Raw genomic sequence first — 72,089 nt, forward strand, 5'->3', positions numbered from 1 at the left:
CTCTCACCCTTTTGACACTGCACGTAAGAGGATGTAAGTCTTTTCCCGCCACCACCAGTTGTAGAGCGGGTAAGAACACTGTTGGCTAACAGGCATGGGTATGTCCGGTGGATTTAATTAGATGGAGCGCCCATTAACAGGGTCTGCAGATGTTCCCAACAAATCAGTTGAGCTCATTTTCTCACCCTGTACTGCTTGGTCTATCTTTGCTTTCCCAAGCCTACTCTCCTCTTCAACTTACGATGGCTACATGAATGCAAGCTTCCTTCTGTTCTAGGGCTCTAGATACTGTGTCTTCTGTGTATGATATTGAAGAGACGTGGCTGCTTGTAGTTAAGGGCTTTTTCTGGTGGCCATGTCTAGCTGCATGCTCCAGCACACATCAAACTCCTACTGGTGTCTCTGAGACACACTGGTCCATACAATCAAACACATCAGAGGAAAAACGAAGAACAACGGCTACATTTATCTGGGCTGCAGAAGCTAAATCCAGAGTCAGTGGTCCCAGATGTAAGTGGCATTATTTAAAGAAAGTGCCTTATTCCCCTCAGGTGTCTAGAATTACATCAACATATTAAAATATTGGCATTTAAAAAGCTCTCTATAGCCTTCTGTGGTCGCACATGCCTTCAATCCTAGCACTTAGGAGGCAGAGGCAGGCTACCCTGATCTACAAAGCAAGTTCTAGGATAGCCAGGACTTCACCGAGAAGCCCAACTTGAAGAAAAAAAAGGTTTTTATACTAGAGTAAAATGAAGACTTGGAGTAGGAAGGAGACCATTAGGTGCTTGTCATATTTTCCTCACTAATGAGTCAAGTGACCTTACATCAAATGCATGCACATCTCTGTGTATATATACGTGCTTACACGCACATGCACGTATGCCGGAGATTAAACTCAGGGCCCTAGACATGTCAAGAATAGATTCTGTAACTGAATAGATTCTGTAACTGACCAACTTTCCCAGCCCAAGATGCTCCTTTCATGATTCCCTCTATTCTACAGGTGCAACTGGGGATGTGATGTCATGAGGATCTCAGAATTTTACATACACCCTTTCCTCTAAAGCGCACAGGAGTAGTCTTAGGCAGATAGCAGTTATCATTCTGATTTACCATAATTTCTCCCCAGGGTGTATTTAAAACATCTTTAAATTGGCGAAGAGCTCTATCACACATCAGGTACTGACCCAGCGAGGAAGAGATCTAACGTATGTGCTGTGATTGCTGTTTTCCTTATCGTTCCTTTTTTGTCTCCCCGAGTCCCAGCTACCCGGGGGTGTTCTTACCTTCCCAGAGTAGATGAGTGCTTCGGATTGACCCCTGAAATCTTTTCTTTTGAAAAGCAGGCAGAGTTAACGCAGGGACTCGCGCCTGTCTAACATGACGAGAATAAGTGGCCGTTAGTGCTCAGGCCTAGAAAGAACGTCTATGTCAGCCTCCACCACCGCCCCAAAGCTCAGGGAGTAATCAGAAGGGCAGGAGAGAATAGAAGAGCTGCAGGCTGGAGAGGAGAGCAGTGAAACGCTGCCTCCAGGACTGGGCGCGGCTGTCGCACTCATGAACTCACAACAGCGGTGAACTCAGCACAGCTGTAGTTCCCTACGCAAGAGCCATGCACAGCCAAGCCAGCCAAAATCCCAGCGTAAATGAGAAAGGGGCTCATAAGCCCTCAACACTGGCTGGGCTGGGGGCCTGGGGAGGAATGGCCACTTCTCTTTAGGGCCGTGGTCATGTGTGGGTTGCCCAGTCTTCAGTGGATGACACCATACCCAGGTGCACATGGCCAGTGCCTCTTAGACACAATGAGACATATATATGTATGTGTATATGTGTATATATATACATATATATATGAATTTCTTTAAGAAACAAATTAAAATTAATAAATAAATAAATGTACCCACTTAATCTCTCATGGCAGCTTCTGAGATTCTGTGAAGCAACCCTGCCTTCTTCCCATTGCTAACAGCCACTGCTAACTACAGGCTGTGTTTGTGTGGAGATCCGCCTCAACATTTATTTCTTCGCCTACTCTTGTTTTAGTTCTGTCTATTGCTATTGCTGCGTGTGTCCTGGTCTGTATGGTATACGTGCACAAGTGTGACCAGTGCACACGCAGAGATCAGAGGACAGCTTTCGGGTGTCGCCTCTTCCACAGTGGGTTCTGGGTGTGCAATGCAGGTCATCAGGGCAGCACATCAAATGCTTTTCCTTGTCGAACCATCTCACTGGCCCTCGGTGTTTTTTTTCAATACTGTCCTTTAAGAAACCGATCTGTTAAACCTAGTCTGCTCCTCTAAGCTTTACGAATGAGAATTTGACTTGTGCCTTCCTTGCTAGGAGCGCCTTTTATCCAGGATCCCTTCTGTTTTGAGATAGGATTGATGCTTGGGTTCCCTGGGCTCCTGAGGGAACAAGACAGTTACAGTTACTGCCACCACCAGCAAACAAGCGCTCACCCCCACAGAAAGAGACGTGGTATATTTTTTGCCTTTAAAAATAAGACTCAGAAAGACTGGGGATTTATATACCATTTAGCCTAATTTCTATAACTTTCAGTAACTATGTATCAACTCACTATGTGGGGGGGGGGGCATTGAAGGGCAATCAGCTGCTGAGAGCTCCCAAACGCATACAGCAGAGCGCGCATACTGCTCTTTTTAAATATATTCTTGTAATTTCACTTAGTTTTTGATAATTTCATGAATCTACACCAATATTTCCTCTCCCACCCCAACATCTCCCTGGGCGCTCTGATGCCTTAATTCATGACCTATTGTTGTTCATACACACACCTCCCAGCCCGTCCCTACACATGTGCACACCACATATCTAGTTTGTTTAGCATTCTTTCTATGTCCGCGTCTCCAGCTTGGAAAAACCTATGCTTATTATCTGTCTTCAGGAGTCATTCTGTTCAGCACATGTAAATCAGACACAAGGTAAGATCACTATGCAGAATGCTGTCTTTTTCTTTCCAAGAACGGTTAAATACACACACAAATCTACCGCTTAAATGGAGGTTACTAGATCTCTGAGGCAAGAAATTTGTAAAAACATCCTGGTGTCTAGTGGCTTGTATTTTCTTTCATGCTTTCTAGGCTGCAACCTTCCTTCTGACTATCAGAGAGCATTAATGCAATTGTTTGCATATGTCATACCAAGTGTACGCTAAGTAGCTGAGCTATGAAAGGTTACAATATAAGCAAGCACCATGTACTGCCCGCTCTGACTGTGTGTAAAGAGATCACATCTGTTCTTTACCTCCAACTCTCCTTGTAGAACTTTACGATTCCCGTCAAGCCAGAACCAGGGAGGAGTCTGTCTTCTCCAGGTCTGTCACTTCTGTCTGCCTGCTCTCCACAAAGCAGGCCACAGACTGGGGCTGGGAACTGTTGGGCAAAGAATAGCCCTCTTCTGTGGGATATTGCAGAGGTGACCCAGACTGAGACCACGGGCATCACTAGGATGCTGACCCGACCCTGGGAACTCTGCAAATTGACACAGGGGTCGGGAACTGATGTCCCTCGGATGCCTGCAGTGCTGTTATATGACCCCATCCCACTGGGCGGCTGTCAACATCACAGTGGACAGACATTTTGACTGGAAACCTGCCTTATTGTGAGAGGTTGCTCCGGGGTTAAAGGAACACTTTCATAAAGAGATCTGCCAGAGGATGGCTTGGGAAATGACAGGGCACTTGATTTGTGTGCTTCATAATATTTATTTCCTCACCTTCCTAAAGTTCAGGATCAAAACCTGAAAACAAAAATAACACACACACACACACACACACACACACACACACACACACAAAATGTGCTATAGACAAGGGACATCACAGGTGATTCCCCACCCTGTCTGTCTTTCCTCCTAGAAAATGCCATGCTGTCAAGAACATTTTGGCACAGTGTTCCTTTTACAAGTTACAAAAGAAAAGCCACTTTCTTTTTGCTTCTGTGCTTGGTAAGCCACTTAATCCTCCATGAATGAGAAAGTGACATATCTTAAGAAAAGAATCAAGTCTTGGATGTCACTTTAGTAAACTTGTTTTCTACCCTACCAGGTTCCTTTATCTGTCTCATTTTAACTTAGATTTATATGGCCCGTGTGTGTGTGTGTGTGTGTGTGTGTGTGTGTGTATGTTGTGTGTGTGGTGTTTGGTGTGTGTGTGGTGGGTGTGTGTGTAAGGTGTGTAATGGTGTGTGTATGGTGTGGTGTGTGTGTGTGTGTAAGGTGTGTAATGGTGTGTGTATGGTGTGTATGGTGTGTGTGTGTATGTGTGTGTGTATGGTGTGTGTGTGGTGGGTGTGTGTGTAAGGTGTGTTATGGTGTGTGTGTGGTGTGTGTGGTGTGTGGTGTGTGTGTGTAAGTTGTGTAATGGTGTGTGTATGGTATGTGTATGTGTGTATGGTGTGTGTATGTGTGTATGGTGTGTGTATGTGTGTATGTTGTGTGTGTGGTGTTTGGTGTGTGTGTGTGGTGTGTGTGTGTGTATGGTGTGTGTGTGTGTATGGTGTGTGTATGTGTGTATGGTGTGTGTATGTGTGTATGGTGTGTGTATGTGTGTATGGTGTGTGTATGTGTATATGTTGTGTGTGTGGTGTTTGGTGTGTGTGTGGTGTGTGTGTGTGTGTGTGTGTGTGTGTGTATGGTGTGTGTGTATGATGAGTGCATGTGTGTGATGTGCGCATGTGAGTACGGGTGTGATTGCAGTCTTCCCTGGCAATACAGAAGAGAAAGGACACGTGTCCTAAGGGTGGGGAAGTGGCCTTCGGATCCGCTTGGTTGCCTGTTGCATCCCTAGTCAAGCAATTATTTGTCTATCGTTAATGTGTTTAATTCCACACACACAGCATGGGAACGTAGGCACAGGGCTCTTTTCTTGTTGAAAGCCCAGGAAGGATCCAGGCAGTTGGGCTTCCTGGCTCTAAGTTCCAAGGACACACACTTGCTCCCAGAGATATTTCCCAGGGACAGACCATAGAGCACAGGACAGACTGATCAACTAGGAAAAACAAAGTGTTCACCAAAACCCCAAGTCATCTGAGTTTCATCTACACTCATGCCGCTAGGGAGGACAGCACTCAGCCTCCCAGTTTCTACCAACGGACATCACTTCCCAGCCCAGGTCGTCCCAAACACTACCCACTGGTTTAGCTAGCCTCACCCATGTGACTATTCTCCGCTCAGACCACTGAGAAGAAAGGCTTCAGTGCCTACCCTACAAAGTTCGTCCTTATCTGAAGTTTCAGAGGAAGTCAGTTTGTAATAAAACTAGCAACGCTGACAGAGTAAGAATCTGGACAGGCCTGGCTGTGCACTTCTCAGTTTCAACACCAGGCTGAGGCAGGAGCTCCTGAGTTTAAGGTTGACCTGCCAGCTTACATAGTCAGACTGTGTCCCATTACAGCTCCTCAAAAGGGAGTCTGACTTCCTTGACTTACACTCCGATTAAACAAATAAATGATCAATAAATAAATGTGCAAAAGGGAATCTTTGATTGGTACACAACTAAAATATTCTATATAATAGACCACTCCAAAAATTAAATTATTTTAATATGATGGTGATGATGATGATGATGACGATGGTGGTGGTGGTGGTGGTGGTGGTGGTGGTGGTGGTGGTGGTGCTTGTTTTAAGGCATAGCACACATTCATTAACAATAGCGTTGACCTAACAAGATTAACAACTAGTTGAAACTATCTTTTAAAATATGTTTGAATTTTAAAATACTTTTAAAAGTAAACACTCAATTATCTTACAGTTCCCTTATGCAGCTATGTTCTTGGGTCAAGATCGAATCATCAGATATTTTTGTATCACTTCTTTGCATTTGCTCAAAAGAACTAAAGTCAGCTTCTTACAAATGCCTACACGTTTACTGCTCTTCTAGTCTCCAGAGCCAAGTTATAGAGTCAACTTAAGTATCTGCCAGTGGACGAATTGGAAAAGAAAAAATATAGACTACATACACCTTGAAGTTGTGTCTGTCATCTGCAGAAAGTGGACAGGACTAGAAATTATTATGCTTGGCAAAGTATGTCAAAATAAAAAGACTGAAAGCACTTGTTTTTCCTTAAATGCATAAATTAGAGGGAGGGAGAAAGAACAAAAATTTAGACAAGGGACTTCTAAGTACCCGAAGGGGAGTACAGACGAAGGAAGAGATTGTAAAGGGATAATTCTACTTATTTAGAAGCTCCTATTTTATTTATTTATTTATTTATTTATTTATTCTATTTAACTATTTATACACATGTATAAAATGTCACAATGGAATCATTTGTCTTGTACGTATGACATATACTAATAGCTTTTTAAAGGTTTACCTATTTGAGGTTTTGGTGGAGTTAAACAGCTCTCCCCACATGAAGTCACATTAGTAAAAATAATATGCAATTTTTTTATTTTTTATTTCACACCAGTTAAAATGATTCTGCCCATTTCTCCCCCTCCTTCCAGCAACTTTAATTTTCATATCTAATGATCTACAGGAAATAGAGTCGAGACAATAAAGGGAGAACCGCTTTTCAAACAGTACATAGAATTTATAAATTTATTTGAGGAAAACATTAAGGCCATTTGGGCTCATAATATAAATGAAATGAGGAATATTTAATACAAACAAGTATCATATGAGCTTTAGAAGCAGAAACATTCAATGTAATTGTCTGAATAGTAACCTAGAAAAATAAATATTCAATTCAAAAGACATTTTCTCTGGTATGCAAAGGACTCTAAAACCTCAGCGTAAATAGACTTCTTGGTAAAATGTTTACCTTGATCTTAAAGGCTATTGCTACACAGGCATTAGAATCATACATTATTCCTCTTTTCTTATCCGATTCGTTTGGTTAGTAAGAAGATAGAAGCAAAAGTAGATGAATATGGAGTTAAATAAAATAGTAAAATATGAGGGGGGCCTTTCAAAAATAGTAGATCCTTTTTATTCTCTTTCTTTTCTTTGCCTCTTGAATGATGTCAAGTTACAAAGACTCCACAGGCTTCTCTCAATGGAGGCAGAGCCAGGGATCAGCCTGCTCTGGGGCCTCCAGTGTGGTGAAGACTCTACACTTTCCCAGCCCCATGGCACCCCCCACCTTGTTTCCCAAACGGAGTGTGCTCTCAAGTGTGACCCTAGCCTGCTTTGCCCACAGAGCCACATAACTGTAGTAAGTGATCAGTTCAGACCGAGCAGCTCCGTAAGACGGGCCCACAGGTCTTTAAAAGCAAGAGGACATAAAACTATACACACAGGATGCACTCGGAAACAATGGTTTTTGTTCATATAAGGATGCATCAAAGTGACGAGGAGTCTTTCCTAGATGTGTATAGCCATATCTTCTATGCTTATCACTCAGTGAGGCTGCGGGCTTACCTGATCAGGGGGAAAAAAAAGTCTGTCGCTGATAAAATGAAATTCTCATTAGTTAATGAAAAAGAAATATATCAGAGTACAAAAACCAAAAACTTGGAGAACACTCCAGTCTACCGTTCCAAAGGTTTCATTTCTCTGTGTATTAGATATGGGGACAGATTTTTTGCCGCATCGTTTTCTATTTTTCCAGTTCCCAGTTCGGAACGTGCAGACAAAGGGTCTAAAACTCAGCCTGGAACCCTGCAAGAGAGTCGCATCACTGGCCATGAGGAAAGCCAGCAGTTTACAACTGCAAACATGTCTAAGACAGTAAGAGCAGCAACAAGGAGGTGTTTTGTGTCTATTGTTAATTCACAGTCAGCTCGGTCCAAGGCAGAGAGCTCTGGCTTCCTGCCTGACAGCACAATAGCACGTGAGTTAAAGTTGAAGTAGTTGCCCATTCTTAGCATTACTTACATGGATCAAAATATGTACTAGTACTTCGGGATGTAGTTATTTCAAGAGCATGGGCTAATCTCCCTCAGTCTATTCAACGCATTATCACCTCTAAGGTTGGTACCAATGATACCCCCTTGGGGGCAGGAACCTCTCCACCAAAAGTACCAGCTCCTACCAGTCAGCTGCCTACCAGCCTTCCTTCCGGGAGCCCCAGGAAACCCCTCCGGGCCTGTCAAGGCTTTGGCTAACTGCCCGCTCGTATTGCATGCTCCCTGAACCCACCCAGCATATTGCCCTGTTGAAGGTGGCAAGCAGTACAGCGCCTGGTGTCCTTGCTTGGAGTTGAGCAATAAAGTGTCATTCTGGCTTTGCCCAGCTTCAGCCCGGGGAGGAACAAATAGCTTCCAGAAGGCCTTGCATATGATTATCCCGAGCCAATGAGCAGCCTTGGACAAAGCAGTGGTTGCCAACAGAGCAGATGTGTCTGAAGTCTGCATCGGTTCATCTGGTGACCTCCTGAAATCAGCGGAAGATTTATATTGCTAATTATAGACTTCTCCCCTAATTTAGTCGTCCCCCTCTTCATTAAAAAAAGAATGGAGATGAAGTCATAGTTTAAAAAGCCAATGCTACTTTAGAAAAATGTCATCATTTTTAGGGGTTTGCGGACCACAATTTAGATTCTCTTGAGGCAATTAGACAAAGTACACTTGCCCACGCTGCTCTTGACACCAATGTAGCAATTATAAAGCCCAGAGCAATTTTTACATTGTACTTTGATTAGAGTTTGGTGCTTGTTAACTTCAAAGTTTAAAAAATATACTAGAGTTGACTAAGCCTTGATTCTGTCAGAGCATAATTATTACTGATACCTGATACTATGGGAGAAATTAGAGGATGACCCAAGCCATATTGCCGTGGTCAATTGTTGGAGGTGATTTCTTGTTGCCGTGACAAAATAACTGGTTAAAAGCAACTTCTGGGCCAGCAGATCTCCAGCCCAGCAGTAGATTCCCCCACAAGAAAGAACTCAGTGATGGTTTTGGAAATTCTTTGCAGCATGTTCTTTTCTGGGCTTAAACAAAACAAAACGAATAAACAAACAAAAAACACCTTACAGGTCTTTGAATATACATTATTGTTTTTGATTTTGTGTTTATTTGGGATTTTTGTGTGAAAGTGTGTTTCTGTATCTATGTGTTTCTCCCGCTTCCTCTTGGGTTCTTTTTCTTCTATTTATTTCATCCTGTTCCAGTTTTTTTCTTTTTATTTTACCTTATTTTACTATTGTTTTTCAAATTTCATTTTCTAATGAGAGAGAGAGAGAAACAGAGACAGAGAGAGACAGAGACAGAGAGAGACAGAGACAGAGAGACAAAGAGACAGAGACAGAGAGAGACAGAGAGACAGAGACAGAGACAGAGACAGAGACAGAGACAGAGACAGAGACAGAGGGGGAAAGTGTATAGATTTAGATGGCAGGGGAAATGGGGAGGAGTTGGGAAACACATAATCAGAATATATTGGATGACTAAAATCCACTTTTAATAAAAGGAAAAATGGCGAGGGTGGCATGGTAGGAGTGCAAGGTAGTTTATCAGGGTATCTCTGCATTTAGGAGAGGAAGAAAGGGAGGAGGAGGGAGGGTGGAGGGAGAGGAGAGGGAGGGAGGGACAGGAGAAGGAGGAAGAGGAGAGGAGAGAAAGGGAGAGAGGGAAGGCGAGAGAGGAGGGAGGGAGGGAGGAAAGCTCTCGAGTCATTTGCATGACCCCCTTTTTTCAGTCTGAAAACTCTACAAAGATGATACTTCTCATAAGCAAGGTGAATTTTCCATCCTCAGCTACATCTCTTTGGAAAAATCTTTCACAGATATGCTTGGAAGTTTCTCTCCTAAGTGATTCTCACCTTATGCTGCCGCTGATCAAAACTAACCGAAGTCCTCCCTTCTCATCGAGTCACCCAAGCACATCACCCTTCAGTTGGAGCATCCCCACCACCGGTCCTCAGAGAATCAACGACATCTCATAACTCAAAAATGCATTTAGTTTCCGTGTAAGACTCTTCTGGGTCTTAATAGATTTGGCATTATTTTTTAAAGCTCTACTGTAAGTCTGGCTAATAACCAGTGGCCAGAGTGGTCACAGACCCTAGGAGAGAACTTGATGCTATCATTTTACTAAATGTACTTATCGCCAACCTGATTTCCAAATAACTGATCTTCATAGCCCTAGGCCAGCCCAGCTCTTTTCTCAAAGGGTGGTCATTAATATAGAGACTCACAGTTGAGCAAAGTACAGAGAATAAGTAAATGCTGAGTTACCAACCCCAAATGGGATGTTTAGACCACACCCATTCCCCTTCAGAGTCAGGAAATGCCATGAAAGAGGAAGCGGAAAGATTGTAGAAGCCAAAATTTGCCAAGACTCCATTGGGGGAAAATGTCCTCTATGGTGACGGGACCACTAAACTCATGAAGCTACAGTGGCTACAGTTACATGAACAAGACCTGTATACACGCAAGGCAGACAAACAGATTAAGGGAGGGGCACATAAAATCCACTCATAACTGAGGGATTATTGTTACTCAAGGCTATGGAAGTAGGGAGAGTGTGGTTTTCTTCTGGGCTATGTCCGTGGTAGGTTGCCCATGCCCCAGGAAATGGCCCCACACTCAAATAAGCCTGGGCAGCACCGACTTGACTTGGTGGGTTATTTTCCTAAAATAGAGGACATGAAGTTGGGAGTAGGGCAGTGTGTGGAGGGTCTGAGATGAATTGGAAGAAGGGACTTGGGGATGGGTATAACCAAAATACACTTTATGTATGAAATTACCAAAGAATGAATAAAATAAACTTCAAAAATCAAATCAAGAGCCCAAAGTCTCTCTATAGATTCAAGGCATACTGTGAGTCCCTGTGAAATGTTTCTCTGAACAAGTTCTTTTCATACCTCCAACATACAGCAGCATAGTCTAGGCATTCTCTTTCTAAAATGGAGGAGTGGAGGCACAGCAGGGAAACACTAGATCAACGCAGGACTGAAACCTACCATGGCTCACACAAAGTCTCACAGCTCCATGTTCAACATCTGGGGGGTCAGAATGAAATTGGCTGAGCGTTCCTACCCTTCCAGCTCTTTTGTCTGTACCAGATGTAGCTTCTCTTGGATGGTCCCACGCCATGTCTTCAGGTTGCTTCGGTGTGAATCCCACAGTCCTAGCATCTCCAATATCATGTGGTCTTCACTGAGGTTTAGTCTTTACCTTCACAGCTCCATTAAATGGTCTTTCGGGGCCTTATTGACACAAATCCCAACCTGCCACACATTGTTTGGCCCCAGCAGCTTCCTGGAATGTTCCATGAATCCATAACCCTTAAATTTTCCTGGTCTGCAAAAGCAGGTGCCATATACTTGTTTCCTAGCTTAAAATATAGCACCATCCCCTTCTGCCATAGCTGTAGTGACTTCTGCACATCTCGGCAGCTAAACCTGGGAAGCCACTTTCTACTCATTGTTTTTAAAGTCACCATTCTCAGCCAGCGTTCTCATTTCAAGCTCTCTCCTTTCAAATGAATTATGTTTTCATCCACTGAAACCTTTGATGGAGGTTCCTGCCTTCAGGGTGCATTTCCTGTGGTCCCCAAGAAGAGTGAGTAAGACATTCCTCTTTAGTTGTTCTAATCCCTTTGACAGTTGTGGCTGCTTTCTCCTGCTTTGTGTGCAACTTTAAAAAAAATTTATTTACTTATGATATTATATACAGTACACTGTAGCTATCTTCAGACACACCAGAAGAGGGCATCAGATCTCATTACAGATGGTTGTAAGCCACCACGTGGTTGCTGGGAATTGAACTCAGGACCCCTGGAAGAGCAGTCAGTGCTCTTAACCGCTGAGCCGTCTCTCGACTGCACATTAACTTTGTGCACTCATTGCAGAAATACCTGAGAGCAAGAGGCAATAGCTAGACTCAGTATCTTGAGTGTTACACGCTGCCTTGAGATTTCTTCTGACAAAAACACTTAGCTTATAGTCTTTGGTTCGATCCTCACCTCAAGTCTTTAGGGCATGAGAAGAAAGCAGCTAGACCTTTCTGTCATAACAGGAAGAACCTCAAGCCCAGATACTCGAAGAATTTTTGTTCCTCTCTTCGACCATGTGAATACAATGTTCATTGTCCTTCCTTCTATTGGCATTAGCATTCCCACTAGAACGACCTGTTAAGCTCTGCTTACAACACCATGGGGATTGTTTCACTTACAGATTCAAATTCTTACCATAAATTAGTCTCCGATGCCTCTAATCCCATGATAAGGTTCAACACAGAAATGGCTCCAGTCTTGGTACCAGTTTTCAGCCCAGTTACTTTTGTTGTTGCTGGCACCCAGTACGTGACAATCAAACAAAGAACTTGAGAAATCAGAGCTTCCAGGTTTATTTTGGTTCATGGTTCAGAGCATGAGGTTGGTCATGACAGAGAAGGTTTAGCAAAAGAAGCATGAAGAGGTTGGCCACATTGCTTCAAGAACCAGAGGAAAATGAATGATGTCATTCCATTTGCTTTCTCCCTTTTGTTCAGCCGGAACCCGACCCAGCCCGTGGGACATCGGTCTCTCGTCCCTTAATTATACTTCTTTGGAACAGTCTTCACTGACATACCTTCAAGTTTGATCCCTTGGATGACTCTAAATTTCAACAAGTTGATGGTCAAGATTAATCATCAGAGAAGCATTTTGCGAATGTTGTTCAAAGCAGGGAGACTTTCTTCATCTACATAAGGAAGGAACAAATCCACGGAGCTTTCTCACATACGGTGGGGAAAAAGATAGCCACCTCTGCTAACAGTTCCTTGGCTTGCCTGTAGAACATAAGGTTCAGATTTTCCATGAATGGCTTCCTCATGCCCACCAACATGATAATGGTTTCTTGTCTGTTTGTCAAATATAGCTTTACAAAATCAAAGGTTGCCCATGTTTTTTAAATATAAAGTTAAACACAAAAGATGCCCTCCCCCAAGAAAGAGCTAAGTAATGAATTTTCTACTGCATTAAAAGTAGGCTGGGTGCTAAACATACATTCCATATTTTAGGGGAGTTCCAAATTCATAGAGAGTGTGTGATAGATAAATATATGTGTAGGAGGGCCATGCTGAATCAGAAATATTTTTAGGTACTATGGTAAAGATGTTTATGCATTTTTTTAAATGTTAGATGTTCTTAAATGGGATTTAAAATTGTTTAACCCAAAGCAAATAAACCAGGCAATAGAAGATTTATTTTATTTTAGAACTAACATTATTTGACAAGATTGACATTGCTTCAAGATTTCGTTGGATTTTGACTTTAAAAAAGTCTGCACAGTCTTTTGTAATATTATTATTGGGCATTTGCTAGTAGAATAACTATAGTCTAACCTTTGGTAAGAAGCCACCTAATTGTGTTATAGGTCACGGTGTATGGTCACAACCTAGATTCTAATCTATAAAACATGAACCAAATTGTCTACACGGAGATGACTGCCAACCAGTTATTTCCCAATCCCAGAAGAATTTGTTGTCAAGGACCTGACTGTGTACGAAAGGAATGCTGTCTTGCTTCAGCACCAAAATTTTCCAACAAGTAAGAGCATGGGCTCTCTGAAAGGAAAGGGCTTTTTATGTTTTTCTCACAAACATGCTCAGACACAGCTTTTCTTTCAGCTAATTAAGCTGTTTTAAAGCAAACTGGTCAAACAGTGACATCCTAGTGGGGAGCCTCAGAGTCAATTGCACGATATAGAAAGTAGGACACTTGGAGGATGACTTCAACCATTGTGCTTTCTGCCTGAATATTTTCTACTTGGTCAATGCTGCCAGAGTGACCCCATACAATTGGGAGAATTCAAAGCCACTGACCTCAAGAGATGCCATTAAGAAGGCAGTCACAGAATAAGATTTCATGGTCAGAAGCTAAACTTACTCTCTCTTACCAAGTCCTGAAGCTTACAACATTTTGAATGTATGTTTTCTTCCCGCTGTTAGCATACTGCTAAACAGCTAAATTTAAAGAAGGAGAAGAAGAAGAAGAAGAAGAAGAAGAAGAAGAAGAAGAAGAAGAAGAAGAAGAAGAAGAAGAAGAAGAAGAAGAAGAAGAAGAGGAAGGAGAAGAGAGCCATTGGCAGTCTCCAGTATAAAATAAATTTTTTTATAAGAAAAGTTGTTAAAAACAAACAAAAACAGCTTCCAGATTAACACTTTGTAGTATTTAGAACACATTTCTCTCAGCCAAACACATAGTAAGAATAATGGGTCTTCTTGTCCTGCGAAATGTCATTTAAACAATGTATGACACATATTATCCTTCAAAGCTAACAAACATAGCATGGTGATGTTCTGACATTTCTCCAAGCCAAAGCAAAAAGAAAACTGTAAAATTTTCTATAGATAATTGCAAGATCGTTGAAAATGCTTTCCCTTTGTTCTCTTATTTTAAACCCAACACATTAGATCAAGGGTAGAAATGGGTGTTTTGAAACTGTGAAATTTTGAAACTGTGAAATTTTTTATGATTTTTTTAAAACAATTCATTGTTTATTGCCAAATAGCATGGTGTTTTTATCACCAATGCTATTCTGGAACTAATGACAATGAGAACCATGTGTATCCTCTTGTAGAAACCAGATGCTGGGTTTTTTTTTTTTTAATAAGGCAAAAGAAACTGGAGAAACAGTTCAACACAGAAGGAGCAATGACTAAGCTGTTACTGTCTATCTATCTATCTATCAACAGGGTGGTTCACTGTTACACCCATATTTATGTGGAGAGGCCTTAAAAGCTTTCTTTTGATGATCCATATATACCTAACTCCCAACTTGTTCCTCAAACAAGCAACACACAGAAATGGATCGTTTTGTTAGTCAGGAGAGAGGTGAGGAAGACCCGTCGTTGCCAGGTATCTGTGAGAGGAGTTTACTGATTACAGGTTGTCTTATTATTTGTGAAGAAGGAAGAAGTTGTGTTATCTATGCTGCATAGGTTCTCAGGTCCACTCCTCCACCTCTTGCCGTGTAACCTTAAGCATATGCCTTCGTTTCCAAACCAGTGAGAGAAGGTTAGTGAGAGAATGGAATTCATAGGAACTGTTAGCAGTTGAGTTCTATGTGAGTTGTAAGAATCATGTGCTTGCTCTCTCTCTCTCTCTCTCTCTCTCTCTCTCTCTCTGTCTCTGTCCCTCTGTCTCTGTCTCTCTGTCCCTCTGTCTCTCTCTGTCTCTCTGTCTCTCTGTCTCTCTGTCTCTGTCTCTGTCTCTGTCTCTCTCTCTCTCTCTCTCTGTGTGTGTGTACATGTGTGCAAGTATGTATATACAAATATATAAATACAATCTTCTGGGCCTGTTTTTGTCATTTTTGTGTATATGACTTTAGAGCTTTGCATGAAGTAACCAATTTGGGAAATATCTGTAACAATAATAATAAAAGAAAAAGAGGTCGCCATCTTTAGAGGATATGATAGGTAGCATGGGGACTGGGGAGAGGAAAGGGGAAAGTGATGTAATTATATTTTAATTTAAGATATATAATATAAAACGTTCTGCTCTACTGCCATAGACCTTAGACCGTACCTCAGTCTGCTTGACTTTAAAGCCTTTACCATTCATTGCATGCTATTCTTCCTCACATAGACATCGAGGCACACGGTTTCGTCTGACATTTACCAGACAGTAAAGCAGAAAGGGGAAACAAATGGTCAGGTTCTGTCTTTACTGGGCACCTCTGCTCGCACGTTGATAGCGTATCCTTTATGTACAGAGCACCACACAGCACTTCCTTCTTCCTTGTGTAAAGGAGCAGCTTGGCCATACTCATGTAGCCACACTGCGAGAAGACAGAAACCAATGACGAGCACCGTGACTATCCTAGGGTGGAGAATGATGTCGCTCTGAAAGACCTATAACCAATGACCCTTAACCAGTGATGGGGTTCAAATCTCTGGTCTCTGAAGGAGCATCTCTGGGGAGATAGAGTCTTGGCTTCCATTGTGCGATGCTCCAGATGTCCTCAGTCTTGGGCTTTCCTGGCTAAAGTGCCTGTATAGACTCCCCACCTTGCTGTGGGGTCCACACATCACCGAGAACTTCTAAGGTAAATCAAGAAGAACCAGCGTGACTAATGTGACCAGTCAGTTCTCGGTGTAGACTCCATCTCTGCCATTGCCTTGCTATGCTTGTGACTTTCTTGTCTCTGCTGACTTTCTTCTTAAAACAAAACAAAACAACTGGAAATAGAGCTGTCCCTTGACTTACAGTGCATGGTGGCATTCCCAATAAATACATCGCTAATGGAAGATACTGTAAGCCAAACGCATTTCATACACCCGACCCACGCAAAACCGTGGTTTAACAACACGGCATTCTGTGGAGAAGCAAATGCTTTCCCTGTTGATTGGAGGACAACTTGGGGACGTTGGTCTTCTACCACGAGGGCCCCAGGGATCAAACTCTGGTTATCGTGATTAGCTGCAGATGCCTACTCCCTGAGTCATCTCATCCGTGTCTGCTTTTAAGGCCAAAGATCCTAAAGGTCCTTGAACCTGCTATAAAGGCCTCATGTGGGCAAGTAATTAAATTCTGTAGAGATGGTAGAAATGACAAGCGAAAGTATATTCAGGGGACTGCAAGGTAATGGTGTCCAACACAGGAAGGAGGCTCTAAGGAGATCCTTTATCTACCTTCAGAGTTGAATCTCGATGACAAAGGTAGGAAGAAGCCCCTTAGAGACAGTGAGGGAGCCAGTGCTCTTAAGGTTGCCCTGCAAGATGGGGCATAAAAAGTATTTTCTTGTGCAAAGGATATTGGGAAGGCATTGAAGTTTCCAACAGTATTTTCTCAGGCACACGAGAGTCCTTTAAATCTAATGTCAGTAAAGTGTAGGTGAGTTGGTTCACACCCAATGTTCCTACCTATCAGTATCTACCATACGATCATCATCAAGCTTTCTCACACTCTGCGTTATCGACGTTTGGAAGCCGTAAGAAGCAAGCTAAAACCTAGCTGATTTTCTTCATCGTCATGAGCTTCACTATGCTAATAAGCCCTGTGTGCATGCGTGGTTTGGAGGCACTGTTTTTTGATAATTGACAAAAACCAAGATAAACTGCGATGTATCAGTACAACTGAATGTTATTCCGTCATAAAAATGAATGAGCTATCAAAGCAGAAGCAGACATGGACAGACTTCAAACACATGATGACAACTGAACAAAAGCTGGCCTGGAAAGGCCACATATCCTGAAATTCCAACTATGTAATAGTCTGGAAAAAAATGAGAGTGTAGTGGCAGTAACAAGACCAATGGTTTGCATGAGGTCGGAGAGAGGGAGTGGGGAAAGGAAAAGAACATAAAACGCAGCCAGTTGATGAATTATCTTTTTCAAATGGAACTGTACCTGTAGACTCACATTGCTTTATACTTGTCAAAATTCATAGAATATAAAATAAAAGCATAACCCCAAACATTATCTTTGGAATTAGTAAAATATATAAAAAAGTGTAAATAAACCTCTATCTTAAGAAATGATCTGGGATGTTTAGGGTACAGGAAATGGGAGTCAATGGGGAAACATGGGGATTCCAACCTCTTTTCTTGAGGCACATGCTGTAGAAGCAGGAGACAAATGGGGTAGAACTCTTAAGGCAGAAGGGAGTGAGCTCTGTAGGTCCAACTGGGTTAGGACACAGACCCCAGGCATTCCTTAGGACTCAGAGAGAGCCTCCAGGCTCTGAGTCAGTTGGCAAGGCCAACCTCTGAGCTCACCAGGTTTCAGTCACAGGTGAGGATAGCAAGCAAGGACCAGTGGTCATAGAGTGCCACAGCAAGGCCAATGTAGGGACACGAAGGCTGGCAAAGGTCATGGTGTTAGCGGGGGTTGGGTCAGACAAAGGATCTGAAATTAAGAAATTGTCCAAGACATGGGCACAGGAGAGAGAGAGAGAGAGAGAGAGAGAGAGAGAGAGAGAGAGAATCAATGGACAATGCACATGGTAGTTTCAGGAAGCAGTCCCCATCCCCATAGCTAAGAGAACACAAAGAAGAGAAGCAGGCTGTGGCGAGCTAGGACAGTGTCAGCCTGTTGTCTAGAGGTGCATGGTTAAGGCAGAGGCATCAAAACAGGAAGGGAATCAGGGGCACCTCCAGTTTTCACCTTCCAAAGGCCAGTGTCCTGCTGCCATTACTAGGAGACTAGACCAAGAGATGCCACTGAGCAGGAAGCCTGCTAGGGATAGCAAAGAACAGGAAGGTGTGGTCTGCAGCATGGGGGGAGGGGCCAGCAAAGAACAGTCAGGCACCTGCTTCTGCAACTGAATGGAGGCATGGGAGATCCTTTTCCTTAACATGGACAGGCCAGGTTGGAAAGAACAATAGAACTGTCCTGATTAACAGAATATTTCAGAACATCACATTGTAATGAAATAAACTATTTTTTATAATTGACAACACTCCCCCCACCACACACACACACACACACACACACACACACACACACACACACATAGAGAGACAGACAGGCAGACGGACAGACACACAGAGAGAACAATGCTATGCTTTGAAATACACCGTGGGGGTTTGGGGATTTAGCTCAGTGGTAGAGCGCTTGCCTAGCAAACGCAAGGCCCTGGGTTCGGTCCCCAGCTCTGGAAAAAAAAAAAAAGAAAGAAATACACCGTGGAGTTAGCAAACCAAGCCAATTAACGTAGTCTCAACCGTGTATTTTATTTTATTATATTTTAGAGAGAATTGTTTTAAAAAATCTCTTAGTGGCTAGAGATGACTCAGAAGTTCTGAGCAATTGCCACTCTCCCAGAGGACCCAGTTTCAGTTCCCAGGGCCTATACTGTGGCTCACAGCTGTCTGTAACTCCAGTCCTTCCGATGGCCTCTTTGGTCCTCTGCAGACACCAGGCTCACGTGTGATACGCAGAGACACGTGCAGGCAAAACACGCTCATAAAAATGAATTGAAAAGGAGAGGGCTAAATGGTTTAAATTACAAAAATAAATAATATCCAAAATAAAAAAAAAACACTAAGTGTTATTGTAAAAGTTTGGTCTCTTAGTGCGTGGTTACTACTTGTCAATACCATACGATAGATCCCCTGACTCTATTGACTAAAGGAGAATCTGTATCCTGTCCCCAAGCCCCCTCAACTATGTCCCAAACAATAACCAGGTGCTGTTATTTGTCCTCTAAAGGAGCAATAGTACATCGTGTTAAGTCCTTGATTGCTTCGAATAAAAGAAAATGCCAGCTGATTTTAAAAATATTTTTTTTGTATTTTGGAATAATACAAATGGCCAGTTCCTCTGTTACACGTGGTGATGTGTAGAAAAATATCCCTCTCAAACAGTGAAGCGGGTTCAGCCCGTGACAAATGCAAAACTCATCGCTGGCTGGACTTCCCCTGCCATCTCCTCCAAGACGGTTCTTGCCGCACCTTGTGATACGGTTTCCTGATTTCTTTCAGACAGAGAACTATCTTGTTTTACTGCTTGAGAATTCACACAGGTGTGTGATATATTTTGATCCAATCCATCTCCATCCAACCCCCCCCCCAGTTCCTCCCCTATGCCACCAATAGTCTTTCTTCTCAAAAAAAGTAAAACCCCCACCAGCAAAACTGCTGAACGCATTCAGTGCTCCCCGTACTGGCCCTAGTGTAAGACAGTAGATCCTATGCTCTACCAAGAACTCTAAGCTCAGGCAGTCAGGTTCTTTGAGTCATTACAGGCTCTCTCTGGGGATGTCCCAGACACTCAAATGTAATTTGTACTCCTTCATGCAACCTTCCTTTCTTAAATTTATCTCAGTAAAAATCCTCTCACCAATGTTATTGACAATATTTTTCCAAGCCTCACGATCTTTAACAGTTCTCCCACCAAGATATATTTATGTACATATATGTGTACGTGTATATGTATATGTATACATATATACGTATATATGAATGAAGATAAGGGCTGTGCCTCATTATCTTTGTATGTTTGTGTAAGATAAAAATGTTATCAATTCGTAAACTGAATCGAAAAATTGGGAAGACTGAGAAACATATTTCTAACAAACCTTTGGAAGAGAAAGTGTGTTTTCTCACCACAGTAAAAATGTTTTTGAATTTTAGTCCAACGGAAGCATAATTTTTGCCTTTTTTTGGGATTTGAAATCCTGGTGCTGGCAACCCTGTCTCCCCTTTTCCCACACCCTGAAAATGGCTTTCCCGGGGACGTCATCTTAAACCCGAGGGTTGGAAATTTTAGGAATATCTGGGAAGCATTCAGGGAGACAGGATGCTTTCAGCGACTTGATGTCTAAGTCGCTAATGGCAATGACGAGGGACCATCTAAGAGTGGTTTCTGGTTCTGCCTCCTTGGCCCTGTGACTTTTCCTGTGTAGTTGCATGTTAAACATGATGACTTGCTGTATAGAAGCCATGTGTTGTCATAATGTAACATCATTAAACAAAGTGTTCAGAGCAGTTTTAGCCGAGCCAGAACATGAACAACAAAACCCGCCAATTACAGTGTCATTTCGTGTCGTTGTTCAGGTTTCAAATGTCTCCAACTTCTTCTGCTAGGCCATATTGTGTGTGTCACAGTGAACATCTGAGACAACGATTTGCTACCAATGTGCAATTCTCACCCCCCCCTTTTTTTTAATATCACAGAAGAAAGAGTTCTTTATAATAATTTGGCTCAAACGTCTATACACATTTCTCCAGCGTCTGTAGCAGCATGTGTTTCTAGGATTGTTCTGGAAGAGAAAATGCAGAAACAGCAGGGAGCAGAAGATAAACAGGCAATCCGTGACTCATTAAAACAAGCATTGGTAGCCAACATTGTGGAGTGTGTGAAGACCCCAGATCCAACTCGCCTATAAACTTTTTTACCAGCTGGACTTAGCATCTGTCAGAGTTTGGAAGGAACGGTAATCTGGTACAAATGATTTCAGTGTGTCGCATTTATTAACCTGCCACCTTACATAACTGTGTTGACGGGGGACTGGGGGAAGTGTTTGGGCAATGACACAGTTTATTGCTGGAATGTTCTAACCGCACTAATAAACACGCAACTCGCTATTTAAAAAAAAAAAAAGAATTGCCAAGACCGCCCTCGCCCCCCAACTGGAAAAACCGATAATGAGGTAAAGCCAAAACCGCTCACAGTCTTGAGAGACGTGCGAGCCAGGAGAGTAATTGGAACTCAGTTTGGAATTTTAACATTTTCAGTTCTTTACATCAATTAGGCGAGAGAAGCGTCTTTTTTCCCCTTAATAGTTTCCACATCAGATTTTTGTTAACAGCTCAAGTGACAACAAACACCGATTTGGGAGCATCCTGACGCCCTTTCCTAACTCCTCACTCTGCTAATAGGCAGCTCGCCTCTGCCACTGAACACCCCCCACCCCCATCCCCGCAACTGCGTTGCTGGCTTCACCGTTGTTTTCCAAGAACTGACACAAAGTCAAATCGTATTTTTGCCTCTGGGTCATTTTTTGTCCTAACCGGCTTTACCTCAGAGTTCATTAAGGACAAAGGCTATCACACTGAAAAGCCCAAACTGCTCAGGTTACCTGCGGACCTCTCATCCCTGAGCTTGACTGGTTTCAGAGTTTACTTGGGATTATTTGCTTCACCTCTCGCTTCTTTGCCAGACCGCATGCCACTCATTTCCAATTAATGGGGATGTTTACATCCGTGCCTATTAGCTTATAAAATATGGATAAGATCATTCCTGATAAACAAAATACAACCCTGCGGTTTCGAAAATAAAAATTACAGAGTCTTTTGGAAAAAAAGAAAAGAAAATGTCAGCTGAAGGAATGCCTCGTGTTTCACAATGGTTAGCTTATTATTTGTAGTTTTGAAACTTTATTGGTCCCTAGTCTAATCTTTTCTGAGTATAAAAACATTAACATATGGTTTAACACAGCTCAGGGCTGGGAAGTCTGTACCTCGAATGCACATTGTGTGCAGGGTGACATTCACACTGAACACCATCCCTCAGGGTCCGTACTCCATTTTACCTGGGATTGGAGAGCCATGAAATCCCTGGAAAAGTTGTTCATGAGTCTGAACCAAATGGTGCGCGGTGTACTGAGATGCTCTCGTTGTGTGCTTCTGCCAAAGGTTGTGGCTCAAATGTCTCTCTAAGTAACATTAAAAATCTGCTGCTTCATGCCTATGAATTTCAATATTTATGGCATACAATAAAACGGTCCACTGTCGGAGGGAGAGGTGCCACTGTGCGCTCTCTGAGCAGATGGGCGGCAATATGGCGCATTTACATGGACCAGCTGTGGAGCGCGGAAATGGATGCTGGTCAGAGGCAGGGTGCAGGCCCACATCTGGAATTCTAACCAACTGGCCTTGATACCCGTTGTAAACTTTTCCTCCACAGGACAAGCTCTGATTTAGGGTTGCTCACTAGTGTGCCTTAAACCGCATCAAGAGTCCTCATTAACACAAGAGACTAGAGGGAGGTGAGGGCCCGGAACTCCTCTGTCGGGCATCTGTTAGAGTCTGCGGGTGATACTCTACGGCCAGTTATGGATGTGCCCAAGGGAAGACTCTCTGCTTAACTGGTTTTATACCAAAGAGAATTTATTGTAAACAGAACTGTTTCCTTTGCATCCTCCGTTTTCCAATGGGTTGGGAAAAAAAAAAAAACAACTCTCACATGATAATTCCCTGGGATATTTAAAAACCTGGTAGAAAATGCGTGGTGGTGTTTGAGTCTCAAAGAGAGTGTTGTCTTGTCTTTGCAGAGCAGCCTTGGTTAAAATGCATGGCTAGAAGTTCTTTTTTAATACATAAAATGTTATGTCCCTGAGAGATATCCCAGGTACCCTCCTTCAGCCTTGGATCAGCAGAACCAGCCCTTTCACACACCCCAACCGTTCTCAGATAATACAAATTTGGGGATGGTCTTGAATCTGGACCTGGGAGCAGCCTGCCTGCTCCCCCTTATCTGAGTCACCAGGGAGAGCTCTCTGGCACTGCTCTGGCCCGGCCACCCAATGCCTCCGAGGCAGGCAGCAGGGTCATCTCTCCGGATCTCACTCCCTAAAGACTCATCCCTCACGCACGCCTCCAGAGCCAGCTCCACTGGGTCACCCAGTCAGGATTTGAGGTCCACTATCCCAAGTGCTACAGCCTATGAGGGCCAGCTCTCCCACACTCTAAATCTCAGTGCCGGTTCACCTGCACCTCTGCCACTAGGTTAGCTCCATTGTGTTGCCTGGGCGAGGCACAGGCCACGCCCCCAAGTGCTGCCTCGAGTAAGAGGTGGGGCCAGCTCGCTCATCTCTCACATCACATCCAGCACATTCAGGGGTGGGTAGGGCCAACACGCACAGCCCCTGGACCTCTACATAGTCCTCTGTGGCTGCCCTGACCAGAGAAATCTTGATGATGTCTAGTGGTAATGTGAGCCACAGGCACCGACCGCTACCACTCTGTAACCACTGACTCAGACATGACCCTCAGTGGCAGCTCAGGCCGGCTACTACACTCTGTAGTCTGCAGTTCCATGTTTCTTCACAGTGATCAAGTTGCTCTTCTGTCTGACTACCACATACTCACACATTGTGGTAACTCCTGCTGCACGCTGGCCACTCAACTTAGCGGGTCCCTGGAAGACGTCCTTTATCTGTGCTGCGTGGTAGAGTGGCAAGCGGGTGTCTACGGCCTGCCTGTGCCATGCACTGGAGGGCAGGTCCCTGGATGTCATGGCTATCCGAAGGTCTCTGTTTTCCTCTTCTTGCATTGTACCGCCTGGATTTGATGTGGTTGGTTTGACTTGGCTTTTATAAGTCCCAGGCATGAGACAGCTGTAGCTACCAAGCCAGGCATCAGGCTAGGAGGAACAGTCAGTGAATAAGGCTTGGAAACTCTTTAAGTCAGTGGCGCATTCCATAATCAGGATTATGTCTGGGCTATGTAATGAGACCCCTCCTAAAATCAACTAATTTTGTAAGAGACATCATGTCCTATTACCCTTCAGTCATAGTTAAATTTTTCATTGGCAGTATCTCAAAGATAATATGTAGTTGTGTCTCAGTTTAAAAATAACCCCCTTAGGTTAACCTAGGCACCTGTATAACTTATAGATTGTGATTGTATTGTGAATAAAATAAAATGAAACCTTTGGATAGAAACATAGCCTTCTGGGTAAAATCAATATTGAAGCTAAGTGTAACACCCATAGTAGAAACATTCCTATATGGCTAGCTCCACCCAAATGAGTAGCCTCCTCTCATTTGGAACTGATGATACTGTATCTGTGTGTTCATATCCCGGTGTTCGAGCACCACACTGTCCTGCTCAACATGTGCTTACCGCAGATCGCTGAATGCACAACTTTCTCATCTTGTCAAGAAGTTTCCACTCCACTGTTCTTAACATTCTATGAAAGAATATTGAGTGTATCCAAGTTATCATCTGCTTTTGATATCTAGTTACATAGATACATAGATAGATAGATATAGATGATAGATAGATAGATAGATGATAGATAGATAGATAGATAGATAGATAGATAGATAGATGACAGATAGATGATAGATAGATCTGGGTATTTCAAAAGAAACACATGGTAATAATACTCTCTATCCAGGTACAGATCTTACTTTGTGTGAAGATTTTAATATTCCTTTTGGTAGCCAAGGTTACCCCTTGAGTATGATTACCTCAGCTTTACAGAGTAGGATACAACAAGTGCATGATACCCTGTTGACACCCAGGCCAGAGCTGTTCAGGAAAATACTCCAGTATTTTCATAGAGATTGAGAATGTTTGATATCAGATGAATAATAAGGAGAATAAGCTCTGGTCACACAGGAACGGACAGATGCTAGCAGTCACGGCTCCAGTCAAGAGACCTACATTTACTTACTCTAATAGATAATAGAACTAAGGTCTTGCCATCAGAATTGATGAAGGCCCATTTGACTTTTCCATGATTACTTGTGACATCTGAAATCCATGTATATTGGGACCAAAAACATGGTGGTAGGAAGAAGTAAAATAGCATCTAAAAGGATTGGCTCATGATTAATTCCAGAACGACTTGATGCCACTGTGTTCTGGCCAGAGAAAATAAGTCATGAGGCACCCCTTTAACTTGTTACTTAGACAAGCCATTGCCAACAACAACTGAGTCTGTTAATCTTCCTCTTGGTAAGCTCCTGTGAGGAGATACTATAAGTAAACAAATTTTTGCCAATGCTAAAAGAAACTGAAATTAAAAATACATTACAAAAATTACATGAAAACACATTATGTCATGTTGATACGCATTAGTTTTGATGTTCTGTAGGACTTGGCCATCCTTAGCTCAGTGCTATCAGCCTTCAGCTGCACATGGTAAGGAGGGGAAAAGCCATACTGGTCAGCCATGAACTGTTCCTACTGGGGCTTTACATGTATCTTGAGATTGTCTTTCAATACATTTTGGCTAGGAGGCTCACTCTGCAAGTCAATCACTTGCTAGGCAAGCCTAGTGACTTGAGTGCAGATCCCTGTAACCTGCAGAAAAGCTAGAAGTAGCACAGAGTTCTGTAATCCCAGCACACCAGTATGGGCAGTGGCCAGCAGAGACGGGAGAATCCCAAACGTTCATGGGCCAGCTGCCTGATAGAACCACAGCGGGCGATGCATAAGAAAGAACCTGTCTCCAACACCCGGTAAGGTGAAGACTGACACCAAGGTTGTTCTTAAACACCCACACATGTGCCATGGCATGTGTGCACCCATATCAACATACAAGCACAAACATACCCTCACACACACCGACACACAATTATCAAAATCAAATTAAAAGGGATGTGTCTGAATGTGTTCCTTAGGGAAATAGCTGCTATGAAAGGAGATTTTTCCAAATACCATGACTTAAAAAAATGTAGGCATTTCTTTCTTTCTCAAAGCATCTAATTTTATTTTTGTTATTTTTAATTACCTGCAAAGCAGTGAGTTTCAATATGGCATTTTTCCACAGATATCATTTTATTGTTTTTGCATCCCTCTTGCTGCATCCTCCAACACTTCATCCTCTCCCCTCTTTCAATTGTCTCCTTCCTTCCCAAATAGTCCCCCTTCTGATGTCACCTCACAACGGACAGAAAGACAGACAAGACAGACAGAGAGACAGATGATAGATTTCACGTGTGAGAGAAGACAGGTGACATTTTTGTCTTTCTTCTTCCTCTTCACGGTAAATGGTCCAGGTGTGTTGAGCTGTTGTAAACAAGGTTGACACTCAAGATCTCCATATATTGCTCTCCATCCTGGTAATGTCGTCATTACGGTTGAAGCTCAGTGTGCAGGTTTAAATTCAACAGTAGAAGGAGGAAAAGAAGGTGTAGTAATGTGGTCCGTCGCTTAATCCAGCTGTGTAGAGATGGTACCTACCTGATTCTTTACATTTTACCTAGGGACATCTGCTTTCGTCCATCCACAAGAAGTACCAGGGATCCTAGAGTCTGGCTGCGAAGTCCTACGCTCAGGGCACGCTAGGAGATGAATATTGAAGTTTAATATAAATCTACATCGTTAGGATGTAGGGGGCAAAAATGTTTATTTCCTCACCTATTAGTAGGCTCATTGATAAGGCCACAATAACAACCTGGTTTCTCATTCCCTCAAAAATCTAAGAGCTATTGTGAATGAAGGCCTAATGATTTTCCCAGAAGGATGATCTCCCTGCCTCGGCTGTCGACTCTGACACACAGATGCCATATTGTGTTGTGGCACGTCCTGAATTCCACTAGCGTCCTTCTGAGCGTTCACCGTTACCTGTGTAAGCTTTAAACAGGACGCTGCGGATAAAGTTCTCCCAGAAGCTCGGCTTGGTATGTAGCTGAACCATAGAGCACAGGGTTATTCCGCCTGAAAGCCTGGGTTTGAGCCCACTTCCAACTTATCTCCTCGAAAAGGCAAAGCCAGAGTTAAAATAACGCGCCATTTGCCACACAACTTATAGTCTGACCTCAATCCAACCATAGAACCATATTAAAACCTAAGAAGAGTAGAATAGACCTCACAGGACATGGCAGCACCATACAGAAGAAAGGAGCTCCCAGACATGGTATGTCTCTGTGAGAAACCTATAACTTTGACTGGGGCGAAAGGGAAAGCTTCCAAAAGTATCAGGCTGTCTTTTTCACCTAGCAACAGTTTGTATCCTTCTGGGACAGGCAGCAGGGGTTCCACGGTCTCTACTGCAGCCCGGTCTTTTACTTGTACTCTGAGACAGCCTCTAAAGATGGGGAGGGTTTTAGGCTCTGGACTGTGTGAGGATGTAACCACCCCACAAGGAACACCGTTGCAGGGAAGTCAGATCGTGGCTGTCAGCAGCTGTAGCAGCCTCAGCAACGAACTGTGGACCTCGTTTTTCTGGCCTTCCTGTTCCTTCTCCATATCCTTCGCCAACCACTGAGTTGTCGATTTTAATAAGACCTTAGACTTCAGCCGAGAAGGTGGTTCAGCTGGTAAAGTACAAAGTACAAAGTTCCATCCCCAACCGCCACATACAAGAAGCTTTGGAGGGAGATGCACATCTGTAACCCAGTTCTGGGGAAGCAGAGGTAGGAGTTATCCTGGTGCTAGCTGGTCAGCCAGTCTAGTCAAAGTAGCAAGTTCTGCGGCCAGTAAGAGACCCTGTCTCAAATAGCAGTGTAGAGAAAATGAGGAAGATACCTAACATCAACCTCCGGCCTCCGCACCTGTGCACACACACACATGTACAGACAGACATATACTCACACATACATAAAGTGGAAATTTCTGTTTCTTTGGAAACTCGGTTAGGTTATGATGATGTTTTTCTGGGCAGACAGGTGAATGTTTTGCTAGAGCAAACACACGGAAGGACGCATGGTGTTTAGAAAGAATACAAATATAAATATGACCCCACAGAGAGGGGAAGCTTGAGCATCGGCTCACCTCCTCGCTAAGTCTTTGCGCGTACTGGTTAGTTTTTACATTGCATTGCTGAGCTTCTCCTATGGTGACGTCATAGAGAGAAGCTCACCGAAGAACTTCTCACGAGATTCTGCGGCTTCTTGAATCCGACTGATTGGTGAGCCTCTTTCTTCTAGGTGGAACAGACCTTGCTGGTTCATGTCTAATGTCTGCCGAGTGGACTGGACTGAGGAAAACTAAGATTAGAATCACCCCCCCCCCAAAGAACTAGGCTTAAAACAGGACCAGCTCCCCATATCCTAATATCCGTTTTCCCCCACTACCTCTGATGGGTGGAAGTCTAGAGGGGAGGTGATTTTTTTTTCTTTTTTTCTTTTCGGAGCTGGGGACCGAACCCAGGGCCTTGCGCTTGCTAGGCAAGCGGTGATTTTTTTTTTTAAGTAGGTTATGAAAAATATATGCCTACATAATTCATGCAAGCCGGTAGATTTGTTGAGACTAGATATTCGATCACCAATATTAAAGGAGACAGATAGCTGTCCCTACTGTAGTGCCGCTTCAAGTGAGGTTTTAGAACATGAGACAGATTGGGGGAATTAGACTATGTGGTAGCTGGAGTTAGTGTTTAACAGAATAGCCTCTTTTGATTTGTTGAAATTAAATTTTTATGATAAATTCTATAACTTCAGATACAGCATACCACTTGACCAAATATATATGTATGTATGTATATATATACACACATGTATGTATATATATGTGTGTGTGTGTGTGTGTGTGTGTGTGTGTGTGTGTGTGTGATCTCAAGCCGAAAATAGATCATTTGTGGTTTGTAAGTTTAACTGGCCCCTCCACAACCATAGGTGGCCATCTACTAGTGAGAAAGTCACTACGATCATCACATTCTGAAATGAGTGGGTATGTGTGCATAGGCAATCGGTTCTTGGGTCATTAAGGCAAATCTAGAAATAAAGCCTTAAGGCACAACTCACACTTAACACAGTTAGATGGGTCATTAACTAGTTGGACATTTAGTGAATTCTGTATTAACATGAAATGTTTAGGGTCTGTGGGTGAAGCACTGAGAGAGACATAAGCCACAGCTAGGGAGCATGAATCATTTGGAAATACATTAAGACTATATTTGCTATTGGAAAAATTCAGGGATGATTAGAAAATAAGCTCATCAAATATTTTAGTTCCCGTTAAAAAATTATAAAGAAAGAATACAGATGGACACCCAGTAATAATAAATACAGAATAGGCAGAAACTGGCTTGTATGCCTGAGGGGGAGGGAAGGCGGTTCCCTTTCTTTCTTATATCTCGTCTGTACTGCCATTTTATGTAAATAGTTTATCTAATTCCACCCCGAATGAAGTGACAGACTGGACTGTAGCTTAAATCAATCAGTTGGTCAGAGTATCATTCGAGGCCAAATGCAGAGAAAACGCACCATATGCGTTAATCCTCTAGAGCTCAGTTCAGATCCCGCTGGTGGAAAATTATGGCAGGGCGCCGGCTCTCCCATCTCCCTCGACGGTCAGGGCTCATCCTCTGCCCTTATAAATCTGAGCTTGTGTCTGGATTTGTTTGGGAAGAGAAATGAATGGCAAAGTAAAGCACACACCGGGGAAATCCAACAAGACCATCATTAATGTGCTAAATATCTCTAATATCTATAGTCCCCCGAGCTCTGTACTGCAAGCGCTCTACACAGCAGTCAAGGTGTCTTCATCCACTGAAGTGCAGCAGACGAGGAAACAGTTACGTCTGACTTCTGCTGACCAAAACTGAGGCATTAAAATGCTATCTGGGAAGCCCACCGCCAGGGCACAGAAGAGCAAGGCAGGGGCTCTGCGCTCCCCAACCCCCACCTCCCCAGGTCCATTACAGCACAGAAGAGCAAAGCGGGGCTCTGCGCTCCCCCCCGCCCCCCCGCCCCCCGCCGCCCCAGGTCCATCACAGCACAGAAGAGCAAAGCTAGGCTCTGCACCTCCCCACCCCCGCCCCAGTGCCGCTTCTTACATAGTCCCCTTAAGAGTGCTCAGTAGGGTGTGACCATATTGCTCCCTGTAGCCATCATATGGTTTGCCCACGCAGACTCTGAATTGTTTTGTGGATGTGAAATATTGTATGTTACCCCAAGAGCTGCGGAGCCAGTGGATCCAGGAACCCTTGTTGAGACTGACAGTTACATTGTGTCGGTGAATAGGGAAAGGGCACAGTCACAAACAGAAACGGACCCAGACAGAATGTCCTGACCTTTCAGAAAAAGGCTGATTGGATATGGTGCGAGCTCGCCTTCATCTCCCTCCACAGGGCGTTATACCTTTCTCAGACCAGGCGGCCCATAGGCGAGCTTCTCTGGGACTCTTTATGTTAAATTATTTATGCGGGGGGGGGGGGCAAAAGCCACCTCCGCCCCCATATAATTTATTCCTCATACTTTTTTATATTAACATGATGCAGACATTAATAACAGAATGCTGCCTTCATTAGCATGGTATTCATGCCTACCCTTCAATTTAAAAAAAAAATGAAGACAGACGTGCAATATCTTGTCTCATAGTTAACCAATGCTTTCCAAGCAAATATTGCTGAAGTCTTTAATAAGTTACCATTTACGATCACAACCAAAAATGCCAACTTCTTTAGGACATCCAAACCTAAAAAGCTGGGAGGGCAAGAGTAGTTAACATCTTATGTCGCCAATGGCAACAAATATGGCTGCTAAATGACGAAGATCGAACTCATTTACTGATGAAGTCGAGATTTCATGATAAACGGATTATACTGTGCTCCTGTACGTGGATCTTTCAAACGCAGCTTCTTTTGCTTACACAAGCAACTGTCAAAGCATCACTTAAACAATCAGAAGCACGCTAGGGTTATGTGGCAATATCTCTGTGGCGTAGAACTGGATCCAGAGTGCCAGAGTTTCTGATCCATGTGCCATCACGGCTAAGTGATAAGACAGAAGAGAAAGGATAGAAGCCATTGTCTATTCAATGTGTTTGTTTATACACTGTTAAATATACGTGGTGAGGTGAAATTCTGATCTTCAGGAAACTTGGATTTTTATAAACAAACAAACACCCAAATAGCTCCTCCTTATTCTTACTGCCTCCCACTTTGCATTTCTTTTCTGATATATTTTCCCTTTTAGAACAAATGACAGCAGCCCATCCAAGGGATTCCCCTCCTCCCTCCCCTCTCCCCTTCCCCTCCCTCTCCCTTGCTCTCTTTCTCTCTTCTTCCCCTTTCCCCTCTCTCTTCCTCTCCTCCTTTCTCTCCCTTTCTTTTCTCTCTCTCTCTCCCTCTCTCCTCAAGATTTCTAGGCTGCCGCTATAACTAACGAAATATCTCCTTCTACCTAACAATTTTGATTTCTGAGGCTTTTTGTTATGTAAGCGCTGTCGCTAGATTTATGAGAAAAAAAGTTAAAGATGTATAAAAGTACAGTGTGTTTGTTGTATTTTACTGCTGTCTTCCTCAAAACAGAAGCAAGGCCTTTCGTTCCCTTTATACTTCTGAACTCTAAACTTTTCCCCAAAGTCCGGTGGCGCTTCTGGAATTTCTTACATTTCTGTTATAAGAGCGAGCGGGAAGCATTTTCTACGTCAATTAGCATGCGAAGCGTGAGTTTGGTTCTGTGCTCCATTAAAGTCGACTAAAGGGAGGCACTGCATGTCTTTCTCTCAAAACTAAAGCAGAACAATTAAATCCCGTGTCTCTTTGCTCAGCTTTTTGATCCCACACAAAGCGTTTCCACTTGCTGCCTTTGGGTGTAATGTTAACAGAGTGAGTAACCATCCGGCACCGCTGTAACAGGCATGGCGGAATGCCTTGTTTTTGCTCAATCAGTCTGTGTTCAAACTATCAGTTTGATTTATTTGTCCACATTGACCCTTATTCACCACTTAATTATCCTCATATAATCTTTCAAGAGGCTCCTGACACAAGGAGAAAGACAATGGCCGATGTTCTGTAAAACAACAGTTGACCCGATAGGCCCAGACGAAGACCGTGGGTCGAAGGTTGTTTGCTGTAGAAGAAGCCACTTCTCCTGTCCGAGAGCTGTGGCCAGGGCTACTCTCTGTGGGTGCCCAGGGCTGTCCGGTCAAGCTGTTAATCACCCTGAGAGTGTGCGAGCCTGAGACAACCCCAGCTATTTAATCTCATGGACTCCCTCACACTTCCAGTTTCTTGAAATTATACATTAGAACGCAGGGGGGAAATCTTTGTGAGAGCACCGTGGCCGGTGAGATTGGAAATGTTTTTTCCTCGCGGGACGCATGAGCAGTTTCAGAAGCACGTGCATGAGAGGAGAAACGCACTGCAGACATTGGTCTGCTTGGCTTCATGACTGATCTCTGAACGCTAGTCACGCGAGTTACGCTTTTGGTTGGAAGCAAGTTAAGACCTTCTTCTATATAGAAACACCATAGCTACTGATCGATTTAGCTGAAAAGTACAGCAGTTCTTTTAGAACTTTCGAAGTCAGACAGCGATTCTTCACTCTTGGCTGCTAAAACTCAAAATAAATAAATGACAATTAAAAACATGGACAGCAGTCATTAACGTTTACAGAAAAACAATACCACGAAAACCGCGGTTGTACATTTATGAAGTCGTTTCATATTAAAAATTTGAAAAGAAAAAAGTATTTCCTAGCAAGTTGAGCTCCGTTTCGTTTGGTGAAGCCACAATATTGTAAAAATTCGTATTTACTTATTTTATAATGTATATACCCAAGCTCGGTTTGTCATTCCCTTTCTTAATCTATGGAATTCTGGTCTCCGTGGTTACTGGTGTAAGTGACTTCAGCCTAACTGTGCCCATACATTAAAAACGGTGATCAGGACGGTGCACACCTAATACTAGAAAAGTACCCAAGAATCACTACACGGCCTCCATGTCTTAGTGGTATTTAGCATTTACGTCTTGGCCTTTTGTTCTTTGTGATGGGTATATAATTAATCATGAAGGTTGCCGCACAGAGACAACCTTGTAAGAAGTGGATTAACGGCAGGTGGCAAGTTGGACAACTAAAAGTGACTTGGTAGGATTTTGCTGCCATCCCCACAGGAAGCATTTCGAGAAGCCACTGAGATCAGCGTGAAAGCTGACAGACACAACCCTGAGAAGAATCTGAGCTCCTCATCTAGTGGCCAATGGCTTTCTGCGGGGTTTGCTGTGGTCAGTGTCTGGGTCCTCTGGCTTCCCTGGGCATCCCACTCAAATGTGCTACTTCTGATGGCAGTTCTCACGCACAGTCCCAGGAACCCAGTGGTGTCCAGGAGGGTGTGTATCTGAGTGAACGTGAGCTGGGATGCACACACTGTGACCCTACAATCCTGCACACCCAGGTTAGATGAAATAGATTCAGTTTTGTCTGTTCTTTCCTTCTGTATAGCCCATAAAATGTCCCAAAGCCTTTTTAAAAAAAATGCATCCAGGTCTTCCAGCTTGGGCGTTCTATGACTTTAAAACTAAATTTTAAATTTTGAAGCTGGAAAAACACAGAGTAAAGAGGAACCAAGAAGGGAAGCAGGTGGCAGTTTGGCCTCCATCCTGTCCCTTAGATCTGTACCGTCAGAAACGCCTTCCTTCTGCCGGGCCCCACCTTTTGCTGCTACTGCTTCTGAACCCATTCCATGGCTGTGCATCTGGACCACGTGAGCTAAGACCTACCAAGGGCTCCTGACCGATTGGGGACTGGGGTGGGCACCACGGGGAAGATGATAAAGCCAGAATCCTACGTTAAGGGTTATTCCAACGGAAATCCTGTTCCAAGAAAGGACATGGAGTTGCTTTCTCTGCCAGACCTGACCCAGGCCTCTAGTACCAATTTTTTCATCACATTCTAGAAGAAATTATCAAAACTGCTTTTTTTGAGGAAAAAACATAGCCATATATATTCTAGTCCTCAACTCTAGGCTTTTCCCTGTTTCTCTGGTTTGAAAAACTGATTTCTATCTACGCATTGCTTTTTCCCCCCTTTCCTTCAAACACTAGCTGGGCTGGAAGTTTGTGCCCAGCTCTCACAGAGCCAAGGGTTAAGCATGAGATACTAACACAGATGAATGCGCGAGGAAAAGGAGTAGTGGAGAACAGCAAGAAGGGTGTCCTCTCTTCAACTCGCTGCACCAGTCCCTGTCCCAGCTCGTCTCCCAACCAACAGAGTTAGTGTGAGCCTAACCGAGAACACAAGAAGGGACTTCTGAGAGAACTCCAAAATCACGGGGGAATCTGTGTCCTTGTGGCCATGGTTAACCCTTTGTGAGGCTTGTCTTTTGCTGAAAGGGGAAGCTGGAGATGGTGCAGCTTTACCCTCCTGAGAAAAACATGAATAAATATCACTTGGTATCCTGTGTTGGCTCGGGAGCTGTGAGAAGTGTGTTTGGTGCCTTAAAAGCATATGTAGCACTTCCCCCCTTTTTAACACCTCTAGACTCCTGAGAAGGAATGCTTTTCAAAACTACAGTTGGCTTATGTGGAAATGGGGAGCTGGACTCTTAGGAAGTCTGTGGGGAGAAAACCTGAGGACAGCACGGCCCACGCCTGTTAGGAAGAAAGTAATCTACAAACAGCTTTCCCTTTTGATCCAGTTCTGTGTGGGATTCTTACAGTTAGTCCCAAGTTAGTGTAGAACTTGGTGCTGCTGGCGCATTGAACAAAGGACACTGGAAGGCGTGAGAAGCAAGGTCTCTGACCTCTCTCCTGCATGGTGTCCTCCTGTAAAACGAGACACAGAAGGCGGAATTCCTCTTCCTCAAGGAAGATCACTCCTTCCTGCTCGGCCCCTTGTGGTCCCTCATGCCTGAGGAGTCCTGCTCTGTACCTACAGGAAGTGCCATGGTGAAGTCAAAGAGAATCTCGGACGCTGATCATAGCGGCTCACAGCTGTGAATCCTAACACTTAGGAAGTTGAGGCGAGAGGGTTGTCAAGAGTTCTAGGCCAGCCTACAACTACAGTGAAACAAACCAACCAACCAACAGCCTGTTCTGTTAGGAAGTGGACAGTCATTGCCTCGGAGAGCATGTGGCGGTGTCTGCAGACCATGAGGAAGAGCATGTCACTGGCATCTGGTGTGATACGGTCAAGGGTGCTACAAACACCCTAGAATGCACATAGGACTCACATAGCAGCTGCCTACAACGAGGAAATCTCCAGCCTAAAGTGTCAGCTGCACTTTAAAAGAAATCTCCCCTGAGGAAGACGGTCTTCACTCATTGTGTTGTCATTTTCTGGTGGCATGCTTGAAATGTTCTGGCAATAGTGGCGGATAGAAATTTGCTTGGCACATTAATTCATAACTGTGAGATGATTGCAATACTTCTAGTATGGGAAATCGGATGCTTAAATGCACATGTCTCTAAAGGCTGGGTTAAAAGAAATAATTAACATTCAAGGTGTCTATGACTCTTAAATTGCAAAGCTGCTATTAAACGTTAAATATTGGGCTAAAATACATGGCACGTTTTTGAGTCGTATTCTTTTAATGAGGAGTATTTCTTTCCATAATTTACTAGAATTCTTAGGGAGCTGGAACAAACACTATCGAAAATAGAACAGATACCACAGAGGAACACACCGGCACAGGCTTGCAATTGCTCTAAGCCTGGTTTCCGCTCAGTGTCTGTACTGTGTTCAGATCTGAACCCTCATTCCTGGATACTGGATCCAGACGAAATGCCACAGGGCATCCAACAGGAAAAAAAAAAGGGTAGAGTTAATATAGTTTAATCATATATGTAAGAGCAAAATCAATCTGGGAGGAATATTTGTTAAAAGAAATACAAAACCCTTTGGCTTGCTCATTGAAAACTTATATAGACGAAACAGAGACATTTCATTTTGCATGAGTGCTTTTAATATCAAAAGACAGGGGGACGTGTTTAGCCCAAAGTCCATGTGGTAAACTCTGACGTAAAATTGCTTTGTTAAATGTGAGCTTCTGTCCCATAGCAAACAGGCTTTTCAGTCTCTCAGGAAAGAAAATGAAGTTGTATCTTTCCGTGTGTCGATTCCTGAATGCAGAATTTTAGATCCCCTTCAATAAAACACGTGGCTGTGTAGGATTTTATGTTACTGAGGGCGGATTATAAAAACATTGATTTATTGTCATTATAGAAAATTTATGATCACAAATTCAGCATCTATCAAAGAGTTTGGCCACAGTACATCAAAAAAGTCTTCACCTACTGGGCAATGTTACCACAGGGCAAGATAAAAGTAAAGTTGGTTCCCTTCTTCCCATCGCAACAAAAAGGTCGATAAAGCGCACGCTTGATATCAAACAGAGCTTCCTGCTGGCTTCAGTTACCTGGGAGTCTGGGGCCTGTGGTTTGAGTAATGTTCTGCCCACAATGCCAGTGGCAGCAGAAGCACGGAGAGAATGCGGGGCTTCCAGCCGGCTGAGCGAGCGCGTAAGCAGCCGGCTGAGCGAGCGCATAAAGTTCAGACTCATTCTTTATTCTCCAGCAGAAACGATAGCAAATGTTTTTCTTCTTTAAAAAAGAAAGAAAGGTAGTCAGCGATCTTCTTCTGTTGTCGCCTTTTTCAGTGCTGGGACTTGTATAGCGGTTTACCCAGACAGAGGTGATCCGCTCTCGGACTACCTTCCAGGATCATGTAAGTTTGCAAAAGCATTGAAAAGAAGACGTTTGGCAACGTTTTTGGTTTTTTGATTGTTGTTTGTTTTTGTGGGAAATTCCTGAAGAAATAAGAGATAGGTTGCTGGGGTGGGCACTACTGGTGCCCAGGTGAAAACGTGACCACACGGAGCATGCGTGTGCTGTATACGTGCAAAAGTTGGAACTTTTATCTCCTTAATTCTGAGAAATTTTGTGAAAGGAATGAAATTTTAATATTAGAAAAAAATCTGTATTTTGGTATGCAACATAGTATTTATCCTAGAGTCCATAAGAATGATTTTTTAAAAAATGAAAACTTAAATCAGAACCAAGGAGGACTCTGAATCCTGAGGTACTTACCTCATTTTCAAACGTATTAATTAAAAAGATGAGACAATAAGTGTTCTGAGCGGACACATAATTTTTTCATTGTTTCTAAACACTCATACAGGAAGTGTAACATTTAGCTGTCACTCAGACGCTAAATTCACAAACTATGTTTTGAGAAACGCTTGCAAGGGAATACTGCAGCTGCTGATGGATTAGCCTTTAGACCAAAGGAAGGCAAAGACAAAGAAAATTCTGGCGTGACTAAAGCAGAGCGGTGGAAGCCATGGAGAACGACCACCAGAGGGCAGCATCCTCAAGCGGTTGTGATGGGGGCGGGGTGGGGTGAGGTGCCCTGAAGGAACTGTGTGTTTCTTAAGAACCAGTCTCAAACTGCTCTCTGGTTTCCTAGTTTAAAACCCCCAAGTGCAAAAAGAAGCGTTCCCACCCCCCGCCCCCAGTGTGAAGTGTTCGATAATCAAAAGCAGAAATAATACTTTATGGACCTCAGCATGTGGCCTACATTGTTCTAAGTGATTTACATGTATCAAGTTGTTGCCATGACAACCTCGCAGTGGAAACACTGTTGTTAGTACTACGTTAAAATCACGTGTGCATTTATATGCTGTGTTGTCTTTTTTTTTTTTATTTTTTTTGTTTTTTGGGTTTTTTTTTTTTTGTTTTGTTTTGTTTTTTTAATTGAAATTTACGACGAGGAAACTGAGGCACAAAACGTTTATCACTTGCTGGGCCCATAACAAATGCCAATTACCTGAGCTGAGATTCAGGCCAAAAGCTCTGGCCCAGAGATCAGAGCTAACAGACTGAGGACCCCATGCAATGTTTCCTTATTGGCTCCCTACCAAGTTCAGCTGCTAGACCAAGGTATGGCCATGTCTCAACACGGTTCCTGTGTGCTGGATCTCTGAAAACACTTTCTAGAAGGTTTCACCCAACAGTGCCGGTTTCTTCTTAATCGCTGCTAATTCTCAGCTCCAGCCTACCAGCACTGAGTATCCAGCAAAGGTTTTGCTTCAGTAGCTCCGGGATCTCGTTAATCACAGCCGGTTCTTCAGCTCCAGCTGACCAAAACTAGAGAGTCTTCGCTTCCCACTGAAACTTCACAAGCCAGGCCTCCATTTTTAGACCGTTCTCAGTAAGCTCCTACAGAAATGACTCAATGGCTCTTCTAGCCATTCCAAAGTCCTTCCGCAATTCTTCCTAAAACACAAGGTTAGGTCTGACACAGGAATCCCTACCATCCTAGAACCAACTTAAGGTTACTGTGGCTGTGATAAAGCACCATGACCAAAAGCAACCTTAGTAGGAGAGGGTTTATTTCACACACAGTTAGTTCCACATAACAGTTCATCCTCAAGCAGCACAAGAATTCATGCAGGCAGGAGTTGATGCAGACCATGGAGGGGTGCTGCTTATTGGCTTGCTCCTCCTGGCTTGCTCAGCCTGCTTTCTTACAGGATCCAGGGCCACCAGCCCAGAGATGGTACCACCTACAATGGGCTGGGCCCTGCCCCATTGATCACTAATGGAGAAAATGCCTTACAGCTGGATCTCATGGAGTCGTTTTCTCAACTGAGGCTCCCTCCTCTCTGATTACTCTAGCTTGGGTCAAGTTGACATAGGACCAGCCAACATAGCCCTCTGTCCTGCTTCAGGGGTGTCTTAGTTACTGTTGAATGGCTGAAAAGGGATCATGACCAAATTTTTTTTTCTTATAAAAGAAAACACTATTGGTTGCTGGCTTACAGCCTCAGAGGATTAGCCCATTGTCATCATGGCAGGGGACATGGCAGCAAGAAGGCAGGCAAGCAGGCTGGTTCTGAAGAAGTTGTTAATAGCTTTACATCCTGTTCCCCAGGCATCAAGAAGACAGAGAGAGAAATACAGGGCCTAGTGTGGGCCTTTGAAGTCTCAAACTCCACTCTGAGTAATACACTTACTCCAGTCAGACCATACCCCCCTAATCCCCCTAAACCTTCCAAAGCAGTTTTATAACCTGATGACTAAGAATTGAAATTTGGAAGCCTGTGGGGCCATTCTCGTTTAAGTCACCACAAGGAGAGATGGACATCAATAGAATGTGAGAGGGATCACCCTGTATCTGGGGTTTCCTTAGATACCACAAGCTTGAGCATTTACCATATGGAGAGGTCATGTTTGAGGACAGACTCGCCTGAACCCCATCTAAGGCAATGGTGTCTGGGACTGAAGTAAAATATTCAGTAAGGGAGACTTGATTTTTATGTTTTAGAAATGGAGAAAGGATGGGTTCTACCTGAATGCTAAGAAGTAATACCTCTAGCAAGTGAGATTGAAATTGACCTCGGACATGTTTTTAAACAGTAACAGGAAGGATTGGAATCACGAGTGCCTTCAGGTTCACAGATGCTAGGAGTCAGGAAAAGCAAGCCTACATTTTGAGTGTGCATTAGGAACAGCATGGTTTGAAGGGTTAGCAAAGGCAGGTGAGGAGAGCAAGACAGAAACGAAAAAAAAAAAAAGAAAAAAAAACTGGCATTGGGCAAGACCATACTGACGTGGTCTGAGGTAATGACAAATGGTAGGTGATAACGTTCATCGGTCTCAGACCAGCAGGTGCATATGTGTGGGCGTCAAAGGTCAACCTCCCACCATTACTCACTCTTGCTCCAGCATAGCCCACTGTTACTGTCAATGACAGAAACAGCTTTCTCCTCAACAAGGTAAGAGATGGTTTATTCTGGGGCCAATTATGAGTGATCCTAGCTCAGGAAGACAGATTTTTACTCTCTCCAAAGACCGTGTTCCAATTTCATGACGCTTTTATGGAAATAGAGGGTCCCGAATTAAGGTACCTTTCAAATGTATTGGTGCAAACATTTGATAAGCAGGTTACAGCAAAGAGGCGGACCCTCTGTAACAGGCCTTAGATGCTATCCGGTGATACTGTACATTTTGGGGTTGGTAGAAGCCAATGGTCTATGAGTTCATGCATTCATGGCTCTACCTTGAAATCATAAGGCTGTTAGCTCAGACAGGAACAGAATAAAAAAAATGGGCATCAAGAGGTCCGAAGATGACTCAAGACAAATTCTACTTAGGGTCTGAACCTGCAACACACTACTGGCTTCCCCAGCTCCAACGTTCTAACCTGTTAACCAGCCTTGTTGAAGGGTCAATGGAAGGTGGTTTCCTTCACACCAAGCAGCAGGATGTAAATGTTTGTTTAAGCAGCTGAGACTTGGCCCTGCTTAATGCCACAGATCACATGAGATGAGTTCATTCAGAGTGTGGGGATCGCGGTGAGGGTTAGAGTCATGACATGAAGTTTAGAGATGTGGGAGTTTTGGAGGAACTAAAAACAGACGCACTCGTGACTGAAGAGAACGGTGAAAATATGAACGAGGGAACAAAAACGCCCAGAATTCAAGGTCAGACAGTGGGACCAGGAGGTAGAGATGGGTTTCAAAACTAATCCCTTAGGACTTTCAGAAGGATGGAAAGAGTTCGGTGCAGGAGAGGGGAGCACAAATGCTTTAGTACTCGAGTGTGTGAGTTTAATGACCAAAGGAGCTTTCCACATCTCTAGTACGCACCTACCTGGGATGTAGAAATAAGCCTAATTTGCATGAAAAGAGGTTATTGCACTCAAGAACTCCACTCCCGATGGAAAAGGTTGCTGGGAATTAAGCAACATTATCCATGCTAGTCAAGGGGTTTTCTTCTACAGGATACATTTAGTTCCAGATTAGACATGGAATTTTCAAAATTAATTATGGAGAAAGAGCGTTCCTGACGGAGTTTCTCCTGCCCCTTCATGACTTTGACGATCAGTTTATTTCGAAAGGTTTCTTTAATGGCTCGATCTTTACTCTGTTTTCCTGGGTCATTGCTTCACCATCTATAAAACCAGTCGATAATAACGGTTTATTTTCATCGTACCCCCACAGCAAAATAGACCCCATTAGTACCAAAGAACATTACAAGGTAAGCTTACCACCTGGGTCATAGAAGGTCATATAGGATCTATGGAAAAGTTGGCTCTGTGAGGTCTCTGTCCGTAGGTCAATATTGAGTGTGTCTATGAATTCTGTAGGTCGATATTGAGTGTGTCTGTGAAGCATAGGTGGGTAGATGTTCCTCTTTGCACATGTGCGCGCCTGCACTCATGTGGCAGCCAGAGCTGAGTATCATCGAGGTATCTTCCTCTGCTGCTTTCTAGTTTACGTTTTGAGACGGGGTCTCTCACTGAATGTGGAGCTCATTTATTTATCCAGGCAGACTGATTAGGCAGCAAGATCCCAGGATTCTTCCCTTTGGGGGAGTGGGAGGGATACAAATACGTGCTGTTGTACTTGGCTCTTTTACGTGGTCAGTGGGTAAATCCTCAGGTCTCCATGCTTGTCAGCAAGCACGTTGCCCACTGATCCATCTCCCCAGCCCCTGTCAACACAAATAAAAGCAAGATGCACCTTTAAAACTACGCTGTCCTGTTCCTACGGGCTTACCAACTGGTTAAAATCGTATTTACGTCATTAAAATGTCAGGACAGTGTTGAAAATTTCCTGTTTCCCCTATAAATGTAAAACACGGTTAATGCTTGAATCTTTTTCTCTGTGCTAACAGAATTAAACTTTGCCATTTAAGCTGAGCTTGGCTACATGTGACTTTAGGTCTAATCCAAAATAAAACATAATATTCCTAATTCTGTGGTGTTTGTAGTAGAGCTGCCTTTATAGTTATGTGAAATCTAAATAATTAGGTTCTTAACTGAACAACGTTATATAAGCCTGTAACCCCAGAACCTGAGCATTAGAGGCAAGAGAGTCAGAGGTTCAAACATGACTTCAAGTTGAAGACACTCTGGACTACAAGAGACTCTGACACAATAAATTAAAGATAGAAAGAAAGATAGACAGACAGGCAGACAGACAGATAGACAAATCTTTTAAGTATAATCTAATATCATTAAATAAATGAATTTTACAAGATGTTTGTATAAGTGAGCGTCCAGGTAAACAATGGGTCATTAGCACTGCCTTGCCAGGTCTGTGACGGAAGGTCTACCAAGGCAAATATTGCAAATTTACAAAATAATGTATCAGCTATTGAACATTTACTGGGTACAGCGTTATAAGTTCCATATTATGTATACTACAGAAGGGAAAGAAATCATTGTTAGAAGTAGACTTGCCATTCAAAACTCAGAGAGGAAGTCAATGTTGCAAAACAGAGACGGGAATAACAAAACAAACCGCAAAAAAACCCATTAAAAAAAAACCCATCATCGTGGTCACTCAAACCTTAAAATAAGTAAGAATTGTGCTGAGCCTTGATCTTCCCAATCAAGACAAAGCAATGGTGGCCAAAAACAAGAAGGTACTTGACAAAAGACTTGTAAACAAGACTTTGGAAACCATATACGTGAACTATAAAGCCAGGAATTTACGTCTTTACGTCTTCCTCGGTGATGAAGAGCTTCCATTTCTGCTAGACTAAGATCAGTAGATCATAATCTTCTTTGAGCTAAAAGGTGGATGGCGTTGTAACCCTGTAGCAAGGACTCAGTGAAAATGTCAACGGAGATGATTAAGAAACCAACCCCCTTCACGAACTGAGCGCACAGACCACCTGCAGAAGGCGCCACGGTTCTATTGTTTGCAAGCGACTCATTCTTATTTAGCGAAAGGAAAATCTAATAGTGGTTGTTTTAAATCTTATTCTCAGAGTTATGGTACGAAAAATGTGGACGCAGGGTAATCATCATTCACCGTGTCTGAGGGGCTAGGCACCATTCACAATCACACGCATATCTAATTTGTATAAAACTCTCTGTTAACAATGCGTTTCTTGGGGTTGGGGATTTAGCTCAGTGTTAGAGCGCTAGCTTAGGAAGCGCAAGGCCCTGGGTTCAGTCCCCAGCTCTGAAAAAAAGAACCAAAAAAAAAAAAAAAAAAAAAAAAACAATGCGTTTGTTAACTTGTGTGTCATTATAACCAAAACCCCCAAGGGAATGAGGTAAGGAAGGATTTATCTTGGCTTAGTGATTCCAGGCCACAGTCTTCAGCACTCTAGATTCCGGGCTGTGGTAAAGTGAGGGCTCTGCAGACTGTTCCCCTCATGATAGACAGGAAGCAGAAATGGGGCCGGGATGTGGGGGAGAGGCGTAACCTTCACAAGCACACGACTCGCAAAGCCCAAGTTCCTCTGAATTTTGTTTCTAATGGAGGTGAATAGTTGAGTTGGAATAACTGGGGCTTTGGATTTAACTAGACCTGATGTTTATGATTGTTTGTTTTCCAGCTTTCACCTACTCTTAGCAAAATTATAGAGCCTCCATGTAAGTCTCCTGCTCATGTTAGTTCTCTCTGTTGCTTTTATGGTAGACACGTCTCTGCCCTTTCACCACTATGTAGCAAGCAGCGAGGAAACCCTTTCTACTTGGCCAGTGGACACCTCCCAGTGTTAGTGGCACCGGCTGTAGGGCGAGCTCACTGCAGCTTGGAAATTCTCCCTCAGTGTCTTGCAGCTTGGAAATTCTCCCTCAGTGTCTTGCCTATCAAGTCCTGGGAGAGATCTGAAGTTTTTACCCTCCATGAAAGCAACCAATTCAGGGCACCAGCTGCCTGGGCATAGACAAGGCCTCTGGCTGGAGACAAGATATCCTTGCTCCAAGAATGGCAGGCAAGCATAGAATTATGGTTGTTGTTGTTGTTATTGTGGTTGTTGTTTTGTTGCTTTGTTCAGTAGGTCATCACGTCACATGAGAGTAATAAAGGCAAGCCTTGTGACTGACACACTGAGTCGGGTGGTACCTTAGCCTTGTTATCTCAGGATTAAGAACACCCAACATCTCTTAATGGGTTATGAGGAAATGGTCGAGCCTTTGTTTCAGAGTTTATTAGGCTAGGCTATAAACAAGCCAGCTTTCTGTTCTGAAGCTATTCAGATCTTTCAAGACCACTCACCGTGCAAACATTCCACCCCCCCCCCCCAAAAATGGTTCAGAATGAGGCAGTGACCTGTGGGTGCCCGTAGCCTCAAGATGCTGAGAATGGGAGATGCTTAGGATCTGTTTCAGCAAGCCTGTCCTGACAGAGTTGTGGAGTATAGTCCTTTCATATTTTTATTACCCGTTCCCATTGAAATCTCCATTGAAAGTGATAAAAAAAAAAAAAAGAAAAAAAAAACCTGGTAGAATCCAGGGCATGTCACCTCCAAATATGGCACGTGGGCGTTTGGTCATGGTGACAACAATAGAAAAACCTGCTTAATGCAGTACCTTACAAAATCCACCTTTGCCCCATGCGTTTCCTAGGCTTTCCATCTGAGCCATCTCAGAACTTTTCTGATCCACCTCCCCCAGATCCTTAGTGAAACTAGCAAGATCCGATGCTCATCGAACGCTCTCAGTCAAATTCAGTCCATTCTCACTTCTCCTTGGAGTCATAGGAACAGATACCGTTCATGGCTCTCGGTAGCCCGAGTCTGACAAACTGGATTTGTTAGGAAATTCAACCCAGAAAACTTCCAAGCCCATGTTAGCACTAATACATTTTACAGGCATGAATTCCTGTAGGATTTACCATGATCACCATCCTCCCGAGGCACTCATAAAAAATGTTTTTAGTGGTTGAAATATTGGTCTACAGATATCTACCTAATTTCAACTGTTTAAATGATTACTATTCTGGATTGGAAAACCTTTTTAAAATAACTTTTATGAGGTCAGTCATATCAAATATGCACAAAACCGTCACAACAACCAGATGCGTGGGTACCTTTATGTACACCAAGACAGATGGGAGGAGAGAGAGCTAATGTCAGAATGTTTGTGGATCAAGACTTCATGTAGGGAGCAAGAGAGATGGCTCAGTTGGGAAGGCCACTTCCTTTGAAAGCATGAAAATCTGAGTTCAGTCCTCCAGTACCCACATAAGAAGCTGGGCACAGACATGACACGTGCTCGTAATCCTAGTGCTATCGGGACAGAGGCTCACTAGGGCTTGCGAGCCGACAGCCCAGCTCCTGATTCAGCACAAGGCCCATATTTGAGAAATAAGGCAGAGAGGGACGGAGAAGGACACCAGACATTCCCCTTTGACCTCCACAGGCACACGGTAATATGTGTGTGCATACCTCCCCAAGCACACACGGAAGGCTTTATTTATTGTTCCACCGTCATAAACACTTCAAGATTAAAGGTTTCCAGATATAGAATGCTTCCGTATTCTGACAAGAAAGCTCAAAAGGGAAAGGCACTTGCTGCCATGTTCGGTGACCTAAATATGATCCCACAGGGTAGGAGAGAACCAACTCTCACATGCTGGTCTTTAATCAACACACACACACACACACACACACACACACACAAAGATACACAGACACACACAAACATGCACACAAACACACACACACAGACAACAGACACGCTCACACACAGACACACTCACACACACACAGATACACACATACACATACACAGATACACACATACACACATAGATACACACACACACAAAGAGATACACAGACACACACAGACATGCACACACACAGATACACACATACACATACACAGATACACACAGATACACACAGATACACACACACACAAAGAGATACACAGACACACACAGACACACAGACACACTCACACACAGATACACACACACACGGGGAAGGAGGAAATAAGCAAAACTTTAAAAATGAATAAACATTTAGCAACATGTGAAAAAAACATTCCAGACTTCAAATAATCAATTAAGTAACAAACCCAAATTTGAGGCTAGTGTGGTCTTGTCATCCTTACCTCCCCATTGTCTCCAGACAGCACATACATTCAAAGTTTGGTTAATTCCAAACAAGATGCGGTAGGCTGAATTCTAATGTAGCTTCCCTGGAATCTTCTCTGAAAACCGGACTTTCTGCAAGCACTGAGATTTTTGGCATGTAATAGAGAGCCGATATACTCTGACCAGCACTGGTGTGAAGACGTGGCTTGCTGGGAGTGAAAACCATGCAGCATGGTCACGTCACACAAGCAAATGATACTTATGGAGATGTCATGAAGCCCTGCCTGTCACACAGTACATTGGTCATCTGAAGAAGTCAAGTCTGGTTCTTCATCCCTGCCCCAGGATCCGAGAGATAAGACTCAGACTCAAAATATATTTACAAAGACCTTAGCTCTATAGCTAGACTCTTCTATCAGAACTTAAAACAACCCGTTTATTCTATTCTGCATTTGCCACATGGTTGGTTACCTGTGCTCAACTACTATGCGTCATCCATCTGGGCCCCATCTTCCCAGGCACATCTCCTACTTAGCACTATCCCAGAATCCTTTGTGCCTCTGTATGTCCCACCTCCCTACTTCCTGCCAAAGTCCTGGGCCACCAGACTTTGATTGACAGGTGCCACATTCATACAGGCACAAGGTGTTTTCTCTACTGCCGTCTGTTACAGTCATGTGCTGCACAGGGCTATTTTAACTACTTATTAATTGTGTGTGTCCTAATGTTCTCATGAAAGTATACTGGAATTGATAATTGTCTGTAATCTGGTGACACTGTAAGCCTCAAAGTGCATGATGCACTGACCGTCATAAAAAATGCATGGCCTATTCAGTTACATAGAGACAATGGCTCACCATGCTACAGGTTTGTATGTTTACCTCTCGTCATTAGTTTAGAATATTGCTTTATTTATAAAAAGAATACTTTGCTGCTAAACGCTACACCATGGGAAACGGGCTTATACCTCTCTGGTTTACCAAGAGTCTTAACTGCATCAGTCTCTCTGAACATGACTTAAGCTCTGATGACTTTACTCTCATGACCCAGGACACACACACACACACACACACACACACACACACACGTACTACTTACACAGAATTCTTGCAACTCTCTACTTTCTATCCCCTCTTTATCCAACACTCAATTGAAATCAACATTTTGTAAACTTTTTGGAGGTCCACAAAGCTTCTTGGGAACTGTGGTGGTTTGAATATGCTTGGCTCATAGGAAGGGATTCTATTAGGAGGTGCAGCCTTGTTGGAATAGGTGTGGCTTTGTCGTGTCATCGTGTAGGCAGGCTTTGAGATCTCCTAGCGCTCAAGCTCTGCTCTGCCCTCTCTCTCTCTCTCTCTCTCTCCATTCTTGGCTGCCTTCAGAAGGGCATTAGTCTCCTCCTGGCAGCCTTTGGATCAAGATAAAAAAATTTCTCAGCTCCTCCCACCCTCTGCCTGCCTGCATGCTGTCATGCTTCCTGCCGTGATAATAACAGACTGGATGTCTGAAACTATAAGTCAGTACCAATCACCTGTTGTCCTTTATAAGAGTTGACTCGGTCACGATGTCTTTTCACAGCAGTGAAACCCTAACTGAGTGACTTAAGGAAGGAACAGGAAGTAGCAGAAAGTAACTCCCACAACATAATCAACGGCACTGAGGAATGCTCAGAATCCGCCTTATTATGCCACCCGGCCCTAACTTTTTCTTTGAGTTTGAGATGACATAATACTTAATTTCATACAGCACAGCACTGGTGCTTTGTGTTACCTGTTTTATGGCATCAAATTTCTTTTCACAGACACTTAGAAGCTCCTTAAAGACAGAAACCTCATCGTATCTGCTGTGGGGGGAAGCTGGTTTGTGACTGAATTAATCATGAAGAGAAAAACACTAAGACGTTCGTAAGTGTAGTAGTCGGAAATGGGCTAAATCGCACACGCGGCCCACAGTGGCCACACCACTGGTGAGAAGGTGTCCATCTTCTACAGAGCCGTCACTGATTCTGAGGATTCAAACTAATGTTCATTCACTCTGTCTCCTCACTTTACACCAATGTCTCCCTACCTTCAATCACATGCTCAAACCCACCAAAGTGCTTTTAATTTCAATGATCTAGCTTTCAATTGTTTTTTAATCTAAACCCACAATAATAATAATAATAATAATAATAATAATAATAATAATAATAATAGTTTACAACATTTAGGAGTACATGATGCTTCTTAGAAACCTGGTGGATACATTGTATCAACTTGAACTTATGCAATGCCAGACGGCCCTAGGGACCAATCTCTCAAAAGCATGCTCTCCCCCGTGCAAGTCACATTCTTCAAGCTCAACCTCCAAGGAAACTCCTCCGTACTCAAAGAGCTACTTATTGACGAATGAGTCCCCATGCTGGAAAGCGTAATGGTGGGTTAAGCATGCAGGGCCTATTCTGCCGTTGTGGCCTAGAGCCTTTCTTCAGTCCCCTTTATCAGTCAGTAAGGACTATTGTGTGTGACGTCATCTGGTAATAAGACACATTCCTTGTCAGCATTCTCTCCTCCCACGCCAAAATGTGTACTATACACTATACAAAATATGTACTTACATGAGTTAAAAAGAGCATTTTCTCTTCCAAGCCAACTCTTCCAAATAGGGTGAGTTGCTCAAGCCCCACCCGGGCCCGCTCTGTCATCCAATGGCTCTAACTTATGACAGAGGAACCCACCAGCCTCTACCCTTGCAAGGGACAAAGGCAATAGGTATGGAACTAAATGGGAAGGTAAATTAACTTTGTTTATTTTCTGGGTAAAATTAATCAATTTTACCACATTTTTATGTTATTTGGAGTTTGGCCAATGTCAATTCCATCTGCAATATTTCCTTTCCAACACTCAGCCAATCTGTGTGTTTTGTCTCATCTTCTCTCCACAATCTGTGGGGTTTTCATCTCTATTAGCTGAGCTTCCCAGGAACGGAGGATGTGCAGGAGCCAGAACAGTTGGCGTCTTGCACCAGAGGGCAGATGACTGCCATCCACCAAACATGCATCGGGGTTTACTTAATCCAAGGTGCTGTGCAAGACGTGAAGATGTAAAAATGAGTCAGATGCAATAGCCACCCCGAGTCCCCAAGCCTGTTTGTTCAAGATACACACAGAGTCACGGCTCTCGCAAAAGCCAGAACGTGCCAACTGTCCTTGTCAACAAAAAAAAGCAAGACAGAAGAGAAATGAACACACCGATGGGAAAGGTCAGAACCTCATGGGCAAGTCACTGTAGGATGAAACCATCTTGATGGCCGAAGAAGACACGGTTATTACATTAAAGTCAGCAACACGGATATCTAGTTTTAGGTACAGAAATTAATCTGACTTTGAAGGTTCAGAAATAATTAAAAAAAACTTTGACTTAGGACTTTCAATTCCATATAGAGTTATCAGGCATTCTACTATAGACAGAATTTCCTTTTGCTTCATTTGGCTAATCATTTTATGATTGGTGAGCATTTAGGAAAGACTTGAATTTAGGTTCAAGAAGTGTACGCCCACCCACCAAGATCACTTTTATTCTTGCAGTCAGTGAACTGCAAGACCAGAGACAGCTGAGACTGAAAGAGGCCCCAGACATAATGTGGGCTACATTTCTTCTCACGTCACACACACCAGTATATCACTGCTAATGAAAGAATTTACACTGAGAATCAATTCCTACTCTCTGGCATAGGAGACTAAAACCCCAAACTCCTGCAAAGGCCCCTGGGGGGAGAGAGGCCATCTTTTTTCATTCTTGTTTTGTGATCTGTTGGAATTGGGAGGAGAGTGATGATGGCGGACTCCTCTCATTTCTTGGTCACACAGGTAGTCTCTTGTGTGGTCACGAAGCTCACTCTTGGGCTAGAGAGATGGCTCAGGGTCTAAGAGCAATTGTTGCTCTTGCAAAGGACCTCGGTCCAATCCCAGCACCCACATGGTGGCTCATGACCATCCATGACCCCAGTTCTGGGGAAATCCATCAAACGCAAACATGATACACATACATATAGGCAAGCAAAATATCCATACACATAGAGTTACGGAAATCTTTTAACCACTAAAAATAAGACAAATCTGAAAGAAAGAAAGAAAGAAAGAAAGAAAGAGAGAGAGAGAGAGAGAAAGAAAGAAAGAGAGAGAGAAAGAAAGGATAAGAGTGGGAGGGAGAGAGGGGGGAGAAAGAAAGGAACTCAGTCTAGGTACATAGTTAACCTGGGCACCCCCAGCTCTCCTGGGACCCTATTCCCCTGAGATTCAGCCCTGCCCCCTGTTCAACAACAGCTTCTTCCCACCCCCACTCCATTTCCTCCTTTTTAGTTTCTTATAATTATTGGGCAGGAGAAAGCCATGCAACATGAAAGATCCCTAACCCCTGGTGTCTTTCTCGTTGGTTCACTGCTGGGCCCCAGTACTCTCTCCATGTTTTACGGACAAATATAAATGCTGTCTAGACGTTTCCACCCATTACTCTTTCAGCAGCTGCATTTGTTTTTATTTAAGTCAGCTTGTCTGGGTCCTGAGTAGCCTGGCTTAACCTGCCCTAACCGATGTCCACAGAGTTCATGGGCATGAGAGGCACCACACAGACACTTTCAGTTCCTTTCTCGGAGTTCCATCTAGACAAACCCATATCCTTCTTTATAAACATGTGGAGAATATTAAAAGCCCCAGATCCTGGTGTCTCCATGGGGCAGGTTCGACTATGTGTTCTAAAAGGTCAAAGAAAGCAGTAGGAAGTCAGAAGGAGCTATCATTCTACAGAGCTGCATCAGGAAGGGCAGAATGACTGAATAACCTACTATCTGTTTTCAAGGAGCTGACAAGGACTTTGAGGTTTTACACAAAGAAGAAAAAGGCAAGAAAAGGGTTCAGGAGCCAGAAGAGCACGGCCTTGGTCTGGCAACTGGGTTGATTGTTATCTCATCTGGTTCTTTGAGGTCTGACTAGCTAGGGGGAAATCATCAGTATGTGTTGGCTGACATGCAAGGAGGAACAGTGTCACCTTAGGGTGACCTAGTGCCAGGCTTTCTGTTCCTACACATAAGGAAAACAAGACCTCAGAGAGGCAAGGCAGAGTCAGACACAAAAATGGAACTGGATCACTGTCTGGGCTTGCCTTCAATAGTAATTCTTTTTAAAAGTCTTCAGAGGAGCCTTTTAAAGTAAATTTCAAAGATGCACAGGGATAGAAACCACAGGGGTCACCATGGTGGAGCCAAACTGAGGCTGTCCCTCTGAGTTTTTTCTCTTAGCATTTTTTACAGTGTGTCTACTGAACACCACCAGGTCAAGTGCTGGACTAGCTCAGATAGGATCCAGACACTCCCTATTTTGCATTCTCTCTGTCTCTGTCTCTCCCTCTCTCTCTCTTTGTGTGTGTGTGTGTGTGTGTGTGTGTGTGTGTGTGTGTGTGTGTGTGTGTATGTGTGTGTGCGTGTGTGTAGGAATAGAGGCTAGACCACAGCTACCCAAGGATTTGAAGAATGAAAAGATTTTATAACACCAGAAACACTTTAGTCCACCATAATTCTTGTCTTTCAAAAAGTAGTTCTTTGCCTCGTCATGGTACTTCCTATCTCATTCCTCATTCCCCTCCTCTCTCTCTTTTAAAGCATGCAATGGTTTTAAGCAAGGACATTCAGACAATGATGCCCCAATACGTATTTTGGATCTCAACCTACGTGTTAGAGAGCTGGGAATGCAAGGAGCAACTTCCCCAGGAGTTCTCTTCCCTGCACAAATAGCAGATCTGTCAAGGAAGAAGCTGCCGTTGGTCCTCCTATTGAAGCTCAATTTACCAAGCAAGATGAAATATAAACCATACAAGAAGAGAATGAAAATCAAACAGAATATCCAGGGCCTGGAGGGTGAGTAAATTCTTCCTTCTGCGACTTGCTTTCTGATCATGGTATTTCATCATGACCATAAAAAAATATTACCCAAGATAGATCGATCAACTGATCAGATGAGAGACAAATAGATGAGAGATAGATAGATAAATAGCTGACAGATAGATGATAGATAGATAGATAGATAGATAGATAGATAGATAGATAGATAGAGTGAGTGAGATAGTGAGATGGATGGGTGGATAGATAGATAGCTAGATCGATGGATGAATGGATAGATAGATAGATAGATAGATAGATAGATAGATAGATAGACGGATGAATGGATAGATAGATGGATGGATGGATGGATAGATAGATAGATAGATAGATAGATAGATAGATAGATAGATAGATAGATAGATAGAAAAGATACATCCACCCACAATAATCTGGGCTCTGTAGACAGGTTCATAAATTTCTTATGTAGATGATAGAGGATCAAAGAAGTTGGAAAGTATCTTATAAAGCAATTTAAACCTCTGGCAAAGTTCAAAAGTTAAAATGAAACCTGTTTTTCTCTTTCCAGGTCTAGGCAAAGTGTTCCCTGATTTGGGAACTGGCTCCTAGCCAGAGTCTGCTATTGTGTATCACCTAACAAGTGCCCAGGCCTGTCACTGTGACTCACATTGGCATCTGTCAGCACCCTGTGTCCCTTACATCATTCATAACCAACAGATGTCCTTGTGGTTTCACGCTGTCCCAGCCCAATTCTTAGTAAAACCACTTGCAATTGACACTGGCGCTGAATGGTGAGAAGAAGTCAGAACAGAACACAAACAAACCAGCATCAAGGTTGAACTGATGCTCTCACTAGCCGATGAAGAGAAAATCTTGATATGGCGTTCTCCTTGTATGACTTCCAAAACTGTTGGAAATAGTCGTGATTTATTTCTGGAAAGGCATAGAAAGGCTCCGGATGCCTTGTGGAGTCAGGAAGACGGGGTGCCTACAAGTTCTGGTTATTAGGAGACAGTAGAAATCTAAGAGGAGGAGAAAGGGAGGGATGGGAGAGAGAGGTAGGGATGGGAGGAGGGAGGAGGAAGGAAAGGGAGAGAAGGAGGAGGGAGGAGAGGAAGAGAAAGGGGAAGAGAGAAAAGGCCAAAACCTCAGCTTCCCTTCCCCATGTTCAACCTTTCCTCTGTGCTTGCCCAAACCAGCTTTAACCTCAATCACATTTGGGACCTGGCTTCTGGGAGCCTTGTCCCAAGCTACTGTGTAACTGGAGGGCATCCTGGCGGGGAAGCAAGGGTGCTTTGCGCTTTCTGCTAAGCCCTACAGCTGTTGGAATCTCCAGACTCCATCCGTGAATCTCTTCTCCCTTCCTCACTTTAGGAGACGATGCTGAACAGTTCCGTCCTTCTCCTGACCTCTGAACTCCAAATCCTGGAAGAGCTTGTCCTTCTCTTCTGATCACCCCCTCTCTATGTCTTCAACACTCCTCCTCCAAACCATACATCTAGTATAATTAAGGTTCTCCCACCTAAGAGTCTCTTTTCACACTTAAAGAAACACTGTTTATTTGAGACAGGGTCTCCTGTAGCTATGGCTGGCCATGAATGTACTACAGGGACAAAGAAGACCTTGGAGCTCTCATCCCCCTGCCTTCACTTCCTAGATTCTGAAGGTAAATCCAGGATTGCAGGCACGCATGCTCCATCAAGTCCATTTTATATGCTGCTGGGCGTCAACCCAAGGCTTTGTAGATGTCCCACCCCTTTTGAGTGGTCAGTTGTGACAAATAGTGGTTAGCGAAGTGTGCTTATCCATTACCAGTTCTGCTTCAATGCATTCAAAACTCTTTTGTCCACCAAATCCCAAGAAGTATACTCCCTGGTATCAGACAGCGCCTCCTCTGGCTAAGGTAGAGATGTTCTGTTTTGCTGTATTGATTCCACGGTTCACCCTACAGCATTTCATCTGGCCCACAAGTATCTCTTCTTATCGCATTCTTTTCCATGGAGAAACTTCTCAGAGGAGAGGAAGTTGGAGGCTGGCATGTGGACGTAGAGATTGTACCCTGGGAAGGTGGTGCCTATGTGAAATGCTGAAGGGGACATGCATACCTGTCAGAGCGACTATGAAGAAAAGTTCAGGGCGGAAGAGCGAGAGAAAAGGGTCTGTGGCAGGTTTGAGTGGCAAATGAAACCAGCATAGTGACAGAAGAGAAAATGCTGAGAACGGGAGGCACTGAGGGGCAGCGACAGGGCAGGTCTCTCGGGGCAGCTTGTATGAGGCCAAACGCGTTATCAGGAAAGTTGTCTTACTGCCAGCGAGATGTAAAAGTGTTGAGCGTTTTTGTGGCAGATACGTGACCAATCTGCTCCACGCTCTCCAGTGTCTGAGCTCTGATATGCAGCTGACTCAGGCCAGGACAAAAGCACGAGTCAGGGGAGATGCCAATAGACACAACAAACTGGCCAAATGGGATGGCGGGAACTACCACACCTTAGACGTGCTGACACTCCCCGGTTTCCTCAGGCTTCTCTGACCTCCATTTTCAGCCCCATATGCAGGCTTTTCTTCTTCCAGAATGCTTGGTGGCTTCTAAGTCACCCCTGGCCCTCCTGTTAGTCAACGCCGTACCTTTGCACACTTTATCACATGATCATCCTGGCTTCTGTGCTTGTCACTGCACACACCTCTCCTCTTGACTCCTGACCCGAACAAATCTCAGACCACCCATTGGATCCTTCAAGGTCAGCATATTCTGAAGCTATTTGCCACCATTTAAGATTCTCAGGAGGGCCTCGTGCCCCGGCCTGCACATCCGTTCTGCCTTTGGAACATTATCGTGTAGGTAGAGGCTGCCACTCCCCTCTTCTGCCTATCAAACTGGAGGTAAGAGCTGTCAGGGATGCTTTGTTGCCTGACATCATCCTCGGGTGACATTCTCTGACGTCCCTTTTCACTTGGACACTCCACTATGCCAGTATCTTGGTTTCTCGTCACTCATGATTAATTCTGTGACTGGTTCTTAATCCCTGAGAGTCATATATCCAAGTGTTCTTTTAGAAACGTACCTAAACGACTTCGATCGGTGTTTATTTGGTGATAACCGATTATTCCAGATTTTCTCATCCTTACCAGCTTTGTGTAGAAAGACATACAAGACCCTGGCCACAGGAAGGTCTAGGAGTACATAATCTCTCCCAAGACTAGGCAGGTATGAGCCAACTAGATGACAGTGTTAGCATATCTGGTGAAGTCCTTTGTAGACCTCTTACAGGCGTCAGGATCTAGGACCTCTGCGCTGGCCTAAGTGAACATTCTGAGCCCCTGACGGTGGCTAGTTCATCACAGTTTCCAGACCCAGGGTCTGAGGCCATGGCCTTCAGGGCCCAGCGACTCCCTGGAAGTCATCTAGAGATTAGAGCCCAAAGCTTCTAGGCTACTTTCCATATCCATTAGTCTGACCAGCAGAGCTGATAGTCTGAGATAAGCACAAACACAGAAGCGACAGTCTAATGGGCAAGGAAGAGGAGAAGAAAGGGAAACACTTAATGGTGTCTCACATCTGACTCCATGGCCCTTGGGTGCTGTCTTCTGCCTGTAGGCACTCTCTAATTAGAGTTCTTGTCTGATGATGGTCAAACTTCCTACCTGGGCCAGAAGTTTCTACTGAGAAATCCCTCACTTCCTCTCTTCATTTAGTACACTTCCTCCCCCATCTCATATCCTTCCAGTGGCCATGTCTCACATCAACCAACGGACCAAGCATCCCTAGCTGCCTCCCCATTTTACCCTCTTTTACTGTGGACCTTAGCATTCTTCAATGCGACTAAATCAGCTAGTCTTCCTCGCCCTTTCCCTGCCAAGTGCTTCAAGCCCTTCGGGACAGTTTGAAACTGTTGCGTGCTAACAGTAGAGCCTTCGACTTTCACCTGCTATCTCTGTCCCCCATGTCCTCTGCCTAGGATGGGTGGCTGCTCACCGAGACTCTAGTCATATGTCCTTCTATGTGTCTCATTCGGCTTCCTCTTGCCGACGCCCCAACAAGAAGCCCCCATTCATCAGAAGGGTGTGATAAAACGCGCCTGTAATCCCCACACGAGGTAGACGGAGGTAGGAGAATCAGAAGTTCACGGTCAGCTGCATGAGTTCATGGCCAACCCAGGCTATAGGAGGAAATTTAGTAAGAACCAGCTGTAACTGTTCTGCAGCTTCCTTGGGAGATGTTCAAAGTAGAGTGTTCAAAAAGAGTAGTGCCGGCATAAGGGTGGTCTGACTGGATGCTTGACGGACAATCCTTCCTTAAGGCTTCCAGGGCCATATGGAGTAGAGCTAATGCCAGTAGAAGTCAGGTGTCCCCATCTCAAAACACCTTTCCCCACTTACAGGAAGCTAAATATCAAAAGAAACATTGCTGATAACATTGCCTCATCAATAAATACTATTAGCGACTTTAACAGTGACTGGCCTCTGTCCGGTACTCCAGGCGGAGTGGATTCCACCTCCGACTATCTACTTGTGGCATTTTAGAAAAGCAACCTTGGAGAGACAAAGGAAAGTGCCTGCTTCCTTCTACCAAACGAACAAAACATGAAAAAGACAAACCAGTCACACCGTGTGTCTGTCTCTTCATCTCCTTTCTTCCCCAGCTCTTTCTCCCTTACTTAGCTTAAGCGTGCTGCCTTTCCTGGGGCTGTGTGAAGAAGGTTATCGTAAACCTGTGTTTGGGTTGGAGCTTCAGATGATCAGGTCCTGGGGCATCCCTGAGATGGTCTCTCTGGATTGGGAAAGAGGACATCTTTAATGGGGCACATGAGGCCCATTCGGCCTGTGAGCGAATGGGTTTGCAGATTACAGGAATCAAAGAAGACCAGAGCTTTTTCTCAGGGCAGCAGATTCCTATGACAAGAAGGGTACAAGTGTGGTCCATAATAAAGAAACAAAACAGCCACTCTCCCTCAAGCCCAGCATGGTTGAGAGCAACGAGGAAAAAATCCCTGCTTCCCAGAATGGGGCAGGAATGAGAAACATTCCTCATACCCTGGAGTAAGACGAGCATAGCAGGACGTGAAGTGAGTCTGATGTTTGCCTGAATGCATGATCCATTTTTTTTCATGAACCCTGTCTGCTACTGTGTGGGTCTTTTGGGCGTTCTGTAATGGGAAGCCATAGAGCAGTAGTTCTCAACCTGTGGGTCGAGACCCCTTTGGGAGGGGTCAAATGTCCCTTTCACAGGGGTTACACATCAGATATTCTGCATATCAGATATTTACATTATGACTTATAATGGTAGCAAAATCACAGATCTGAAGTAGCAACAAAAATAATTTTATGGTTGGGGGGGGGCGTCACCACATAAGGAACTGTATTAAAGGATCGCAGCATCGGAAGGTTGAGAACCATTGTTCCACTGTTTTTAAACTCTCCTCAAATTATCGCTTTTCCATTTCTCATCCTATTTGACTAACAGTAACTGCTATTTTAGTCATTTAAAGATCTGGGCAAACTGCTTTCCAAACATCCCAGTGTTCCAAAGCTGGATAGGAGATCCCAGAAAGACTAGACGGAGCTCCACAGGGAAAGCCATCTCGTTTTAATAAACAAGGCCACGCTCTTTGGTCTGAGCTCAAATCGAAGCGAACTTTGCACGGTTCTAGCTGCGGGCTTTCGTGATGCTGAAAATCAAAGGGCTGTAAGACGCAGAGAACCAGGGAGGCCGAGCGGGGAGGTTTTATCCTATGTCGGCATGCGAACGCGCAGATTTTATGAGAGGCGGTGTTTACCAAAAGGTGGGATTTATAGCTCCTTGTAATTTACAGCATTTGAATGTAATGTGATAGTGCGAATAAATTTTTCCCTTCCCTTGTGATGAGCTCATGAATAAACGTGCAAAGGACTCGAAGCTGGAGACAGAGCTGGGAAGAGGAGGCAGAGAATGAATCAGCGAGTGCCTGCCCTCGGCAGACACTGTCCCCCGCCTATGACATCGGCTCGCGGCTCTGCATGAAGACTCAAACACATTTATGTGGGACATGGCGCTGAACAATTCCCATCCGAGGCAATGGACCAGGAATGCTGCTCGGCACACCGTGTGACAAAAATGTATGAAATCGCATTAGCAGAAAAACAAGATTTCTGGGTCTTATTGCAAAAAAGGCTTTTCTACCTCCTAACTGCTTGCCTCTAACTGAACAACTGTTCCCCTCTTTATTTCTACCTGAAACCGCCTTTTATGAGTCATAGCTTAGGGCAGGATCTTTATAACCTCATATAAATCTTTATAAACTATCTTAGCAGGGTGAGGGGGGACATAAAAACCCAATCAGGCGTTCTCTAAATTAATATAAAAAATTGTTAAGAGAGAAAACAACACGAATAACAGTTTCCCAAACCTGATGTCTCTCCAGGAAAACGCCATTGGTACAAAAGTTCTACCAGGCTTCAGACAACTGTGCATTTCTCAGGGCTGGAGCGCACAGTGCCTGTCCCACGACGGACGCCAGGGGTGTAAGAAGAGGGAAAGGTTTAACTTGGTTAGAATTCTGGTTTTTATGAGGAACCATTATGCCTTCTGCTCACGGGCTGTTAAATTTGGAAAGCTTTTAGGTAGAAAAATTAATTTAATGGACTCAACAAGGTCAAACGTGAAGGTATCAAGTGACAGGAAGTTGTACTGAAGACACTTCGAGCGTGACGGAGCTGACCTCCATTCTCCCACAAAGGCTGGTTCGTCGGTTGATCCTTGCTCATGGAGAGCAAGAAGCAGAATGAGCTCTGCGCTCGTCTGCTACAGTGTTTGTTAGCTCTCCATCTCTCCAAAGGATTCTCAAGCCCCTGGATAATTCCAGGCACAATTTCAGGGCTCCAAGCTCCGTGGACGAAGCGGTGGACAGGCTGGCCTCTAGGTTTCCTTTCAACTGTAAAGGGAGAGAAAAAAATGTGACTCTTGGGGGAAAGTTGTGCTTCCAAATTGGTGACTTCTTTTAAATTTCCCAATAAAAGACAAACTAGTTAAGTTCAACTGGATCTTGTTTCAAGAAGGAAAGGCACCAATACTAGGGAGTCATGAACACACATGGAGAGAGAGACCCACACAAACCAAGGGACTGGGACAAAGTCTCTCAGGTTGAGAGCTCCATCACTCAAAGGACTGAACTTTCTCCAGCACTGTTCTGCTCCTGATGCTTTATAAATTCTGTTTATTACTGTAAATTAGGTAGCAAGTCAGGCTCACCAAATTTCTATGACCCTTTGGAATAAGAGTTGATTCTAAATACCAAGACAGACAGACAGACAGACAGACAGACACACACACACACACACACACACACACACACACACAGAGGACAAACAAGCAAATCTGGTAAGATTCATTTAAATGAAATATACAAAACTTCCTATGAGTGTAACTAGCTATGAGGGCTTTTCTTAATAATTTAAATCTCTTGAAAGTGAATCTTAAACATGGAGACGCACTTAAATCAGTGAAAATACTGAATTTGAATACAATTAGAGTTTCGTGTGCTGTTACCTCTTCCCACATACAATAATTACCTGCACAATTAAACTATTTCCTTTTCCTACATATTTATTAGCATATGTGTTCATTGTGTGTAAAATAACAGAGTAGTTAAAACTAATTGTGACATGCCACTGGCCATCGCTGAAACTACCTGTGTGAATTATAATACCAACACGATTTTCATCTATCACAGTGAGAATCGACCTCTACACGGAACTCAGGTTAATTGGCTCCGTGTCTTCCTGTGCAAAAGCTCACAGTTTTATTTTATTCAGAAGATGTTAGAGTTTAGCCAGGTGGTGGTTTTATTTTTAATTACCAGTGATTTCAGTAATCAGAAAATTATCAAAAGAGTGCAATGTTTCATAAGTAAACACCAACACGCTTTAGCAACATTTACAAAAATATGATAAGCTATAAAAAAAACACACTTTTTGTTGTTGTTTGGTTGGTTTGGACTGGGTTTTGGCACAAATGAAGAAATCTCAAATGCCAAGCTCTCCCGAGTTGCTGAAGCAGACACCTTAATTCTGAAAGTACACTCATGGATCCAGCCACGTGGGTAAGCAAACCAGGAAAATCCCCTTTTTTAACTCCCTCTCTCTTTTACCTTTTTGTTGCAGACTCTTTCTCATAGTTAGTCCCAAAACCATACAAAATTATTTTCCGCAAATGTCCTTTGAGATTTGCTTATTAATCTGTCTGAATGTGTGTCCAACCAGAATGTTTAACTCCTTGGCAATTTATTCTCCACAGACTCCAGTAATCAGTCATTAGGAAATACTAACCGGATGTAGCACCCGATATTTTTAAAAAGCATATTTACGCTTGAGTCAGCGTGAAGCACGCTCTTCGTTTGCAAATCTCTCAGGGTAAGTTTTGCAAAATTACTGCTAAAACAAACACGACTGTTCTGTAAACCAGAGGTGATCTGCCTTACGCCATGTATTTTTGTTGTTGTTGTTGTTGTTTGTTTGTTTGGTTGGTTTTGGATTATTTTAGTTCTGAATGTCTGTCTACCCATGAGGTGAGCTCAGGCTCATGTTGACACTAAATGTTTCCCCTGAGTAAAATATGTAGGCCGTGTTGCCAAAGATTTTATATGAAGAAAATTAACTTAACTAAAAAAATTAGCTCTCTAACGAAACCATGATTGACTACTGTTATGCTTTATTCTGCACGGTTATTGTTCCATATGAATAAAACATACTTTGTGAATAGCTTCAACACTGCTCTGGTAGGTGTCACATTTCCCCCATATTGACACCAAAAATATGTGCAACTACATTTTACTAAAAAACAAAAAAAGTACAGATTTCCTTTTTCATTTAAATGATATTCAAATCAAAATGCTTATAAAAATAAAAATCTATAAAAGTAAAAATATAAATAAAATGAATAAAAATTTTAAAAAGAAATTTTATTTATAAAAACAAAATAAAGTGCTAAATACACATTCATAAAGAAAAATTTTCTGTATTATTTTTAGGAAAAAGTGTAAGCTATATTTTGCCTATATATTATAAAAGCCTGCCTTCAGTAGTACTCAGCACTATTATGAATTGCACAGAACGTGATTACAGGTCCACATCATGGAATGAGTGACAAATGTTATGACCGACCGAATCCAAGAGAACGACCTTCACAAATCAGGAGCTTGGGAGGAGGACATACAACAGCTAAAAACTATAAGTCAAAAATGAGCTCTTCTTACAAACTCTGCACTTCTCCAGAGAAATAATAAAAAGTAAGTAGAAAGCTACAGGATTATTTATAGGTCATCCTGAATTAACTCATTTAATAATGAAAACCAAATTAAAATAATCTGATAATGCCATCTTACCTATGATGCCATCTTACCTATGATGCCATCTTACCTGTGATGACATCTCACCTGTGATGGCATCTCACCTGTGATGACACCTTGCCTGTGATGGCATCTCACCTGTGATGACACCTTACCTGTGATGACATCTCACCTGTGATGACACCTCACCTGTGATGACACCTCACCTGTGATGACATCTCACCTGTGATGACATCTCACCTGTGATGGCATCTCACCTGTGATGACATCTCACCTGTGATGACATCTCACCTGTGATGGCATCTCACCTGTGATGCATCTCACCTGTGATGACATCTTACCTGTGATGCCACCTCACCTGTGATGGTATCTCACCTGTGATGGCATCTCACCTGTGATGGCATCTCACCTGTGATGACATCTCACCTGTGATGGCATCTCACCTGTGATGGCATCTCACCTGTGATGCATCTCACCTGTGATGACATCTTACCTGTGATGCCACCTCACCTGTGATGGTATCTCACCTGTGATGGCATCTCACCTGTGATGGCATCTCACCTGTGATGACATCTCACCTGTGATGGCATCTCACCTGTGATGACATCTCACCTGTGATGACATTTCACCTGTGATGGCATCTCACCTGTGATGACATCTCACCTGTGATGGCATCTCACCTGTGATGACATCTCACCTGTGATGACATCTCACCTGTGATGGCATCTCACCTGTGATGCATCTCACCTGTGATGACATCTTACCTGTGATGCCACCTCACCTGTGATGGTATCTCACCTGTGATGGCATCTCACCTGTGATGGCATCTCACCTGTGATGACATCTCACCTGTGATGGCATCTCACCTGTGATGACATCTCACCTGTGATGACATTTCACCTGTGATGGCATCTCACCTGTGATGACATCTCACCTGTGATGACATCTCACCTGTGATGACATCTCACCTGTGATGCATCTTACCTGTGATGGCATCTTACCTGTGATGACACCTTACCTGTGATGACATCTTACCTGTGATGACACCTTACCTGTGATGAATCTCACCTGTGATGGCATCTCACCTGTGATGACATCTTACCTTTGATGACATCTTACCTGTGATGACATCTTACCTTTGATGGGAAGAATAAGAACGGTCCAAGAATAGTTGAGCCAAACAAAGAAGAATAGTGTAATTAAGAGTGTTTAAATACCATTTGCATGGTATTGATATCAGAATAGAAATAGATTGATAGATGAAAATAATTTAAAATATTCCTTATTTATTGCAAATATTAAAACACTGTAAACCTTCAAATTGTTCCATACTGAGAACTTAATAAAGAATTTAATTAACCAAACTGAAATTCTAAAATGCTAAATAAAAATTTCGTAGCTGGCATGGAGTTAAGGAGTGATACTTTTAGATAAAGGCGATCCAGGGGAAGATAATGTAACAAGATAAGGTTTTGTGTCTACTAGAGAGCCAAGCAGGAAACTGCAAGCAGGTGGGCAAGTAACAGATGGAAAGAACATTAGCGAGAAACAGCATTTTTAAATATAAGTGCTCTCAAAATCACACACAGGTGAAGAATGTGAAAAACTTCTTGGGAAGCCTCTTACAGCAAAGTCATTTGGAAGCTAACATACTTACTAGTAGATCAAATGTAACACGGTTTCAGTTCTTTGCTTTGGAATCCATACAGTTGACAATACACTTTCTGTGTCTCTTCTCAATGTCACTAAAAAGCATGTGTCTATTATTCATAAGGAGCTAGGCTTAAATTGATCTTAGGAAAGGATATTGACAACTTTTGAAAAACATCCCTATTATTCCCTGAATAATACTTCTGCTTTCACGGCTTTTTTTTTTTTTAAGTAGGTCTATGTGTGTATTCCTTGTATGTGAATCTGTTCACATGAGTGCAGTGCCCAGGGAGGCCAGAAGAGGGCGTCAGATACCACGGTGCTGGAGTTACAGGCAGTTGTGCACTGCCGGACCTGGGTGCTGGAAACTGAATTCAGGTCCTCTGCGAGAGCAGTATGATTTTCTAATGGCTGAGCCGTCTCTCCAGCCCCTAATTCTGCCTCTAAAGAAATAATTCAGCAGAGGCTCACGGATGCCTATCCAGAGTCCATTACTGTGCCATTTGTGATGGTAAACCATCAGCCGTAAGCAGTATGTCCAATGAGTAGTGTACAATTAACTACTTTAAGCTTTTTCTGGTAAAATTAAATATTATACGGTCATATCAAAATGCTTCCACAACACATTTAATAACCTGGAAATGTGTCATGATACGATGTTAAATGAGACCTTGGCTAAAACTTAGACTTGTACAATAGTTAAAATATGTGAATGAATACATTGGTAAGTTTCAATTATATTGCGTGCTTTTCATCCTCTTTTGTATATTTTCCAGACATTTTACCATAAAGATGTATCCCCTTCATCATTATAAAACTCCTGCAGTTTTTGAAGATAGGACAAATTCGACGTCACGGAGATAAGAATGAGAGCCACAGAGAGGCAGACTGGAAGTCAGACACACCACTGTTCCACACACATGCCTCACTGAAGTACACAGTCACATCCACTCCAGTTTGAAAGGTGTCCACTTCGATTTTCTGTTGCAGTCATTCGAAAGCTGAGGGTGCCACCTGCATGGCCTTTCCTTTTCAGGCTTCTCCACAAAGCTTACTGGGTTGCACAGGATGCTTTGATATCCACAGACTCTCTCTCTCTCTCTCTCTCTCTCTCTCTCCCCCCCTGTTCACCTTTTCATCTTGTGATAACTCAGACCAGTTGTAAAAGCAGGCCATAGGCAGGAAAACGCTCCCTGTTCTCCTCCTCAGCCCTTCAGAAAATGGCTTCTCTAGGAGGGGGTTCTCCAGTCATGGCCCTGCCCAGCATCAGTACTGTGTTTACCTGGAGTGTCCCCTCTGTCCTGAAGAGCCTCGTAAACAACTAGCAAGAGGAAGTCACTGTAGAAGGAAACAGCTCCTGAAAGTGTGTCCTTCCTCTGTATCCAGGCTGAAGTGGTCACTGTCACATCTTTTGCCTTTTAAATATAAAGTGATATAGGAACCATGTGCGGTTAAGGAAAAGCTGACACCGCGGTGATCTTATGCAAGATTTATCCAGATAAATTGCAAGAAAATGGTGCAGAATTCCCAGAGGGTTAACTATGTCTTTTCTGCCACACAGCTGCTAGGTTAAGGCAGTCCACATCCTAAAGATAAAGAAGCGGTCCAGAGAAAGGAATGAGCAATTCAGAATTGAGACCTGCTGACGCAGATAAACACTTTCCTATAGTGACCCTAACTGGAAACGCATAATTACACATCGAAGACCTTCCTGGCTGTGGTTTCCCCCTTAGATTACAGCATAAAGTCACACAGCTCTGACAGTTAAGCAGGCATCTTTGATTTGGAATTCGAATGGCACTTTTATTTCTCTTGGCTTTCATTGAGGAATGGCATCCCTGAGGCGTGGCCCGAGACTCCTCCCAAGACGCCCTTCACCTTTGTTACCTTCCCTGGCTAGGAAACCCCTTGCGTGCCTTGAGTTTGCTTGAAATCTAAGCGCAGTAGGTGTCTTATTTTCATATGCAAGCAAAAGTTGGAGTCAAAAAACACAATGATCTTGTAGCACCGTATCCTCCTTTATACAGCCGAATTGTTGATGGAACCAAACGTTCTGATTGAAGCATAATTTATTTATATTTACCACTCTTTCTGGGAGGAGAAATAACACTCAATTTTATATGTAGAATAATTTTTAGTTCTTCATAATGAAACTTAAAAAAATCTGTCTATTATCAGCTTACTAAATTAGTCACTTAATGCTGCAGATCAAATATATATTAATCATAAATGCAGTAATATTTTGGCAACATCCTGACTGGTTTTGTTCCCATCTCTCAGTTACGGATTGAGGTTTAAAGCGTTAGTGACCAAGTCATTTATTTCCAAAAATTTTTCTAACTACTCGTTCATCGGAAGTGGAATAAATTTGAAATACAGGTGTTGGTTTAAGAAGAAAAGAAATTTTAAAATTTAAACTGACAAAGTGATTTCTACACAAACTATTTTTCCAATAGACTTATGCGCACGTTCTTTTACATAGGGAAGATTCGTTAAACTTTTTGAAGGAGATTACCTTACATTGAGGTTTAAAAAAAAAAAACAATTAAAAAAAATGTTTTTTGGCTTTAAATAGAGGAATTCGGAGGCTTCAAGTCCAGGAAGCGGGTTGCTATGTTGCATTGCCATCTAGTGGATTCGAATGGCTATTGCAAGGGTGAGGTTTTCCTTTAGAAAAGTGTCAAAGCTGAAACAACCTAAAGATGGACGCTGTTAAAAACCAGGGAGGGATTTTTAAAATTACACTTGTTTGTGGGTGCGTGCGCGTGCGCAGGATGGTCAGAAGTCCAACTTTGGGAGTAGGCTCTCTCTCCTACATGTGGTTTCCAGGCTTGAAAGGAGGTGCCTTCACCCACTGAGCTCACTGTGTGAGCCCCCCCCCCCCCCCAGCTCTGGAAACCATCAAAACGGGGAAAAATATGTGAAACCAAAATATTCCATCCTAACTTACAGTCGATAGAAATCCAATTTAAGAGACAAAAATCATATACAGCTACGGAATGTTATGGGCTATACACAATCATTGAGCACTTCGTCTTTCCCCCTTTGTTTATATAGAAGTTGGTGTCCTGAGGTTGTGGGTGTGTCTCCGTGTCGGAGTGCGCAGTGAGCGTGCAGGAAGTCCACTGAGCGTGGAAGCAAAAGTGTTGGCGATGTGACACACCATAAAGTGCACCTTTTCGTCGTGTTTACTGCGTGTGTGTCTGTGTGTCTGTGAGTCTGTGCGTTGGTGTGCACACGTGCCTTCACGTTTTCCAAGCGAAACACAAAAGGAGTTAAATAAGTGTGCTTGGGGGATTCCCTATGAGGTGCAGGAAAAACACGTAGAAAGATTAATGTTTGAAGCAAGATTTCTTGGAGGAGATTACGATGAAAGATTTTAGAATCATACATTTTATACATTTAAAAAAAAATTCTAAGAAAGCCACTAAAAGAATCAACTGGCATAAATCAACCACAAAGGAGTAACGTGATCATGTAAAAAGAAAAGACTCATACCAGATACCTTCCAATTATGATTACTGTAAGTTCCTGATGGGTATATTCTAAGGACAAATTGGACCACAACCATATTCTAACATGCACTAGATGTCTTATTTACTACAAGTCTGTTTGAACTAGTTTGTACATATGATGAGATAAAACAAATTATTACACAATGTAATATTGTTTCTACCAGTTGTAAATATTGTTTTTTTTTCAAGTAAAGAGAGAACAAGAAAAAAATCAAGTTAGTAAAGGCCCTGTAATGTTATTTTTATCTAAAAGTCTTACTATAGGAGCTGGAGAGAGCACTGGCTGCTCTTCCAGAGGCCCTGAGTTCAATTCCCAGCAACCACAGAGCAGCTCACAGTTGTCTGTCACTAGAGTCCCCGGGAACCCAGTGCCCTCTCTTGGTCTCTGTGAATAGTACCTGTATGCAGTATCCAGGCATACACAGAAACAAAACATACATATACATAAAAAATGTTTAAAATATTGCTGTGGTTTATGAGAAATAGTTATATTTAATGATATTTACTTCTTATCTATGTCAACTGTAAGACTTAAAAACAATAACAATACAAAGTAGCAACACTCGGAGTGTCTTTAAAATAATTTCCTGTATGAAGAACTAAGTTTCCCTACAGAAATGGCTGATTTCAGACCAAAGGCAAGTCATAAAGTTATGACCTACTTTCGCAGAAGTCAAAAAAAAAAAAAAATACCGACAGCGTACAGAAACCCGCTGGACGCATGCTCAGTGACCAAGTGGCTTGGCAGTGGAACTTGGGGAAGGAAGGGTTCACCAAACTGCAGTATATTGAATATCTAAAACCCATATGCTGGGGCCGGAGAGATGGCTCAGCCATTAATGGCCCTTCCTGCTTTCCAGAGGTCCCACGTTCAATTCGCAGCAGCCATCACAAGCACCTGTCACTCCACCTCCAGGAAGAGATTTCTGCTGCTCTCCTTTGGCCTCCCTGGGCACCTTAATCCGTATGGTATGCACTCCCAGAAATTCACACACATACACATAAATAAAAATGAATATGTACTATAGGCTTTATGCTCATAGACATATTTTTAAGTGGAGAAAGAAAATTATTTTATCAGTCACCATTAGAGGAAGCGAAAGTCACAACTCCTTGTGGACACAGGCAGTATGAAAATGCTAAGTATTTAATCTGCATTCTTGAATAAACATACCAATGGAACCAAGGAGCCCTGACTGATAAAGAAGAGACCATTTCAAACTATTAGTTATACAACAAAAACATTTTCCAAGCCTAGAGAATGATAGTGTTAGAAAGCAGCCATGTTACAGAGAAGCCAACATTTCCCCCAGTTAGGTAAGTGACCAGACAACACCCCTGACGTCATCAGGTGGACATTTCCCCCAGTTAGGTAAGTGACCAGACAACACCCCTGACGTCATCAGGTGGAAGTGTGAAAGGGCCCAGAAGTTAGAGGAAAAGTCTGCGGTTACTCTGCTTCTTTGAATCCTAGAACTGTTATTTCCTGTGAATGATTCACGGTGTTGCTGGTACCCAGCCATCAATTCAAGAACCCACGAGAACAGAACGTAAAATCCTTCCAGTTTATGTGCAGGGCAGACGTAGGTGGCTTGTTAGAGGATAGTGACACCACGAAGGAACATCCAGAATTTGTTTTTAATCAACTGGAAGGAAGAAAGAAGTTTGCAGATGATGATAGACATAAGAGGAGCAAGAGAGCAGGTGGGCGGTGAGTTGGAGAAAGCCCATTTGTCAAATGTGCGAGCAACTTCGAATAGGAGCCAGGCACTAAAGGACAGGGATGAACTGTTGTTACCACTTTGTGTGTGATAACAGTAACTCGTTACAGTCCCTTCTCAGAGATGCATTAAACACAAAGTATGTGCCTGGAATTTGCCTGGAACACTGCAGGAGAGAAAAATAGAAGGAAAAGGCGGAGGAGGAAGATGAGGAGGAGGAGGAGGAGGAGGAGGAGGAGGAGGAGGGGGAGGCAATGCAGAGAATGTTCTCAGTGCCAATCATGGACACCGGAGGGAAGGCCCCCGGCTTTTTACACGGCGCATCTCCGTTCGTGTGTGTCTAAAATAAAAGCCTTTTATAAGAAATAAAAAAATTGTGTGTGAGGCTTAAAGAAAATCACAGGACTGCTGACACGGCTTAGCACGTGGAGGTGCTTGCTGTGAAGCCTGACAGTTTAAGTCCAATCTCTGGGACATGTGTGGTAGAGTGAGCATCAACTCTTGCAGATTTTACACACACACACACACACACACACACACACACACACACACACACACACAGACAGAGAGACAGAGAGACAGAGACAGAGAGACAGAGAGACAGACAGAGACAGAGACAGAGAGACAGACAGAGACAGAGACAGAGAGACAGAGACAGAAAGACAGAGACAGAGAGATAGAGAGACAGACAGAGACAGAGACAGAGAGACAGAGACAGAAAGACAGAGACAGAGAGACAGAGAGACAGACAGAGACAGAAAGACAGAGACAGAGACAGAAAGACAGAGACAGAGAGACAGAGACAGAGACAGAGACACAGAGACAGAGAGACAGAGAAAGAAGAGAGATAGACACCGGAACAGAGAGAACAGAGAGGAAAATGTAAATTAGAAAGCAAAACAAAACCAGAGACACTGTCCTAAAGTAAAGCAGCGAATTAAGAGACAAAGCAGAAAAGTGAAAACTGAGGGCTCCCCGCTGCCCGCGCAGGGCTTCCTCTGAGAGAGACTTCCAAAGGAGGAAATTACAGCAACTCCAAGGCATTTCCTCCTCAAATACTTAGCCTGGGAAACCATTTCTTCCTCAAAGAAACAAAAACACGGTGTCACAGAACACATTGTTCTTCCGTTCTTCGTTAGACACCTCTGTGATTTGTGTCTTTTTCTCCTCTCTCAGGTTCTACCCAAGACAGCTGAACGCTTGATATAAAAATCTTGAGTGTGTCTCTCTCCAGAGGACCTCAGTTCTCCCAGGGCCGAGGCTGTCTTTTAACCTTCTGTCTGCTCCTAACAACTTCTGGCAAATCGGTTTGCCATTAAGACCTGACTGCGGTGGTTAATTGTCATTGTCAGCGTGACTGGGGATGTTCAACATGAAGAAGGCTCGCCCATCTGTGGGCAGCGCCATCCTGTGAGCTAGGATGAAAAGGTGGCACTAATATTCTTCTCTGCTTGCTGACTGCAGACACGAGTGTGAACGGGCACAGGAGGAGTCTGTTACTGAGTCTCCACACTGATGGACTGCGACCCTAGTGCACCCTTCCTTCTCTAAGTGGCTTTTGTGAGCTATTTTGTTACAGCCATGTGAAGAGAGACTAACACACCCTGTCGTACTGCATTCTGCTGTCCTGCTGGTCCCCCACAGGGCTCTCAATATCCCAAATCCCCACCATTAACATCTTTATTGGGATTTGGAAGATTTCCTGAAGTATTAAATTTATTCTCTGGCTTGATGGATCAAATGATATTATGGCGTGGTGGTTTGAACAAGAACAGTCTCCATGGGCTCGAATCCCTGGATGCTTAATCATTAGGGCTTCAGAGACTTGAAGTTCTTGTCATACAGATCTTTCACTTGCTTGGTTAAAGTCACACCAAAATATTTTATATTATTTGTGACTATTGTGAAGGGTGTCATTTCCCTAATTTCTTTCTCAGCCTGTTTATCCTTTGAGTAGAGGAAGGCTACTGATTTGTTTGGGTTAATTTTATACCCAGACACTTTGCTGAAGTTGTTTATCAGGCTTAGTGGTTCTTTGGTGGAACTTTTGGGGTTAAGTACACTATCTTATCATCTGCAAATAGTGAAATTGTGACATTTCCCTTTCCAATTTGTATCCCTTTGACCTCCTTTCAGTGTCTGATTGCTCTGGCTAGGACTTTGAGTACCATATTGAATAAGTAGGGAGAGAGTGGGCAGCCTTATCTATTCCCTGATTTTAGTGGGATTGCTTCAAGTTTCTCTCCATTTAGTTTGATGTTAGCTATGGTTTTCTATATATTGCTTTTACTGTGATTAGTTATGGGCCTTGAATTTCTGATCTTTCCAGGATTTTTATCATGAAGGGGTGTTGAATTTTGTCAAATTCTTTCTCAGCATCTAAAGAAATGATCATGTGGTTTTTATCTTTGAGTTTGTTTATGTATTGGATTACATTGATTGATTTCCGTATATTAAACCATCCCTGCATCTCTGGAATGAAGTCTACTTGTTCATGATGGATGATCGTTTTGATGTGTTCTTGGATTCAGTTTGTAAGAATTTTATTGAGTATTTTTGCATCGATATTCATAAGGGAAATTGGTTTGAAGTTCTCTTTCATTGTTGGGACTTTGTGTGGTTTAGGTATAAGAGGTAGTGCTCCATCTGTTTCAATTTTGTGGAATAGTTTGCACAGTATTGGTATGAGGTCTTCTATGAAGGACTGACAGAATTCTGCACTAAACCCATCTGGTCCTGGGCTCTTTTTGGTTGGGAGACTTTTAATAACTACTTCTATTTCTTTAGGAGTTATGGAATTGTTTAGATGGTTTATTTGTTCCTGATTTAACTTTGCTACCTGGTATCTGTCTAGAAAACTGTCCATTTCCTCTAGATTTTCCAGTTTTGTTGAATATAGGCTTTTGTAGTAGGATATGATGATTTTTTTTTAATTTCCTCAGATTCTGTTGTTATGTCTCCCTTTTCATTTCTGATTTTTTTAATTTGGATACACTTTCTGTAACCTCTGTTTAGTCTGGTTAAGGGTTTATCTATCTTATTGGTTTTCCCAAAGAACCAGCTCCTGGTTTTGTTGACTCTTTGTATAGTCCTTTTTGTTTCTACTTGGTTGACTTCAGCTCTGAGTTTGATTATTTCCTGATTTCTACTCCTCCTGGGTGTGTTTGCTTCTTTTTGTTCTAGAGCTTTTAGGTGTGCTGTCAAGCTCCTGATATATGCTCTCTTCTGTTTCTTTCTGCAGGCACTAGAGCTATGAGTTTTCCTCTTAGCACAGCTTTCATTGTGTCCCATAAGTTTGGGTATGTTGTACCTTCATTTTCATTAAATTCTAAAAAGTCTTTAATTTCCTTCTTTATTTCTTCCTTGACCAGGTTCTCATTGAGTACAGCGTTGTTTAACTTCCATGTATATGTGGGCGTTCTTCCCTTATTGTTATTGAAGACCAGCTTTAGCCCGTGGTGGTCTGATAGAATGCATGGGATTATTTCTATTTTTCTGTATCTGTTGAGGCTTGTTTTATGACCAATTATATAGTCAGTTTTGGAGAAGGTTCCATGAGGAGCTGAGAAGAAGGTATATCCTTTTGCTTTAGGATAGAATGTTCTATAAATATCTGTTAAGTCCATTTGGCTCATGACTTCTCTTAGTCTGTCGACATCACTGTTTAATTTCTGTTTCCATGATCTGTCCAGTGATGAGAGTGGGGTGTTACAATCTCCTATTATTTTTGTGTGAGGTGCAATGTGTGTTTTGAGCTTTAGTAAGGTTTCTTTTATGTATGTAGGTGCCCTTGTATTTGGGGCATAGATATTTAGGATTGAGAGTTCATCTTGGTGGATTTTTCCTTTGATGAATATGAAGTGTCCTTCCTTATCTTTTTTGATGACTTTTGGTTGAAAGTAAATTTTATTCGATATTAGAATGGCAACTCCAGCTTTTTTCTTCAGACCATTTGCTTAGAAAGTTGTTTTCCAGCCTTTCACTCTGAGGTAGTGTCTGTCTTTGTCTCTGAGGTGTGTTTCCTGTATGCAGCAAAATGCTGGGTCCTCTTTACATATCCAGTCTGTTAGTCTTTTTATTGGGGAATTGGGTTTGTTTATATTGAGAGTTATTAAGGAATAATGATTGTCACTTCCTGTTACTTTTGTTGCTAGAGGTGGAATTATATTTGTGTGTCTCTCTATTGGTTTCATTGCAAGGAGATTACATTCTTGCTTTTTACACAGCCTAGTTTCTCTTCTTGTGTTAGTTTTCCATCTATTATCCTTTTAGGGCTGGATTGTAGAAAGATATTGTGTAAATTTGGATTTGTCACGGAATATCTTGGTTTCTCCATCTATGTTAATTGAGAGTTTTGCTGGATACAGTAACCTGGGCTGGCATTTGTGTCCTCTTAGGGTCTGTATGACATCTGTCCAGGATCTTCTGGCTTTCATAATCTCTGGTGAGAAGTCTGGTGTAATTCTGATAGGTCTGCCTT

General features: G+C 43.1%; 1 protein-coding gene and 1 long non-coding RNA gene across 4 annotated transcripts; one reads left to right on the top strand and one right to left on the bottom strand.

The window, feature by feature from the left end:
- Window positions 1-38,059: 38,059 nt before the first annotated feature.
- On the bottom strand, window positions 38,060-46,074 carry LOC148006853 (uncharacterized). The gene is made up of 3 exons (XR_015644707.1): window positions 45,550-46,074; window positions 40,735-41,180; window positions 38,060-40,638 (listed from the first exon to the last, which is right to left on the bottom strand). It is a non-coding gene; the product is annotated as an uncharacterized LOC148006853 (long non-coding RNA).
- LOC120098796 (uncharacterized) lies at window positions 39,979-55,626 on the top strand. 3 transcript variants are annotated; one of them, XM_087597346.1, is made up of 3 exons: window positions 39,979-40,168; window positions 51,167-51,421; window positions 51,972-55,626. In XM_087597346.1, exons 1-3 carry the CDS (start codon window positions 40,060-40,062, stop codon window positions 52,010-52,012), a joined length of 405 nt encoding a protein of 134 aa, XP_087453472.1. In that variant the 5' UTR covers window positions 39,979-40,059; the 3' UTR covers window positions 52,013-55,626. The 3 variants fall into 3 exon arrangements, 1 of the variants encoding a protein (XP_087453472.1); XR_015644706.1 differs by lacking the exon at window positions 39,979-40,168 and adding an exon at window positions 48,462-48,875; XR_015644705.1 differs by lacking the exon at window positions 39,979-40,168 and adding an exon at window positions 50,226-50,409.
- The last annotated feature ends 16,463 nt before the right edge of the window (window positions 55,627-72,089 follow it).

The sequence above is a fragment of the Rattus norvegicus genome, chromosome 1 (assembly GCF_021556685.1).
Source record: "Rattus norvegicus strain SHRSP/BbbUtx chromosome 1, alternate assembly SHRSP_T2T, whole genome shotgun sequence".
In the NCBI taxonomy this organism is placed as follows: Eukaryota; Metazoa; Chordata; class Mammalia; order Rodentia; family Muridae; genus Rattus; species Rattus norvegicus.

Bases quoted from the DNA above. Each gene is read 5' to 3' on its own strand.
- LOC120098796 (XM_087597346.1), top strand. From the start codon at position 40,060: ATGAAGTTTAGAGATGTGGGAGTTTTGGAGGAACTAAAAACAGACGCA. The intron at 40,169-51,166 runs GTCAGACAGTGG...TCTCTTTTAAAG, and splicing joins AAAAACGCCCAGAATTCAAG to CATGCAATGGTTTTAAGCAA. The intron at 51,422-51,971 runs GTGAGTAAATTC...TTCTCTTTCCAG, and splicing joins GAATATCCAGGGCCTGGAGG to GTCTAGGCAAAGTGTTCCCT.